The 72,089-nt window shown below is 39.2% G+C and overlaps 1 protein-coding gene and 1 long non-coding RNA gene across 2 annotated transcripts; one reads left to right on the top strand and one right to left on the bottom strand.

Annotated features, from left to right (window-relative positions):
- Nucleotides 1-30,622: 30,622 nt before the first annotated feature.
- On the bottom strand, nucleotides 30,623-50,347 carry LOC132529854 (uncharacterized). The gene is made up of 3 exons (XR_009543594.1): nucleotides 48,863-50,347; nucleotides 42,611-42,715; nucleotides 30,623-30,754 (listed from the first exon to the last, which is right to left on the bottom strand). It is a non-coding gene; the product is annotated as an uncharacterized LOC132529854 (long non-coding RNA).
- A 93-nt stretch (nucleotides 50,348-50,440) lies between these two features.
- On the top strand, nucleotides 50,441-52,845 carry SMIM10L1 (small integral membrane protein 10 like 1). The gene has a single exon (XM_060166894.1). The coding sequence runs from the start codon at nucleotides 50,608-50,610 to the stop codon at nucleotides 50,812-50,814; it is 207 nt and encodes a 68-aa protein (XP_060022877.1). The 5' UTR covers nucleotides 50,441-50,607; the 3' UTR covers nucleotides 50,815-52,845.
- The last annotated feature ends 19,244 nt before the right edge of the window (nucleotides 52,846-72,089 follow it).

The following is a 72,089-nucleotide window of genomic DNA, read 5'->3' as shown; positions in this document are numbered from 1 at the left end:
GAGGGCACGGAGAAGGGGAAGGGTAAGCTGGGACGAAGTAAGAGAGTGACATGGACATATATACACTACCAAACATAGAATAGATAGCTAGTGGGAAGCAGCCACATAGCACAGGGAGATCAGCTCAGTGCTTTGTGACCACCTAGAGGGGGGGATAGGGAGAGTGGGAGGCAGACGCGAGAGGGAGGAGATGTGGGGATATATGTATATGTATAGCTGATTCACTTTGTTATAAAGCAGAAACTAACACACCATTGTAAAGCAATTATACTCCAATAAAGATGTTTTATATATATATATATCTCCACCCTTGGAAAATAATTCATAAGTAACAGGTGTGGTCTCCAACCTCTGGAAGGCCCTAAAATAATTACAGATGCATCCTGGGTTTTCCTAGAATTTTGTGCTGGAATGGCTCCCAAAACTAGTCATAATTTTCATCCAAAAAAAAAAAAAAAGCAGTGAGCAGCTGGGAGTTCTTGGTACTGTGCTAAATAAACCTAGAGAGAATTAACTAGACCAAACATGATCTATGTTGTTTTAATAACCATAATCAAAAAACAACTTTGATACAGATGCACACGAAGTCTTCCATCCCTTCACTCACTAACTCATGCGCTCACTCATTAGCACATATTTACTAAACTACACACTATGTGTGTCAAAGTGCTACATTATGAGTATCCGATGTTGATCAAAATGAAGCTTCTGCTAAGGTTTTTTCCCTGTGAAATCATTTTTTGTCACATCATTTACACCGAAGGAAAGCATCATGTCTTAAATGTGAGATTAGGTGGAACAACAATGAAAAAGAATCATAATCTAATTGTTGACAGCTATCATTTTTAAGCTATGACTGGTTTGGTCATGAAAACAAAAGGCACTCTGTTCCTAGTATGAAAGAAGTTAGAGCTTCCACAACTGTTGGAAGGGCTGTGGGAGAGCCAGTCAGAGAGCAACACTGAGGATCTGAGTCCAGCCCCACCAGTGCGGTACTTCTCAAGAGCTTTCCTGAAACCACCAGAGTCACGGGGTCCCTGGGAGTCTCCCAACTATTCAGGGCTAGAGCCAGGTTTCGTGAGACTTAAAGTTTACATGATTTAGAGAGCTGACTTTGAGAATAAAAAGTGTGAAAACAAAATTGCTAGCCACTTCCAGACTCTTAGAAAGAGCCCATGCAAGAAAGGAGCCCCAAAGTTTAAACTTCATTAGCTTCACCTTGAGTCCACCCGCACCAGCTATCCAAGTCGGCAATGAAGATGCTGGAGTTCCTCAAGAAGTTTATCTGGAAGCAGCTTTGAACCTCCATCTGCCCATGCATCTTCCTGTAACTGACTGGAAAAAAAATGCTGTCCTCTTCTGCCTTCTAAATCTCGAACTGTTGACTCCCATTGATAGTTTCCAACCTGGAACCATACAGGAAAGGAGATTCTGGGAAATGTAGTGCCTGCCTTTGAGGGGGCTTAAGGATGATGCTGAGTTGACAAGAAACTACCCAGCGTATCACCCTAAGGAAGACAGTGCAATTAATTGACTAAAGAGATTAAGGAGAGTTTAAACCATTCAAGAGACTAAAGCTTAAGTATGGAAGCATTACTATATGAGCATATCTAAAACTGGAAAACAGCGAAATATTAATCTACATCTGGTTGATTCTAAAACAACACAGAATTTGGAATTTAAAAAGTAGAGGAATAAGAGATCAAAGGTTTGTCATGGTCTCAAGCAATGTTCATGGGAGAAGGTACCCTGACAAGTCTCTGTCATTCACTAATAATGCATTCAATGCATTTATTGATTAGTCACATTAGGTGCCAAGAATATCATACAAATCAAGACCAGACTGGCCCTGTATTCAAGGAGCTTATGGTCTAGACCAGCACTGTCCAAATGAAATATAATTTGAGCCCCAAATATGATCCACATGTGTAATTTTAAAATCTCTGGCAGCCACAACACATAAAAATAAACAGATGAAATTAATTTTAATACATTTTACTTAACCCAATATATCCAAAATACATATTATCATTTCAACATTTAATCAATATGAAAATTATTAACGATATATTTTACATTCTTTTTTTTTCTTTTGGTACCACCTTTAAACTCTGGCGTGTATTTTAAACTTATAGCATGTCTCGATTTGGACTTGCCACATTTAAAGTGCTCAATGTGGCTAGTAGCTACCGTATTGCCACTAGAAGAGTTATACGAGTCTTCTAGACAACTAGAGGTTTAGCCTGAATAATTCTCCAGAAGCCCATCGTGGAAAACGTCCTGGCCCTTCAATCTGGACGATGCATCAGTCTGTGGTAACCCATCAGGGTAATGCTACCTATAACATGCTTGAGCTTCCTCATGATGTATAATACCCAAAGAATTTACATGAACTATAATTCTGAAGAGCTGTAGAGTATGTATTGATAAAGTGAATTTACAGTATCCATTCCATGTCATCACTGCCTTTGAAAACATACACTCTCCTTCTTTAACTTTAATATATATTGGTACCAAAGTGAAGATATATTGTGGGCTTTCTTCATTTTCATTAAGAGAACTAAGAGTAGGTGTAAGATTGTGACTTAACTCTCTCCTATGGGGAACTGGATTTAGGATTTGGAAAATGTTGCACTTCTAGATCTGAGATTATTGACAGAGGAGAAGCAATTACTGAGAACTTTAAAAAGCAAGTTTAAAAAAATCTGATTATTTCAGCATATGCTGATTTTATATAAAAATTCCGGCTTCTAAAAGACTTTGTTAATAAATTTTAAAAGTTCTCATCACAATAAAAGAATTGTAACTTTGTACGGTGACAGGTGTAACTAGACTTATTGTGGTGATTCTTTTACAATGTATACAAATATTAAATCATTATATCATACACGTGGAACTAACATAATGTTGTATGTCAATTATACTTTAATTAAAAAAGAAGCTAGTTGGGCTTCCCTGGTGGCGCAGTGGTTGAGAGTCTGCCTGCCGATTCAGGGGATGCGGGTTCGTTCCCCGGTCCGAGAGGATCCCACATGCCACGGAGGTCTGGGCTCGTGAGCCATGGCCACTGGGCCTGCGCGTCCGGAGCCTGTGCTCCACAACGGAAGAGGCCACAACAGTGAGAGGCCCATGTACCGCAAAAAAAAAAAAAAAGCTAGTCAAAAAATAAAAAACTTTGTTGCGTTGGTTTTGCTTTCGTTGGTTTTTCCTGAACTACTTAGCTAATGTTTCTCTAAAGACTAGCAAATTGGTGTACTTTTGGTTGAAGAACTTGAAAAGATTTTCTGATAGATAAATAAGAACTGGAAAGAAATCTTAGAAATTACCCATTTCGACACCACTCATTTTACAAATGAGACTCAGAGAGATTAACCAACTTTCTCAAACTCATTCATCTATTTAATGGCAAAGCTAGAACCCGAACCTGAGTCTCCTTCCACTCAATCCAGTGCTCTTTCTACTGTATATATAACTGGCTGAAAAAATCCTCCTGGTCTGGCACTAAGTCTAGTGGTGTTTCAACTCTCCTCTTTGATTAAGTACATAATAATTGCAATCTGATAAAATGTAAGAAACATGCAGAGAAATCTGTAAGCACTCTGAACTCACTTCAGAAATAGACTGAACTGAGCAGGCTCTCTGGATACTGGAAGATGTTCATATCTTCCCAATTAGGAGCCCTGGATAGGAAAACAAGCAGCTGTGTGCAATTTTATTTTATAGCATTTTGGAGCTAATTCTCTGAAACAATGAATAAAGTATATTCTCCTCTTCCTGAAAAAGCTTCCTTCTGTCTCTTTCTGCAGGTTACTTCTTTTTTTTTTTTTTCCTGTTTTAAGCTTTCTCTATTTGTTTTCATCTTCATTACCTCCCTATATGTCCTCACTTGTTTAGGAATTAAATCTCATGGGATATCTAGTCTAAATTCTTGTCTAGAAAATCTAATGTCTTATGTTTCTTGGTGGATATGATAATTCTGGGAAATAAGTCTTCAACCAGCAAAGGAAAAAAGGAAAATCTGCCCGAAGGTCTCTTTTTCAGTTTTGGCTCTTCAACATTCTTTCCCCTCTCCTCTTTAATCTGAAATCTTCCTCTTAGTCAGACTTCCATTTTCCCTCTGTTAGCATCCCTAACTGCTCACTATAATGATCCATTTAGTACTCATTTTTTGGAGACATCTGTTTAGTTTGATTTTGATACTCCCCCCAACATGGGAACTTTAGGGTAGAAATTGAGAAAGAAAATTTGGAAGGGTAAGGAAGAAACTAGCTCCTAATAAGACTGCAAGAGAGAAGGATAAGTCAAGTCCCATCAGAGTTTTGACTTCTGTATGACAAGGGCATAATATTGAAGGGGAAAAAATGTGTATATGTATGTATATGTATATATATATATATGCAAAAAATTATCATAAACTAGCAATATTTGCTAGTGTAGTTCTGAGTACTTACTTTGATATTATGAACTAAATATAAACAGAGCAATATCTACCTCTTCCAAGTACTTAGATCTCTAGAAATCTTACTGCACTCTGAGAAAATTTTTCTAGTCCTCTTTCTTTTATTCTGCCTTTGCTGAATCCCTTGCGTCCATCACTATTGGCCTTGATCTTCTAATACATATAGGATGCTGGAGAGCAGAGTGTGAGCAAAAAGAAGTATAATAGTAGGACACCTGTGTCCTTACTAAGTTGTACTGTACTGCAATTTGTAATTACAGATAAGCCTGTTGCAAATTTCCAGAAACACATCCACCTAATACTGTTTTGGATTAAGCCATGAAATACATTTTCAAAAATAGTTTTAGTAAAATAGTCTTTCCTTTATTTGTATTCTTGCTTAGGCAATTTAGAATAATTTTCAACATCTTGACTCTCAAGCCAGTTTTTTCTTCTCTTTGGCTTATTATGCCATTTCAGGTGAAAAGGAGTAATAAATAAAATGGTTTCATTGATAAAGATGGAGCAATTTTAGAGTTTTTAAAGATGAAAGCAGAACTTTTAGAGTTTAAGCTCTACCACAGTAGGAGTCCCTACAGCGAGAGCTTACATGGATGGAAAATGAAAAAATCTAGGAGTTGTAAAATATCAACGGGGAAATTTAAATTTGGATATAGGCTAATTTTTAAAAACCAGATTGCAAGAATCAAGTGGAATGGTTTTGTTTGTTTTTTGAGAAGGTTACTTTATTTTGGTGGTGGTTAGGGGTGATGATTTTTTGTGTGTATGTGTTACTATTATTATTTTGCCACTGTAAAAAAAAAAAACAACTAAGCTAAAATCCTGTCTTCAGGATGATGGACCATATAAAGAAGTATTTTACAGTAAAGACATATATTACACTGTTTCACTGTGGCTACTCCTATTCTCCTGTATCTCAATTTCATGAGTTTCTATACAGATTCAAGGTCCATAATCTATAATTATAATAAAATGAAATATTGTCCTAAAGCTAAAGTATGGAGCCTGACATTTAAAAAGACCTGAAAGGTGTGTCAGGGCCTAAGAAAATAGAAGAATGCCATTTTCTTTGAATTTCACTAATGTATAATAATGCTAGCCAGCTATTTCTTTATCTTTAACAAGAGTAAACTAAAAGAACCCACGTTAAGTTGTACCAAGAAGGATGTCAGTTTAATAACATCTGACAGTGAGGTGGTGAGAAATTCAGTCATTTGAAAAATGACTTTGAAGCAGCCCTGACTGGAAAGGTTCTAAAGTCAATCTTTGCAGGCAGGAGGTTGTTTGGTGTCTGGATGTAGTCATGACTTACTGTGAAAAGCCCAGAGGGATGGCTTTTTTTTTTTTAATAATTTTTATTGGAGTATAGTTGAGTTACAATGTTGTGTTAGTTTCAGGTGTGGAGAAAAGTGAATCAGTTACACATGTACATATATCCACTCTTTTTTAGGTTCTTTTCCCATTATAGGTTGTTATAGAGTATTGAGTAGAGTTCCCTGTGCTATACAGTAGGTCCTTATTAGTTATCTATTTTATATATAGTAGTGTGTATATGTCAATCCCAATCTTCCAATTTATCCCTCCCCCCGCTTCCCACCTGGTAACCATAAATTTGTTTTCTATATCTGTGACTCCATTCCTGTTTTGTAAATAAGTTCATTTGTACCATTTTTTTTAGATTCCACATATAAACGACATCATATGATATGTCTTTCTCTGTCTGACTTATTTCACTCAGTATGACAATCTCTAGGTCCATCCATGTTACTGCAAATGGCATTATTTCGTTTTTGTTTTGTTTTTTTTTTCTTGCGGTACGTGGGCCTCTCACTGTTGTGGCCTCTCCCATTGCGGAGCACAGGCTCCAGACGCGCAGGCCCAGAGGCCATGGCTCACGGGCCTAGCTGCTCCGTGGCATGTGGGATCTTCCCGGACTGGGGCACGAACCCGTGTCCCATGCATCAGCAGGCAGATTCTCAACCACTGCACCACCAGGGAAGCCCTATTTCGTTCTTTTTTATGGCTGAGTAATATTCCATGGTATATATGCACCACATCTTCTTTATCCACTCCTCTGTTGATGGACATTTAGGTTGCTTCCAAGTCTTGGCTATTGTAAATAGTGCTGCAATGAACACTGGGGTGCATGTATCTTTTCAAATTATGGTTTTCTCCAGATATATGCCCAGAGTGGGATTGCTGGATCATACGGTAGTTCTAAATTTAGTTTTTTAAGGAACTTCCACACTATTCTCCATAATGGTTGTACAATTTTACACTCCCACCAACAGTGCAGGACAGTTCCCTTTTCTCCACACCAGAGAGATGGTCTTAATTGGTATTTTAGTACCTGGATTTGACAGGAGCAGGAGTCTACTCTGGAGGATGATACTCACTTCAGTTCATCACTCAACTCTTCTTTATAGCTTAGGAAGATTTACTATGGCTGTTCAACAGGTATAACTGGGCATACTTTAGCCTTAGTTTCTGATCTCAATGTATTCTGGTCCCTCAAGACTAGTTGATACTTTCCTGACCTCTTTTATGGCTGAAACTCTTAATCAAGCTGTACATACCTACAGAAATAGGCCATAGTGGTGTTTGAAATAGAAGTCCGTCAAGAAAGTGCTGGATTGGGATTACTGATGCCTTTTCCTCCAGATGGGGACCAAACTAATATTGAGAGCAAGTTCTGTAATCAGAGGATTCCCTGATTCCTCAAACAAAACAGGAAAAAAGAGACAAAAATATCTCCTAGGTAAAGACTTCTTATTCTCTTCGCTTGACCCTTTCCAGTTGCCATTGTTATAATTTCATTTGTCCTTAACTCTAGTTCAGTTCACGTTTGAATCCATCAGATTCTAAGATCTTTCTTTCATTTGTTGTTTTCTATAGTACTGAGGGTGGCACAGCTACCTGAATACTAATAGGAGGCATCATCTATCTGGTATCTCTCATGGTCTAGGTACTGAACAGGGGCCTCACTGTTATTATTTCTAACCCTTACCCCAGCTCTGCAAGATTAGTATCATGACCCTAATTTTACAGATGAAGAAACCAAAACTTAGAGTGGTTATGTGACTTTTCTAAGGTCATAGAGCTGGTAGATCACAGAACAGAGATTCAAACTCAGGTCTCTCAAGGTCCAAAGTCAGGACCATCTCCTCAACTCTACCCTGATGCTTCCTCCCACCCTTATCCATACACAGTATGTGAGGCTACCAGCTCTATAAAGTTATCTACCATTCATTCAGAGAGTTAAGTTTGCTTGAAAATTATAGAGGAAGTCTTATCACTATTTGCTTACCTTTATCCTCCCAAGTCCCTCCACTTCTATCAAACTCAAAGGCTTAGACGCATGGAAGCAAAGTGAGGAAGAGGAAAGGAGAGATACGAGTAAAATAAATGGTGAGGCTATGGCTGTTTTCTGTCTTTTTATACACTAGTTTTCTTTTTTTAGTATATTTTTTTCTTGTTTCCATCTTACATGCTAGAATTTATCTCAATTTCCCCTTTTCTACAGTACCCCAACACCATTTAAATTTCCAGTTTGATTTATACAAATTAAGTTGCATTTATTTACGTTGCAATAAAAGAATTAGGAAGAATTCTGAACAACTGGGTTTGTTTCTGGGATTTTCTTTTGCCTTATTCCAAAAAGAAAGCCAAGATTTTGGCTGTTACGTCTTATAGGACTGAAGGCAGAAGCTCACCCAAGACCTCTCTATCATGAACATCCAAACTGACTAAAGATAATGTTCTAGAGTGTCCCGAATGGTAAGGGCAGAAGAGCTAGTGTCTTTGTCAGGAGATATGCAAAAGCAGAAGCCAAGACAAGAAGATTCTGAAGCCTGGGAGAGGGATTCTGAAGCCTGGGAGAGGGACGTTAGGTTACTGTGGGTGACCGGGACCGGGACCTGCTCCCTCTGGCGCCCCTGTAAGGACTTCATCCTGTGGGGATGTCTGCATGGTGGGCACACTGGAGTTGCATCACGTTCCCTGGCATTTTCGACTCTGCTAAAGATTCCCATGGACACTGTGGCATAGAGCCAAGGGACCACCAGACTTGGACGTTCTCACAAGCTTGGACAATGCCCATCTCAGCAGCAAGCATGAATACGCTTTGCTCTATGTAATATGTACGTAGGCTGAATATTTTTGTTTGTCTCTTACAGCTAGTCTCCACCTTTCTCTTCCCTGCTCTGTGCCTGGGGGGTTTAACTTTCTGGATGGTTTCGACAGACTTCTTTGACCTCTGGATTCCAATTGTGTCCAGCCATTGAGAGGCACTGGCAGGAGATCAGAGAAAGGGAGGAGAATAAATTGGGATATTTATTTCCAAAGATCCTTCCCTGTGGGTTGACTGGGTCCCTTTACTGAAGACAGCAGATCCTTTCTCGCTGTATCTGGAGGTTGTGGGCAGGTCCCTCAGATACATGAGCTCTGCAACTTTTGCATTATGAGCTCTCAGACTTAGAGTATTTCTTTTACCGGACTGGGTCCAGAGTTGGACTGCATCCCTCCTAAATCAGACTGGGTCTGGGGTCGAACTGGATCTAGTTTAAACCAGACTGGGTCCAGTTTTAGGTCTCAGGTTAATAAGAAAAATTTAAAGGGTATAAAAAGAGAAGAAGTGTTCCTTCAAGTCCAGAGAATCTAGGACTCCTCCATCTGGGACTCTGGCTAACTATATGTATGAAAATTATGGGCCCAGAAGTTGCGTTTCTTTGAACAAGTAGGTTAAACTTATGAAAGATAATCTTGAATTACAGTGGCCAGAGTGGAAAACTTTTAACCTAGATAAGCTTACCCATTAATGAGGTGCCCTAGAGGAAAAGGAGTCTCGGCCAGGAACTCAAAAGGGCAGAGGGAAAATTATTTTTCTTCCCCTACAGTTTCTGATCATCCAGATGGGACCTGCTGGGACACCCTTCTCACTCTGGAGCCTGAAGATGGGATCCTGGGAAAACTGGTGGAAGCTGACAAAGGGCAAGAATTCTTACCAAAGTCAGCTTTCTGGATCTCTGTCTGTAGTGCTTGGTCGAGAAAGAGACTTAAAATCTCATATTGTTTCTTCCTTTCCAAATTCAGACTCTTGTGAATTTAGTTTTGGAGTACCTATTGATTATCAATTCTTTCCCTCCCAGGGACCGCGATTGCCTTCATCTTGTTTAGTGTCCTGGCTTTCCTCCCATTAGGGCATGCAGGTGGTCAGTTCTTATGTGTGCAGGCAGCTCAACCATCAGGTTTGGGACCCCAATACGGCTGGATAGGAATGTGGGTTGCACCCCATTTGCAGTAGCATCCTACTGACTGTTGCCAGGTCTCATGGGAATTGTCTAAACCTTTCTTCCTTTTGGTTTTTTTTGGGAGTGGTTCTGGATCTTGGGAGGGGTATCTTTCGAACCCTCTTTGGGGACACATCTTGTGTCCATGGTTAAGCCATAAAAGGCTTATTGGTTTTGGTTTTGAGTCACTTTATGGGTATGCCTTTGGTTTAAAAGGAAAAAGGAAAAAAATTTTTAAGGTGTTCAATACAGCCAGAAATATTTACTGTTTGTCCTGGTTAAACCAGATAATAAGATATTTGAAAGCATTTTTTATTTTTTACAGTACTGTACTGTATTTATTGATACCATAAGTTTACATCATCTGTTTACAAGGTGAATCATCTGTCAGCACCTATATCAGTATTGTCTTATCTGATACAAAACATGGTAGATGTTATATGTATTACTAACACTGAACATCAAAAAATGAAAAGATAATGTGAAAAATAAATTGACAGACTTTTTACAATGAGCTCTATGATCAGATGATGGAAGCTGATATTCAGAGATTGATAGAAACTTTTCTTAAGGCCTTCTTTTCTAAGCTAAAATGGAACAATGTACTCAGAAGAAAAGAAAACATCATGAAGCTATTGTGGAAGGATTTAGTAAAACAGTCCAAAGACACACAGCTCCACATCTAGAACATAGGATTCTTTTGATTTCCATCTTTATTGGAAATCTTCTCCCTGATATAAAGCAACAAGTTAAAAGGCTGCATCAGCCCCTTGATAACTTTCAGGTTGCAACCCAATTCTTTGAGGAATTAGAAACAACTGTATTTTGTTTTACAATAATAGAAATGCAGCACTAGAAGCAATTCAAAGCCCACCAATCCTTTTCAACAATCCTCAAACCTTCATCTCAAAAGGCTTGCAGACATTGTAAAAGATCAGGGCATTGGAAACAAAACTCCTTCTTGGAGAAAAACTTAACATCTATTCTCTGTGCCTTTGAGGTATAAATTTTTGACCCTCTGTTCTCTAAGAACCCAGAGCCATCTTTTTGAAATACAGACTTCAGGGAGATAAGCCTTTTCATAAGAAAAATAAAAGTATCTATCTCATGGTTGAAATTTTTTAATTTTAATTTTTATTTCTTTGAATTTTATTTTATTTTTTTACAGCAGGTTCTCATTATTTATTTATGTTTTACGTATTAGTGTATACATGTCAATCCCAATTCATCCCACCACCCCCACCTCCACCGCCACTATCCCCCCTTGGTGTCCATACATTTGTTCTCTACACCTGTATCTCTATTTCTGCCCTGCAAACCGGTGCATCTGTACAACTTTTCTAGATTCCACATATATGTGTTAATATACAATATTTGATTTTCTCTTTCTGACTTACTTCACTCTATATGACAGTCTCTAGATCCATCCACGTCTCTACAAATGACCCGATTTCGTTCCTTTTTATGGCTGAGTAATATTCCATTGTATATATGTACCACATCTTTATCATTTGTCAGTCAATTGGCATTTAGGGTGCTTCCATGATCCGGTTATTGTAAATAGTGCTGAAATGAACATTGGGCTGCATGTGTCTTTTTGAATTATGGTTTCCTCTGGGTATATGCCCAGTAGTAGGATTACTGGGTCAAATGGTAATTCTATTTTTTGTTTTTTAAGGAACCTCCATACTGTTCTTCATAGTGGCTATAGCAATTTACATTCCCACCAACAGTACAAGAGGGTTCCCTTTTCTCCACACCCTCTCCAGCATTTATTGTTTGTAGATTTTCTGATGATGCCCATTCTAACTGGTGTGAGATGATATTGTAGTTTTGATTTGCATTTCTCTAATAATTAGTGATGTTGAGCAGCTTTTCATGTGCCTCTTGGCCATCTGTATGTCTTCTTTGGAGAAATGTCTATTTAGGTCTTCTGCCCATTTTCTAATTGGGTTGTTTGTTTTTTAATATTGAGCAGCATGAGCTGTTTATATATTCTGGAGATTGATCCTCTGTCCTTTGATTCATTTGCAAATATTTTCTCCCAGTCTGAGGGTTGTCTTTTTGTCTTGATAGTAGTTTGGTTTGCAAAAGCTTTGAAGTTTCATTAGATCCCATTTGTTTATTCTTGTTTTTATTTCCATTACTCTAGGAGGTGGAGCAAAAAAGATCTTGCTGTGCTTTATGTCAAAGAATGTTCTTTCCTAAGTCTTCCTCTAAGAGTTTTATAGTGTCTGGTCTTACATTTAGGTTTCTAATCCATTTTGAGTTTATTTTTGTGTATGGTGTTAGGGAGTGTTCTAATTTCACTCTTTCACATGTAGCTGTCCAGTTTTCCCAGCACCATTTACTGAAGAGACTGTCTTTTCTCCATTGTATATCCTTGCCTCCTTCGTCATAGATTAGTTGACCATAGGTGCGTGGGTTTATCTCTGGGCTTTCTATCCTGTTCCGCTGATCCATATTTCTGTTTTTGTGCCAGTACCATACTGTCTTGATTACTGTAGCTTTGTAGTATAGTCTGAAGTCACGGAGCCTGATTCCTCCAGCTCCGTTTTTTTCCCTCAAGACTGCTTTGGCTATTTGGGGTCCTTTGTGTCTCCATACAAGTTTTAAGATTTTTTGTCCTACTTCTTTAAAAAATGCCATTGGTAATTTGATAGGGATTGCATTGAATCTGTAGATTGCTTTGGGTATATAGCCATTTTCACAATATTGATTCTTCCAATCCAAGAACATGGTATATCTCTACATCTGTTTGTGTCATCTTTGATTTCTTTCATCAGCGTCTTATAGTTTTCTGAGTACAGGTCTCTTACCTCCTTAGGTCGGTTTATTCCTAGGAATTTTATTCTTTTTGTTGCAATGGTGAATGGGAATGTTTCCTTAATTTCTCTTTCGGATCTTTTGTTGTTAGTGTATAGGAATGCAAGAGATTTCTGTGCATTAATTTTGTACCCTGCAACTTTATCAAATTCATTGATTAGCTCTAGTAGTTTTCTGGTGGCATCTTTAAGATTCTCTATGTGTAGTATCATGTCATCTGCAGTGACAGTTTTACTTCTTCTTTTCCAATTTATATTTCTTTTATTTCTTTTTCTTCTCTGATTGCCATGGTTAGGACTTCCAAAACTATGTTGAATAATAGTGGTAGGAGTGGACATCCTTGTCTTGTTCCTGATCTTACTGGAAATGCTTTCAGTTTTTCACCATTGAGAATGATGTTTGCTGTGGGTTTGTCATATATGACCTTTATTATGTTGAGGTAGGTTCCCTCTATGCCCACTTTCTGGAGAGTTTTTACCATAGATGGGTGTTGAATTTTGTCAAAAGCTTTTTCTGCATCTATTTAGATGATCATATGGTTTTTATTCTTCAATTTGTTAATATGGTGTATCATGTTGATTGATTTGCATATATTGAAGAACCCTTGCATCCCTAGGATAAATCCCACTTGATCATGGTGTATGATCCTTTTAATGTGTTGTTGGATTCTGTTTGCTAGTATTTTGTTGAGGATTTTTGCATCCATATTCATCAGTGATATTCGTCTGTAATTTTCTTTTTTTTTTTTTTTGGTAGTATCTCTGTCTGGTTTTGGTATCAGGGTGATGGTGCTCTCATAAAATGAGTTTGGGAGTGCTCCTTCCTCTGCAAATTTTGGAAGAGTTTGAGAAGGATGGGTGTTAGCTCTTCTCTAAATGTTTGATAGAATTCACCTGTGAAGCTATCTGGTCCTGGACTTTTGTATGTTGGAAGATTTTTAATCACAGTTTCAATTTCACTACTTGTGATTGGTCTGTTCATGTTTTCTATTTCTTCATTCAGTCTTGGAAGGTTATACCTTTCTAAGAATTTGTCCCTTCTTCCAGGTTGTCCATTTTATTGGCATAGAGTTGCTTGTAGTAGTCTCTTAGGATGCTTTGTATTTCTGTGATGTCCATTATAACATCTTCTTTTTCATTTCTAATTTTATTGAGTCCTCTCCCTCTTTTTCTTGATGAGTCTGGCTAAAGGTTTATCAATTTTATCTTCTCAAAGAACCAGCTTTTAGTTTTATTGATCTTTGCTATTGTTTTCTTTGTTTCTATTTCATTTATTTCTGCTCTGATCTTTATGATTTCTTTCCTTCTGCTAACTTTGGGTTTTGTTTGTTCTTCTTTCTCTAGTTCCTTTAGGTGTAAGGTTAGATTGTTTATTTGAGATTTTTCTTGTTTCTTGAGGTAGGCATGTATTGCTATAAACTTCCCTCTTAGAACTGCTTTTGCTGCATCCCATAGGTTTTGCATTGTCCTGTTTTCATTGTCATTTGTGTCTAGGTATTTTTTTAAAAATAAATAAATAAATGTATTTATTTATTTTTGGCTGCCTTGAGTCTTCGTTGCTGTGCACAGACTTTCTCTAGTTGTGGCGAGCAGGGGCGACTCTTCGTTGCAGTGCACGGGCTTCTCATTGCGGTGGCTTCTACTGATGTGGAGCACGTGCTCTAGGCATATGGGCTTCAGTAGTTGTGGTACGCAGGCTCAGTTGTGGCGCATGGGCTTAGCTGCTCCGCGGCATGTGGGATCTTCCCAGACCAGGGCTCGAACCCGTGTCCCCTGCATTGGCAGGAGGATTCTTAACCACTGTGCCACCAGGGAAGTCCCTCTAGGTATTTTTTTATTGCCTCTTTGATTTCTTCAGTGATCTCTTCGTTACTTAGTAACATATTGTTAACATCCATGTGTTTGTGTTTTTTACATTTTTTTCCCCTGTAATTGATTTCTAATCTCATAGCAATGTGGTCGGAAAAGATGCTTGACATGATTTCAATTTTCTTAAATTTACCGAGGCTTGATTTGTGATCCAAGATGTCATCAATCCTGGAGAATATTCCACGTGCACTTGAGAAGAAAGTGTAATCTGCTGTTTTTGGATGGAATGTCCTATAAATATCAATTAAATCTATCTGGTCTATTGTGTCACTTGAAACTTTTGTTTCCTTATTAATTTTCTGTCTGGATGATCTGTCCATTGGTGTAAGTGAGGTGTTAAACTCCCCCACTGTTATTGTGTTACTGTCAATTTCCTCTTTTAGAGCTGTTAGCAGTTGCCTTATGTATTGAGGTGTTCCTACGTTTGGGGCATATATATTTATAATTACTATATCTTCTTTTCAGATTGATACCTTGATTATTATGTAGTGTCTTTCCTTGTCTCTTGTAACATTCTTTATTTTAAATTCTTTTATCTGATATGAGTATTGCTACTCCGGCTTTCTTTTGATTTGCATGGACTATCTTTTTCCATCCCCTCACTTTCAGTCTGTATGTGTCCCTAGGTCTGAAGTGGGTCTCTTGTAGACAGCATATATATGGGTCTTGTTTTTTATATCCATTCAGTGAGCCTGTGTCTTTTGGTTGGAGCATTTAATCCATTCACATTTAAGGTAATTATTGCTATGTATGTTCCTATTACCATTTTCTTAATTGTTATGGGTTTGTTTTTTAGGTCCTTTTCTTCTCTTGTGTCTCCCACTTAGAGAAGTTCCTTAAGCATTTGCTGTAGAGCTGGTTTGGTGGTGCTGAATTCTCTTAGCTTTTGCTTGTCTATAAAGCTTTTGATTTCTCCATCAAATCTTAATGAGATCCTTGCAGGGTAGGGTAATGTTGGTTGTAGGTTCTTCCCTTTCATTACTTCTCATGCCACTCCCTTCTGGCTTGTAGAGTTTCTGCTGAGAATTCAGCTGTTAACCTTATGGGAGTTCCCTTGTATGTTATTTGTCGTTTTTCCCTTGTTGCTTTCAATAAATTTTCTTTGTCTTTAATTTTTGTCAATTTGATTACTATGTGTCTCAGCATGTTTCTCCTTGGGTTTATCCTGCCTGGAACTCTCTGTGCTTCCTGGACTTGGGTGGCTATTTCCTTTCGCATGTTAGGGAAGTTTTTGACTATAATCTCTTCAAATATTTCCTCGGGTCCTTTCTCTCTCTCTTCTCCTTCTGGGACCCCCATAAGGCGAATGTTGGTGTATTTAATGTTGTCCCAGATGTCTCTTAGGCTGCCTTCATTTCTTTTCATTCTTTTTTCTTATTCTGTTCCGTGGCAGTGAGTTCCACCATTCTGTCTTCCAGGTCACTTATCCGTTCTTCTGCCTCAGTTATTCTGCTACTGATTCCTTCTAGTGTATTTTTCATTTCAGTTATTGTATTGTTCATCTCTGTTTGTTTGTTCTTTAATTCTTCTAGGTCTTTGTTCTTTAATTCTTCTAGGTCTTTATTAAACATTTCTTGCATCTTCTCGATCTTTGCCTCCATTCTTTTTCCGAGGTCCTGGATCATCTTCATTATCATTATTCTGAATTCTTTTTCTGGAAGGTTGCCTATCTCCACTTCATTTAGTTGTTTTTCTGGGGCTCTATCTTGTTCTTTCATCTGGTACAAAGTCCTCTGCCTTTCCATTTTGTCTGTCTTTCTGTGAATGTGGTTTTCCTTCTACAGGCTGCAGAATTGTAGTTCTTGCTTCTCCTGTCTGCCCTCTGGTGGATAAGGCTATCTAAGAGGCTTGTGCAAGCTTCCTGATGGGAGGGACTGGTGGTAGGTAGAGCTGGGTGTTGGTCTGGTGGGCAGAGCTCAGTAAAACTTTAATCCACTTGTCTGCTGATGGGTGGGGCTGGGTTCCCTCCCTGTTGGTTTTTTGGTCTGAGGCGACCCAGCACTGGCGCCTCCCCGGCTCTTTGGTGGGGCTAATGGCGGTCTCTGGGAGGGCTCATGCCAAGGAGTACTTCCCAGAACTTCTGCTGCTATGGTCCTTGTCACCACGGTGAGCCACAGCCACGGCCCACCCCTGCAGGAGACCCTCCAACACTAGCAGTTAGGGACTGTTCAGTCTCCTATGGGGTCACTTCTCCCTCCCCTGGGTCCCGATGCGCACACTACATTGTGTGTGCCATCCAAGAGTGGAGTCCCTGTTTCCCCCAGTCCCGTCAAAGTCCTGCAGTCAAATCCCACTAGCCTTCAAAGTCTGATTCTCTAGGAATTCCTCCTCCCATTGCTGGACCCACAGGTTGGGAAGCCTGATGTGGGACTCAGAACCTTCACTCCAGTGGATGGACTTCTGTGGTATAAGTGTTCTCCAGTTTGTGAGTCACCCACCCAGCAGTTATGGGATTTGATTTTATTGTGATTGCACCCCTCCTACAGTCCCATTGTGGCTTTGTCTTTGGATGTGGGGTATCTTTTTTGGTGAGTTCCAGAGTCTTACTGTTGATGATTGTTCAGCAGTTGTGATTCTGGTGCTCTCACAAAAGGGAGTAAGCACACGCCCGTCTACTCTGCCATCTTGAACCAATCCTCTCTCATGGCTGTAATTTAAAAATTAAAACTATAAGATCTCTGGGACTTCCCTGGTGGCACAGTGGTTAAGAATCCACCTGCCGGGCTTCTCTGGTGGCGCAGTGGTTGAGAGTCCACCTGCCGATGCAGGGGACACGGGTTTGTGCCCCAGTCCAGGAAGATCCCACATGCCGCAGAGCGGCTGGGCCCGTGAGCCATGGTCGCTGAGCCTGCGCGTCCAGAGCCTGTGCTCCGCAATGAGAGAGGTCACAACAGTGAGAGGCCCGCGTACTGCAAAAAAAAAAAAAAAAAAAAATCCACCTGCCAATGCAGAGGACATGGGTTTGAGCCCTGGTCCAGGAAGATCCCACATGCTGCGGAGCAACTAAGCCTGTGTGCACAACTACTGAGCCTGCGCTCTAGAGCCCGCGAGCCACAACTACTGAGCCCGTGTGCCACAACTACTGAAGCCATGTGCCTAGGGCCCATGATCTGCAAGAAGAGAAGCCACCGCAATGAGAAGCCTATGCACTGCAACGAAGAGTAGCCCCCATTCACCTCAGTGATAGAAAGCCTGTGCGTAGCAATGAAGACCTGATACAGACAAAAATAAATAATAAATAAATTAATTTTAAAAAACTATAAGATCTCTGTATCTGTCTGTATGTTTATGTATATTTATATACATATGGACAGATGTGTGATTTTTCTACCTGTAGAGGGTATTGCCAAAATTAATTTGTAAAAGAGCTCTATTTAATTAGCTTGATGAAAAATAAGTGCTTATACAAATCAAGTATTCTCTCAGAAATATAGAAACTAACCCAAAAGTGTTTCAACTTCAAGTGATATAGGATAATCTTCAATAAATAAAAGCTACCTGAAGCTTTGTTGGTTTAGTTAAAACGAACATGTCTTCAGAGCTATTCACATTAAATATAATGCAAACATACAACTTTTATTCTACCTAGGTTTACTAAAAGTCAAATAAGCTCATGTTATCACTGTTCCAGAATCTGTCAGCAAGAAAAATAACTTAAGAAAATGGTTAGTTGTTTAATGTCTTGTGAAATTTTCATTAGTAATCTAAACATAATTGTTTAAAAATAGTTTCCAAAACTTTTTGTTAGCTTGAAACGTTAAAGTTAAGTTAAATGATGGATAGTCATTGAATATCTAGATCATTTCCAAATAAATATAACACTGAAGTTTTAATAACTGAATATAAGTTCATCTACTTTTGGATTCTTTTTTTTTTTTTTTTCAGTACGCGGGCCTCTCACTGTTGTGGCCTCTCCCGTTGCGGAGCACAGGCTCTGGATGTGCAGCCTCAGCGGCCACGGTTCACAGGCCCAGCCACTCCCCGGCATGTGGGATCTTCCCGGACCGGGGCATGAACCCGTGTCTCCTGCATCGGCAGGCGTACTCTCAACCGCTGTGCCACCAGGGAAGCCCTACTTTTGGATTCTTATTACAGAGGAATTAAAGATGTTTGAGTCTAATAGTAAACATGTCTTCTGCCACATTAAAAAGTTGACTGAGAAAGACTGTACTTCTAGAAATTACTGAGCATTTATAAATTTGCCAGTGCACAGAATGCTGGTGTAACAACCAGTGCATAATTGCTTACGTCTCAGTTTTCACTAGAAACTAAAGTTTCTAAGGGTTAAGAATTCTATTCAATACATTTAATTAAAAACTCCAGAAGTAATAAGAGTGAAAGAAAACAACTGTGTATAAAAAGTAGGTAAGGAAAGTAGAATTTTTTATAGATTCTTATTTTATTCAAGGAGTTATACTGCATTACTATCATTAATTATTATTTATTTTTTAACATCTTTATTGGAATATAATTGCTTTACAATGGTGTGTTAGTTTCTGCTGTATAACAAATTGAGTCAGCTATACGTATACATATATCCCATAACTCCTCCCTCTTGTGTCTCCCTCCCGCCCTCCTATCCCACCCCACTAGGTGGCCACAAAGCACTGAGCTGATCTCCCTGTGCTATGCGGCTGCTTCCCACTAGCTACCTACCTTACGTTTGGTAGTGAATATATGTCCATGCCACTCTCTCATTTCATCCCAGCTTACTCTTTCCCCTCCCCATGTCCTCAAGTCCATTCTCTATGTTTGCATCTTTATTCCTGTCCTGCCCCTAGGTTCTTCAGAACCATTTTAATTTCTTTTTTAGATTCTACATATATGTGTTAGCATACGGTATTTGTTTTTCTCTTTCTGACTTACCTCACTCTATATGACAGACTCTAGGTCCATCCACCTCACTACAAATAACTCAATTTTGCTTCTTTTTATGGCTGAGGAATATTCCATTGTATATATGTGCCACATCTTTATCCATTCATCTGTCTGTGGACACTTAGGTTGCTTCCATGTCCTGGCTATTGTAAATAGAGCTGCAATGAACATTGTGGTACATGACTCTTTTTGAATTATGGTTCTCTCAGGGTATATGCCCAGTAGTGGGATTGCTGAGTCGTATGGTAGTTCTAAGAATACGTTTTTAGGATAAGGAAAGGTATGAAGAACATACTTTTGTTAAGAGGAAAAGAAAGTAATTTTGTCCAGAAGTGGAATGACTGGCTGATGAAGAATGAGTAAGGACAAATTTAAGACAAAACCTGAAGGGATACAAAAAAACTTGGTAGAAGTTTTGTGGAAAAGGAATCCTGGAAATGAATTTTATGTGTGGTCAAGCTGGCTATGATTGGAATTATATATTTAAAGAATGAGCCTTAATATCAAAAGTACACGGGTGCAGAATTAGAATATGTTTTTGTTTCTGTTAAAAAGAGAGTTTTATTGGACTGTTAGTCTGCTCTTGATAGGAGACGGCGAAAGCTTTTTGTTTTTGTTTTTGTTTTGTTGCCTTCTGGGTAATCTGCCGGGAAAGCAAAGATTTTGTGTCTTACCAAAATAATTACCTGTGCTTCATGTTCTTTATTAGATCTCTGATTACCTTGGAGAACTGAGTCTTCTCAATACTAAAAGAGCTAAATTTTGTTCACAACAATGTAACCTTCCGTATTTGCCTTTAATATCTTCTATTGTCACTCCTGCTAAATAAGCATTATTTCATAATGACTTGTGATCCTATTTAGTCAAATGTTCAAACCTTTTGACATTTTTTACAACTTCCCAGATCAAATCTAAATGGAGTCTTTTTGACCTCAAACTAACTTTGAGATTTCCCAGAGGGCCCCTGGAAATTCCCAAAAGATTTGTCTCTCGCCTTATAAAGGAGATGTTAAACTAATTAGGTTTATTTGGCATGTTAAATTACATGGGAAACATTGTCAAATAAGAAGTGATAATAAACCTTCTTAGGTTATATATATATGGATATAAGTTTACTGATATAGGTATTCCAGAAATTGAAGTTCAGAGAAATTTATCAATACCCTCATTATCCAATTATTATCTTAAATTGTTGTATGCCACAAAAATAACTGAATTTCCTTATCAAATGAACTCTTATCAGACCTTGAACCGTAGCCAGTTTAGAAATCTTTTGGGGACTTCCCTGGTGGCGCAGTGGTTAAGAATCCACCGCCAATGCAGGGGACATGGGTTCGAGCCCTGGTCTGGGAAGATCCCACATGCCGTGGAGCAACTAAGCCCATGAGCCACAACTACTGAGCCTGTGCTCTAGAGCCCGCGAGCCACAGCTACTGAGCCTGCGTGCCACAACTACTGAAGCCCAAGCTCCTAGAGCCTGTGTTCCGCAACAAGAGAAGCCACTGCAATGAGAAGAAGCCCATGCACCACAACAAAGAGTAGCCCCTGCTTGCCGCAACTATAGAAAGCCCACGCACAGCAACGAAGACCCAAGACAGCCAAAAATAAATAAATAAATAAACTAATTAAAAAAAAAAAGGAGGCTAAAGAGACATGACAATGAAATACAGTACTAGACTGGTTATGTGTGCTAGAGGGGGCAAAAAATGCTGTAAAACACACTGTTGGTTTAATTCACGACATTGGAATTTGGACAGTAGATTAGATAAGTACTGTGTCAGTGTTAGATGTCCTGAAGTTGAAAACTGGGCTGTCGTTATGTAAGAGACTGTCGTGATTCTTAGGAAAGACACACTGAAAAGTTTAGGGGTAAAAGGCCATGATGGGTGTAACTTACCCTCTAACGGTTCAGGCAAAAAGAAAGACAGTGACAAATCAAATGGGGTAAAATGTTATTAAGCAAACCTGAGTAAAGGTATGTGGATTCTTTTTGCATTATTCTTATAGTTGCAGCCTTTCTGAATGTTTGAAATTGTCTACTTAAAAAAAGTTAAAATAATTTTTAAGACATGCTTTTTATCCTTTCTGGCTTTTTATATACATTTACAATGTTTGTATATGTATACCATACACTCAAATACACTTTTCTGTCATTACAAATCAAATATAGATTTTAAAATTTATTCAACTATCAACTGCTATGGAAGAAAATCACAGAGATAGGCACAACTGAAGAAGGCTTGGAGCAGAAGGAGAAGGCCTAGAAGCAGACCCTGTGGCACCTTTATAATTGATTATGATTATTACGGTCATGGGGCAGGGTGGGGAAGGGATCAAAATGACACTGATGAAGAGAAGAGCCTGATATGAATATCTTACCACACCTAAGCACCCAAATTAAAATCTACAACACACTATAGACAATATATATGGGCCATTATACATTTGACATATTGTGTCACTTATCCATCTTACTATGTGTCAGAGTTGTAATCTGTGTAACAACTCACATATTGTGGAGATTTAATAAAAGTCCAAGCAATTCCAAGATAACTAAGAAAATAACATTATTTTATTAATGCCTGCTGGCTGATTACAATGTTCATGACCAAAAGGCAAAAGAGATTCTAGATTCTGTTTATAAGAAAGACTTTGCGGGCTTCCCTGGTGGCGCAGTGGCTGAGAGTCCGCCTGCCGATGCAGGGGACGCGGGTTCGTGCCCTGGTCCGGGAGGATCCCACATGCCGCGGAGCGGCTGGGCCCGTGAGCCATGGCCGCTGAGCCTGCGCGTTCGGAGCCTGTGCTCTGCAACGGGAGAGGCCACAAACAGAAAATAACCTGTAAACTGAGACCTCTTCTTCCAATCTGTAAAATCCATGACAATGCTGACCCACTTCTCAGTATTGCTCTGAGAGCAGCTTGTAAACGAGTGTAAAAGACTTCAATAACTTAGGAGTACCTTATAAAACTAAATTAATAATGACAGGGTGTCTCTGCTCCACACAGCACAGTAGTCTCTGAATGTCAAGTGTGGAGTAAAGGGGTGTTCTGAAGACCCACGTACCAGAAACAATAAAGAGCTTTATGCAATATTGTATGTGAACATTGTGACAGTAAAGATGTAAGTTACTGTTATTATTTAGGGACATAATTGCTGGAGCAACTGTACAATGTATCTAAGCAGAATCAAAGGAATAATGCAAAAAAAAATCAAAACAGCTATTCAAAGGCAGGTGATCAAATAGCCCAGTAAGGTTGTTATCATTTATATCATTGACAATACCATACAGACTAGTTTATGCCGTAAAACAGACTCCTTTGCACTGCATAGTCAGAGAGGATGAAGAGCAACTATGCTGTAGAAGTACAGGGTCAGCTTTTGCCCCACTGGGAGCAGACTCTAATAGCAGATAGACTAAAGAGTTACTCAAGCAATGTCGGAAAAACCTGGAGACTAGATTATGAAAAATAAAATTTCCTCACATCTTAGTTTTCCCTAATTAGGTCTGCCAACAGGTCTTGATGAATTAAGATATAAAAGTAGTGAACATGACTTAGAGAGAGGAAAGTTAAGGGCAAGGTATGCGAAATCAACTAAATGAAGAAATTGTTCTCACATAAGAACATCTGGTTCATAACTGCAGCCAGGGAACTTGGGAAGAGAATGATAAGGGGGATTAGACAACTCATCTTTGTAGAAAGGCAAGCATTTGGGACTTCCCTGGTGGTCCAATGGTTAAGACTCCACGCTTCCACTGCAGGGGGCCCAGGTTCAATCCCTGGTCAGGGAAGATCTCACACGTCATGTATTTTTTATAAAATAAAATTTAAAAAGTTTAAGACATCTCTGGGAAATAAAGGTGGAGATATTAAAAAAAAAAAAGAGAAGCATTTGGTCTCAAGCTGTTGGGGGTTTGCTTTGACGTTTTGCCTAAGTGACTTGGGATTCTGTTTTCTTGTTTGTGAAGTGGGAATGATGATGGTGATGATGATGATGACAACTCAAGGGGCTCTTATGAGGATTAGACAAGCTAATGCACCTAGTTGAGTGCCTTGCACATAATAGGACTCTAATATATGGTGGCTATTATTTTTGAATGCCTACTATGTGCTAGACATTTTAATATATGTTACCTGATAGTGTTCTCAACATCACTTTTAATAGGTATTATGAAAACCAGTATACCAGATTGCACACTTGGTAAATGGCAGATCTAGGTCTTAAACTCTGGAGAGCCTCACAACAAAATCTGTAATGATTCCATTATACCATGATCCTTCACAAACATGTGACAATCTGAACACGTATTTCTTTGTCTTTCATTTTGTCTAATACTAGCCCTGACTATAGCTTTTGAGCTTTCATTCATCTTTGAGAGTTTACGAGATGGCATTTGTGAACGTGTCTATAGATTTAACTCTCCCAACCACCGTTATCTACATCTGCAATTGGGATAAACCAGGACCCTGAGAAGTAAGCCAGTAAAATATTTTGCTGTTTTTTTTGTTTGCTTACAGTTTTTGGTGCCTTTGGTTGTGTTTGGTGTAACTCTGCATGAACCCAGAAAAATATTAGTTAGAGATGGGTCTTCTGTTCTGAGCTTAGAACAAGAGTTCTTAAAGTTCTCAAAGCTTCTTGCCATCAGTCTTGGCAATAAATTTTTGGATTTGACACCAAAAGCAAAGGCAAAAATAAATCAGTGGGACTACACTGAACTAAAAAGCTTCTGCACAGCAAAAGAAACCATCAAAATTAAAAGGCAACCTACGGAAGAGAAAACAGAATAGAAGAGTGGTTGACAGGGGCTGGGCATGGGGGGAATAGGGAGAGGTTGGTAAAAAGGTGCAAGCTTTCAGGTATAACTGAATAAGGTCTGAGGATCTAATGCATAACATGGTGACTATAGTGACAACACCTATATCAGATGGTTGAAATTTGCTAAGGGAGGAAAACTTACATGTTCTCACATACACCAAAAACTATGTGAGAAAGAAAGGAAGGAAGGGAAAGAGGGAGGGAGGGAGGGAGGAAGGAAGGAAGGAGGAAGGAGGCAGGGAAGGAAGAAGGGAGGGAGGGAGGGAGGGAGGAAGGAAAGGAGAAAGAAAAGGAGGAAAGAAAGAAAGAAACAGAAAGAAAAGAAGGGAGGAAGGAAGGAAGAAGAAATGGTTCTTCTGTCCTGAGTTTAGAGCAGGAGGTTTCAAAGCGCAATCCCTAAACCAGCAGCATCAATGCCATCTGGGAACTTTTAGAAATGCAAATTATAAATTATCAGACCCTAGACAGACCTAGAGAATCGGGAACTGAAGGAGGAGGGACAGGCAGCAATTCTTGTTTTAACAAGACCTCCAGGCAATTCTGAAGTACATTACAGTTTGAAAATCACTGATGTAGAGTATAAACAGCATTTAAATTAGCTTTTGATAATAGCACACATTTGTAACGTATTGATAACTTTTACATTCTCTTTTGCTAAACAGACTAAATAAATGTTGGTTGTTAAAACTTAAGGTTGTCACTTAAAAATTTTTTTTCACTGACTTGGTTCTAATCAGGATATTAAATATCCTTGCTAGATCCACTTTACTATTTGAGGATCATTCTCCAGAAAAGATGTGTTTGCTGTAAATGACAACCTATTTCAGTGACTCCACCCTTCGTCAGAAGTCTTTCTGTATGTCAAATTTAAATTACTCTTTTGTCATTTTAAGCGTATTGCTACTTGATCTATCATCAAAATACATCTTAATTTTTCCAATCCATTTTTAAATGGGCAGGCTGAGGTATAGATATTGTAAGTGAAAATTTTCAAATTTTCAAATTTTGATCTAACTTTAAATATCCTGAAAAATTATCAAAATCTGTATCCCAAATAATGGTTTGATAGTTATCACCATTAGCATAGGGGGAAGTGTGGAAATGCCAAATGGTTTAGAAATTCATCCTGATATTCTTTCAAATTCCCCAGAAAGTTACTTAGCCACTGGTAACATACATTTTCTAGGGTGGTTGCTGGCTCAGAACATCCCTCTTAGATAATCATCACCCTTGTTTGTGCTTAATTACTTATGCCATGGTCACAGCCCAACCAAGTTGGATTCTTTCTCTCAGAGGTTAGGAATCTGGATTGAAAGATGTGGGCCAGTCTCTGCTAGCCACTGGAGCTGAGGGTGTGTGAATCCAGGAGCTGTGTGCCGTCTAGAGAAGAAGACAAAGCCAGTCATTACAAAGAGGCAATAGCCCAGACATGCCAAGAAATCCACGGGCTAGAGAACCTGGAGAGAAAGAGAATGAGTATGAGGGCAATTGCCGTAATTCCTAATGGTTTTCTGGTTCTTGACTCTAAACCTTCTGTATCACCTAAGGAAACTCCTCGTTTTTGGATTCTTTGAAATGCACCTTTATTCCACTGAAAAATTATCCTTTTTTTCCCCTTTAGCCAAGTTTGAATGAAATTCTGTTATTTGTAACTCAAAGTGCCTTGATGAAATTTACGGCCAATGAAAAAAAACTGTTCCTGCTCCATCTAAGTGGCAGGAAAGAAGCATGAGTGATTCAAATAAATCCTAAAGCTGAAAATTGCTATAGCAATCACTACACTATTTAATAGTGTCTGGGAAAGTTATATGTATTGTCCTGTGCTCATACAGAATCAAATCTTTTAAGTGCCCCTTACTTATAAAGAAAAGAGCAAACATCTCATTTCTATATCAGTGAAGCGTGGTTAGGAAGGAAGGTCCCTTTGTCAGTCAAATCGGTTTTCTTCAGCTCCCCCAGCTAGTGTGGCGAAGGGACCATGGACTTTGACCAGAGACACAAAATTGTGAATTCCGTCTGGATCACTTACTATCTCTGCTACCTTAGATAATATTTCTCTCTTTCTAGTTTCTTATGTAAAATGAGGATGAGGATGGTAAAGTCTCCTTCGCAGGACTGGGACAGGCTTTGTTCTCCCAGCTTCTCTGGCCTTGGTGACATCATAAAGGCGGGGAAAGAGAAAAGTGTCAACATTTGCCACTGAAGAAGCCTGTTAGAATTCAACTGTGAATTTACTTTTCACTCAGTGTTATTGCCACCCCGTGGATTTCTTGGGTAATGAAGCTCAGTCTGAGCCAGTGAAAGGGGGAGATTACAGTTACTTTAGTAAATTTCTGTTGCCAGTGTGAGTGCCCTCTTCTGGGCATTGAAGGAAATACCACACTCATCATTCCACTTGTAGAGTTGTGGAGTTTGTAGGTTTGCAGTTGAAGGTAGTGCTGCAGCATGAATGAGATCGTGCATTAACCTGCCCTCCTCCATGGACACACACCCCTCCCCCAATTTTCAAATACTAAAGCTGAATCCCAAATAATTTGAATTTCAAGGCTGGGCAGTGGTAAAGCTAGGAAGAGAATTTTGGGTCTTCACTTCCAACTGACCGTTCTTCCCACTTACACAGCTGGATAACAGAGCCTTGTTTTTACAATTAGCTGTTGGTCTTTTTTTCATTATTTACTTATTTTATAGGCAGGCTTTACTTGATCAATTAATTAGTTTGCTTTATAGCACTGTATATACATGTGTTCTTCCTCTCTTCCTGGGTGCTGCCGATTTTCCTCCTTTAGAAGCATTTTCTTGTCATTCTTTTCTGTGGAAGTATCTGGTGATAGTTTAAGAGCCTATCTGTATTCGCTGTAGAATTTCCATCTTTGTGTTTCCTCCTACTTCCTGAAAAATCCCTCCACTTCTCTGATACTATGGAAATCCTATTTCTTCCGGGCACAACTCAAGTCCCACCTGCCTCTTCTGAGTCTTGCAGGCCACAGTGGTCCATGCTACATCTTTTGGGGCTCATATCTCTGACTTATATGTTATTTTAACATGTGCATTATTATTTCTTTAGCTCGACTATGATCTCTTTGAAAGCAAAGATGTCTTCATTGTATTACTCAGGGCACCTGAATTCCCAATGGATACGTAATACATATTTCTTGATCCATCCTAGGGGTCCCTGCTTCCATTTCCCTTTTCTATCATGTTTCCATATTTCCAAACACAGGAAAACGACAACCAAAAAACTACATAGTAGCAGATTATTGCCTTTTGTTTCCACTGGGTTTTACTTGTGGCAACCAGGTTCCTCATTTGTACTTTCATGGTGTGTGTGTGGGGGGGTGTGTGTGTGTGTACGTGATTTCTCCCATAACTTCCAGTGCCGAGCAATTCATCTATGGGTATTCTCTGGCATCTGTGTTCAAGTTACTTTCTTCCACAGAGGTTCTCTTTTTTGTTTATTAGAGGCAACTGATGTTATCGCTTTAAAACATATTCTTGGTTTGAGGTTTTGAGGACTAAATGTAGCAAATGTGTTTGAAAGCTGGCTTATGGTTATGAATTCTCAGTGGAGATTATTTTCCCTCTCTCCCCTCATTTCCAAGGTTGAAACCTATAATAAATCATTCCTTTTTCTGAGGAGGGGAGTTTTTTTTTGTTTTGTTTGCTTGTTTTTTAATTTGTTTGTTTTTTGCAGTTCACCCTCATAATGAGAGTGTAGGCTTCTTGTATTTCAGATGCATGTATGTGTGGAGGGGTTGGTTTCCATTAACTCATCTCCAACTTGACTCCTGATTTTTCACTAGTGAACTTAAGTGAGTACTTGCTTTTGTGTCGGTCCTTTTCTCTCATGGGCTATAAAATGGAAGCTCAAGTTTCTCCTGGTTGGACAGATCCCCTTAGGGCAGACACCAATTTCAGGCTTTACTTCTCTCCATGGAGTATTGCTTTCACTTTATTTGGTTAAACCTCTGAGCATATCCTTTGATTTTTTGCTAGCTCAGCAATGCACTGAAAAAGATTTTTTCCTGTCCTATCTAGAATTCTTAGTTCTTTGAACTGGGATGGCTGTTCTTGATGGGCCCCATGGCCACTCACTTAATCTCTTAGATACATTTTGGGATTAATTTGTAAATTTCAAGGAAAAATTCTGGTATGATTTTGGATTGAGATTTCACCAAATTTATAGAAGAATTCAGGAAGACAATATCTTTACAATATTTATTCTTCTCATTTTTAAACATGGTTTATCAGTCCATTTATTATATCTTCATTATGTCCTTCAGTAACATTTATGTTTTTCTTTTAAAGATCTTACACTGAGGTTTTGTAAACAGTTTTTTAAACTTGCATTTTCTATTGGTCACTGCTGTATAAGAAGGTAAGATTTACATAGTACTTACCATGTGCAGGGCGTTATTTTAAATCCTTTAGTAATATTTTATCTGGTGAACTTGTTTATTAACTCGACTGGTCTGTCACTTAACTGCTCTTGAAGTTTCAATAAAAGCAATCATATCACCTATAGTTATTGATCCTTTCCTTGCTTTCTTTTCAGTATCTGTGCTTTTTATTTGTTTGTTTTTTCTTATCGCTGTCCTATTTGGACCCTCTCTGTAACAAAATTGTTCTTTCCCTGTGTGTTTTGTTAGTCTTGATTGCAGGTTTATCTTTGCATTTGCGAATTCCTCTTTCCCTGTCTGTGGACACTTTTTAAATTTATTCCTGAGTGCCTCCACTGTTGCAGTGGAGAGGGGTGGAATCTGCTAGCACAGAACCTTCCAGCTGTCTCTATTAGGATTTTTCCATTCATTTTGGGTGTTGCCAGCCACCTGGAAGGCTGTATTGCCTCTGTGACCCAGTTATTCATACTGACTTCTTCAGTCTGAAAGCAGATGCCAAACCGTTTACTGCTTGGCTGTGTGTGTGTGTGGGTATGTGGGTGTGTGAATGTTTGTGTTTGTGTAGGGAGGGATGGAAGCAGGACCAACCTGCTTGACTGTTCTACATTCCATCTCTAAGCAGTCACCCTAATCCTTGGCTCCATATTCCTTGTTATTTTCATTGATTATGAGTTAGAAGAGTCTTCAGAACTAATCTCACCATATCAGCCATTATATCTAGTGTCTACCTTTCAGCCAATTTTCCTTCCTCAATTCAATCCTGTCAGATTTCTATCTTTTAGACGTATCTAAACATTTCTGTTTTCCTAATGACATTCTTTTTCTCCAGTATGGCTAAGGATTTATTCCTTATTTTTAAACTCATTTTCAAAAATTTGTTGGGAGGTCAGGTTTGTTGCATTCGCACATTCTGTTAGTAATGCCCACTAATTAATTGTTTTCTGTATTTCAAGCTATTTCTTATTGGCTCGACTGCTAGTAAAACATGTATTAACAATACCAGTAATGGAAGAATATTTGTATTCAGCAACTTCTGATCAATAGATCAGTGAAGCACTGAACTGAGTAAACATGAATAATTATCATAGGCTACCCTGTATAAACTGACATCGTTTTGCATTTTCCAAAAAGTTTATAAATTATATCACCAAATTCTCTCCACAAGTCTGAGATAATCATTATAATTTCAAGTTGAGAAAACTATGTCCAAGGATTAACTGAGATTCACACCATTAGCGTGAAGCAGAGAAAGGTTCAATGCCCAGGGAGGGATAGCTGTTAAAGGTACAAGATCTACACTGGGTGCAAATTTCACCTCAATTACCAACTAGTTGTGTCACGTTTGAAAAATTTTTACTTTTCCCATCTTTTAGTTTCTCATCTGCAAGTGTTATCAATTACAGTACTGCTCTCAAAATACTATAGTGAGGATTACATTTAAAGAGCTTAGAACTGCCCCAGTCACATAATATGCACTCAATAAATAATAATTGTTATTATTGCTACTATTTTGAACTCGTGTCCAGCATCTTTTACTACAGTATATCATTATATGTAAGACCAATTTTTAAAAAGTCCTACTGAATTTAGGGATAAGTTCAGAAAAAAAGAAGAGAACTCTCCCAAAATGCAAACACACACACACACACACACACACACACACACACACACACACACACACACATGCTCATACATATATATAAGTATTGTCTAACCATTTGCAGTGGTAACTCCACATGATGCTTTCTAGGTTCTAGAGAATACAAAATGTGTCAGGAAATAGTGTTGAACAAAACAGATACAATCCTCTCTCATGGAGCTTACAAACCAGAAGAGGAGACAGATGTTAAAGAAGTGATTATACTAAAACAAAGTCATTTCAACTGTACTAAGGGCTTTAAAGCAAGAAATCACTTGGCAACCTATAGCTCAAAAGACTTAGAAATACTCAAGTTCAACTACAATGACTGGAATTTTATCTCCCTGAAGGCATGAATGAAAAATAACTGCTTTTTAAATTGTTGAAAAAATGTTGTGGCAGAATATCCATGACTTTTATTAAAAGAATTAAAACAAAACTTTAATCATTTTCATCTTTTACTATTCAAGTGCAGGAAACAAAGAATCTGACAGGCAGAATAATTCAGTTCTTTGGAGACATGTACTCTATTATGAAGAGAAGGACAGATCTTCTGTTGTTACAAGGTTCTCTGGGGAGGTGGCTAAAACAGAAAAAAAAAGCATCAATGGGTTCATTGAATTGTAAGTAGTATGTTAGGACATTGCTACAGTCTGAATGTTTGTGTCCCCCCAAATTTCGTATGTTCAAATGCTAATCCCAAAGAGGACGGTATTAGGAGGTGGGTCCTTTGGGAGGTGCTTGGGCCATGAGGGTAGAGCCTTAAGGAATGGGATTAATGTTATAAGAGACCCGTCAGAGAGCACACAGCGAGATACCGGCAGTCCGCAGTCGGGAAGAGGGCCTTCGCCCAACCACGCTGGCACCACCCTCCGGAACTGTGAAAATTTCTGTTGCCTGTAATTACCCAGTCTGTGATTTTTTGTTAGAGCAGCCTGAACAAACTAAGACAAAATAAATAATCCAAAGTAAAAACTGCCTCTGTACTGATCAGAGATCACTGAATACAAAACTTCTTTCACTACTTTTGCCGTTAATCTATGTTTTATTCCCAGTCGAACCAGTAAGAAATAGCCTTCAGGTTCTAATGATTAACATTACATAAAACTATCAGATACATACCGACTGCTCACCGTGTCCCAGGAACATTTCTAGGCATTTGGGGCATATTAGTGCGCAAAACAGGTAGAGCTCTCTGACTTCGGGTCCTTTAAATAATTCAATATAAAGTATCCACCTACCCTGTCTTTGTGGGAGGAGACAAGGAGGACAGGACCCTTCTTCTGACAACAGAACCGAGGGCAAACTAAAACTAACTGAGCTCCAGTCAAGGAAAGAGACAGCTGAGATGCTGCTCTTGCTTGTCTTCATGCTGACCTCAGGTCTCTTCACAGTTTACCCCTCACAAGCAACTACACCTGTGGGCTCATTTGCAGCTAGGTGTTTTGTTCAGGCAGTCAGTATCCATCCCAAGCATCACAGGCCATCTTTATTTCCAGGCGGAATATTCATGGCATGCGGAGAGGATGGATCCAGAGTAATGCTGTAGAGTAATGGGAGTCGAAGCCAGTACAATAGATTGAAAAGGGAAAGATGAAAGATTGTTAAGGAAGTCTTCTTAAATAATGCCATTTGCAGCAACATGGATGGACCTAGAGATTGTCATACTCGGTGAAGTAAGTCAGACAGAGAAAGACAAATATCATATGATATTGTTTATATGTGGAATCTAAAACAAGGTACAAATGAACTTATTTACAAAACAGAAATAGAGTCAGATGTAGAAAACAAACATGGTTACCAAGGAGGGAAGGGGGAAGATAAATTGGAAGATTGGGATTGACATATACACACTATTATATATAAAATAGATAACTAATAAGAACCTAGTGTACAGCACAAGGAACTCTACTCAATACTCTGTAATAATCTATATAGGAAAAGAATGTAAAAAAGAGTGGATATATGTATATGTATAACTGATTCATTTTGCTGTGCAGTAGAAACTAACACAACATTGTAAATCAACTATACTCCAATAAAAATTAATTTAAAAAAACAAAACAAAAAGGAAGTCTTCTTAGAAGGCAGAGTGAGATTTGGTGGCTTTGGATGTCCTTCAACAGTTATCCTGGATCCTGCCACTCAGATTTTTGCCTCAGGGTTCCTGACTAAGGAGTTTACATGAAAGGAACAGTGGAAAAAAGAAAAGCACACTGCAGTGGAGTGGCATATGACACCAAGTTAAGAACCAAGGTCGGAACACAAGGTGAAAAATCATGTATTGCCAGAATTACCCATGGAAATCCCCTAATCAGCCCAAGTTAAAGTGCTTGGCCCCTGTTTTTGTTTTTACAACTAGATATCAGGTCCTATAACCCTTTGTTAGTCTATGCTTTTTTGTGCCCTTAGTTAATTCTTCCATCTCTCCCTCAAAAATGTTGACACATCCATCACTATTCACATGTCTGGCCACATGACCTGTGCATTTTTTAAAAATTAATTAATTAATTTATTTTTTACTGCATTGGGTCTTCATCGCTGTGCACAGGCTTTCTCTAGTTGCAGCAAGCAGGGGCTACTCTTCATTGCAGTGGGTGGGCTTCTCATTGCAGTGGCTTCTCTTGTTATGGAGCACGGGCTCTAGGCGCATGGGCTTCAGTAGTTGTGGCACACAGGCTCAGCAGTTGTGGCTTGTGTACCGTGGCATGTAGGATCTTCCCAGACCAGGGCTCGAACCCATGTCCCCTGCTTTGGCTGGCGGATCCTTAACTACTGTGCTACCAGGGAAGTCCCTGTGCATTTCTTTTCCTCTTTCTTTCTATCTCAAAAATCCTTTGAATCCGTTGTGTATTATTTCCTCAGGTTTGCTTACACACGTCAACTCTTTTCAGCTTAACCAAACTTAGTATAAGTGATGATCAATGTATACACAATATTTCAGTAAGTTAAATGGATGGAAAGTTTTTATTGTAATATTTGAAATTATCTGGGTAGGCACAGGGTTATGTAGCACTATTTGGTATAAACTGGATTGGAAGTACAGAAGTGGGGCCTCTGACTCTCTGTTTCTCTCTCAACAAGGCTGAGCACAGAGGGGACCCTTACCTACTTACTGACTTAACCAAGTGACTTAGTGGCCTAGCCAAATGGTGGGGAGAGAAGGGGCAGTCAGCTGCCTCAAGAGAGTGAGCCCGGCTAGGGTTTACTCCAGGAGGTGGATGGACAAGAGCATTCGCTCCTGGATTCTGACAAAGCAAACCTGCCCTAAAATAGAGCACAGTTAATATCCTCATATCCTTGGTTCTGAACAAGCAGATGAGCAAATTCTCCTCTCTTGAGAGGAAGCAGAAAGGAAGGTGGGAAGAAAGGAGAAAGGATGAGGGAAAGGACTGTTGAAGGATAACTGTTGAAGGACATCCAAAGCCACCAAATCTCACTCTGCCTTCTAAGAAGACTTCCTTTTTGTTTTTTTTAAATTAATTTTTATTGGAAACATGGGAAGGAGGTCAAAACTGTATGGAGAAGGGTAAAGATGCCTCTCTCCCCATAAGTCCCCCATTGCAAATCCACTGTCCTATAGTTACAAAATGAACCCAAAAGTTACAATGAAAAACACCACCAAAGGAAATGCCTCCTATTATTAATTTTTTAAAGAAATATTCCTATCCTTTACAAATTAAAATCCTAAAAAAACTAAATTCCAAAATACTCTGCCCTCCAATTTCATCTTCTGTTCCCCTTACTTAAGCCATTCAGATACCTCGTTAGAGTCTATCTGCCTTTAGCTGTAACTGAGCTTAAGCCATTTTTCACTTGAGTAATTATAGGTCCTTGACCCTCCAAAGTCAAAAAATATCCCCTTGCTTTCCACCCACAGTATCTTATATGTCCCATTTTCCAAAGAACGAAAAGGATAATTGCATATAAAAGAATATTACAAAAATATCTCTACACATAAGTTTAGAAAATTTGCCTGAAGCAATAACATTTAAAGAGCAAAAGCAATGCGCCTGCATTACTATTGCAAGCCACAGAGGTAGGGAAATGGAAAAAGAAAAACAAAAACAAGGAGAAAATTGTTTTCAACTTAGACTATCAGTGAACTTCTACCAGATGTCTATAGTCCACAAATTGTGAGCTAAAAACTCAACTAGAAGAAATATCTCCTTTAAGAAGTTAATAGTGATTTTATGCCTTATGTATGTATTCTGTCAGAGGGTGGAATGTGAAACGCTCTGTCTAAAGTGTTATAAACATTGTCTAAAGTTTACTTAAGGAATTCTTCCCATTAGTTTATGAGAAACATCTAAATTTTTTTTTTTGAACCCCATGTTCCTAGCATGACAAATAAATGGAGTTTTTCTTCTACAATACTTTTTAAGCAGGGTACCATTATTTGTAATAGGGAATTCTAGACACCTTGACCTTCATTCAAGTGTTCTGCTCTGGAAGATGTATGTCTTCATCCCCAGCAGGAGCCTCAGACCTTTTAACCCTACCTTAAAGTCTGTCACTGTGACCTCCTGTAGTGACATTCTTTTTTTTTTTTTTTTTTCCGGTACGCGGGCCTCTCACTGTTGTGGCCTCTCCCGTTGCGGAGCACAGGCTCCAGACGCACAGGCCCAGCGGCCGTGGCTCATGGGCCCAGCCGCTCCGCGGCACGCCGGATCTTCCCAGACTGGGGCACGAACCCGTGTCCCCTGCATCGGCAGGTGGACTCTCAACCACTGTGCCACCAGGGAAGCCTGTAGTGACATTCTTGATGCCTATGAATCTTGTCTCCTAGAGGAGGTTTCTTTCTTGCTCCCAAGATCATTTCACCTGGAGAATTACTCTTACCTTATGCTTTTAACAAATTAAGGGTTTGTTTCGAGCCTAACTATACATACTGTATAGTGCATAGATCTTAATTCTATAGCTTAATGAAATTTTACATACAAATACAATTGTATGTATATTTGTATGTATGTACATACAAATCTACTTCCCAGATTGAGATAAAGAACATTTCAGTTAACTTGTTCTTAAATTGGGCTGTTGATGTTTTGGGAGCAACTGCCCTTAGGTCCTGATAAGGAACAGTATACCCCTTTCATCAACTTGCTCATTTCCACAAGCATCCTTTTTTTTCAGCTTCTGAATTTTTCCGGCCATAAGTAAACTGCACTATTTCAAGAGCAGCAAAAACCTCTATTCCAAATCCTAACCTGAAGAAGTGGACTAGGTGTCTCAATGAAAAACATGTTGCCTGTCATGTCAGTAAACAAAGGATGTTGCAGCCATCAAGCCATCACGTTACAGCTGCCCTGACTGTGAGCTCTGAGGGAACTCAGGATAGAAACAGGATGCCTGCCACCTAGCAGTCAACTGCGGTGCCCTCCCCCAACAGCGCACCCTGAGGAGACTCAGGATGAGAAAGCATCAGATACTGGCCCCCAGATAACTGAGATCCATATCAAAGGAACGATTTCAGTGAGCCCAGACTTCTGCATCTTCCCATATATAAAAAAGCGCTAAGTTCCTTAACTTGAGATATCTTTCTTTAATTAACAGTAAACTTTTGAAGTTCCGACTACCTGGTCTTTGTTGCAAAAACTCCTATGTATCCCGGCTTCTCCCTTACCTCTCTCAGAGCTATCTGAGATGCTGTGTCCCAGGCTTAAGTCCTTGATTTTGTCCGCCAACTAAAACATAATTCTCAGTTTTTAGGTTGTGCCCTTTTTTCAGTTGACAGGTGTCTATAGCGTTTTTTTCTTTTTTCACATGTGCCTCTATTTTTTCTCTAACGTAGTAGTTTCCATTGCATTTCCATGATGACTAATGAAGTTGAGCATCCTTTCTTTTGTTTTTGGCCATTTACTATTTCATACAGAGTCTGTTCAAATTCTACCTATTACTGTATGGGTTTTCTCATTTTTTTTTATTGATTTGCAGGAGTTTCTTCTAACTTCTGGATACAAGCCCTTATCAAAGACTTGTGTTGCAAATAACTTTATTTTTTGTTTCTTGGTTAATACTTTTGGTGTCAATTGCTGGCTTTATGATTTCCTGTCATACTTTGAATAGTTTCTGAAACCATTTACTACTGGGAAAATGATTCCCCTTTGTTACGTAGGCTCTTGCTTTTCATTCTCTAAGTCTTGAGTCTCTCTCTCTCCTTTTTAGCCCAGCCTTTAAAAGCCATAGGTACAGGTATAAAGCTCCTTTTCTTTTGTATATCTGTTTTACCTTGCTTCTAAGTTCTCGAATTTTTCTTGCAAGTTTTTCTTGGGTTTATTCTGCAGCAAGCCTCAAATCTTAAGAGAATAGGTTTTCTTCTTTTTTTTTTTTGGTTTGTTTTTTCCCTCCTCACATAAAGCCCATTGTGGGTCTGAAAGCTTCTCTGCTCTGCACGCAGCTGCTCAGTGATTCTGGCTGCTTTGGTCTTATGGTCCCACCAACTGACCCTGAGGCCTGCACATTTGCCTGGAGACTCATAAAAGGCTTTTCAGTGTCTCAAACCAGAAATGACATATGTCACTTGTTCTCATATTCATTGCCCAGGATTGGTCACATGGCTCCAGCCAACTACTTGGGGGAATGGGAGGTAGTTTTCCTTGTTCCAAGGGAGGACAAGCAACAGAAGGGATCTGGTGAACTCACAGCATTATCTCCGTCAGAGCAAGACTGCCTCCTTCTTCCCATTTCTTATTTTTTAAAGTTTGAGCAAACCTGATTCTTAGAGACAAGGTGTTCCAAATAAAAGTCTTTTGAATTTCTTTGCTGGCCTTCATTTTTTAATCATTCTATTAAATAGCCAGGACTTCACTCCAACACCAGGCTCTCCCTCTTTCTCAACATATGTAAATGGTCACTGCTACTATGTCAGATAAGCTGATTCGGCTCTCTTCAGTGAAAAATAACAAGAAACAAAACCAAATAAAGCTGAGACAAGATCCCTCTGCTATCAAAGTAAGCAAAGTTCTACTCAAAATGTAATATATGAATACTGTACATAATTTTAAAAATGAAATGTCATAGCGGCATCATGAAGAATGATAAATAAAAGAATCTGACAATTGTGCCATAATGAAGGGTGTTCATTCTAGAATACAAAAGGGTGAAGAATCTATGTGTTTGTATGTCATGAATAAGAATAAATATATCTGAGTCAGCGTGAAGGAGTGTAATGATTTTAAGGCAAGGGAACAGACCACAAGAAGCTATTGCATTGTTCCTTTATATCTTTGATGTTAAGTGTTTTCATTCAAAGAGGGACTATAACTCCTGGAAATAAGACTTGAGACCTTTAGATTAAGAAGTTGTTGAAACAACAACAGCAACAAAACTGGGAAGACATACATATCTAATTTAAATGGGTATTGGCCTCAATAAAAGAACTGCATTTGCTCTTAAAATTCTAATCCCTTTAAACAACAAATTTTGTTAATCAGCAAAAATAATCAGTCCTTTACTTTCCTTTGTAAAAAATTTTATTGAAGTATAGTTGATTTACAATGTTGTGTTAATTTCTGCTGCACAGCAAAGTGATTCAGTTATACATTTATATATATTCTTTTCATATTCTTTTCCATGATGGTTTATCACAGATATTGAATATAGTTCCCTGTGCTATACAGTAGGACCTTGTTGTTTATCCATCCTATATATACTAGTTTGCATCTGCTAATCCCAAACTCCCAATCTTCCCCCTCCACCATAGTCCCTTTATTTTCTATTTGCTTGTTGGAGGAATATGATGGTTAGCTCTGAAGAAACTCACAACTCACAGAAGCTCTGTGTGGTCTAAGCACAAAGTGATGAAAATACAAGATGAACTTGGATAGCTACCTCATGTATGCAGGGACAGAAGCCTAACACAGATCATCAACTAAGTGAAGGCTGACAGATATTATGCTCTTTAGAACATTCCTCTCTCAACTAGGAATATCAGACTGCCTAGAGTGGCTGCTAGTGGCTGTCTTTCTGTTCCAACTGGTGTTATTGACTCTTGTACTTTATTCTTTCCTGACACATCTATCTTTCCTGCCAATCTCAACAACCATTCCGGAAATCTGAATGAGGAAACTTTTCTAAATCCTGAGTTGGAAAACTTTCATAATGAGGAGACATCACACATCATTGAGAATGAGACCATCTAGCATAATTGATCCATGACAGCAAAAGTACAAGGATGATTACTCTTTGTCTTTATCTCAGCCTTCTCGTGTTTTGGGACACTTTGCTGGACTCAATTTAGTGTCCAGAAATAGGTAATAGTCCACGGATTATTTCTGTTTACCCACAAATGCCGTGAGGCCTGTGATGGAGACAACATTTTTAAATGAAAGACAGAGCAAAGTTTTTTTTTAAAATAAAATTATTTATTTATTTATTTTTGGCTGCTTGGGTCTTCGTTGCTGTGCGTGGGCTTTCTCTAGTTGTGGCGAGCGGGGGCTACTCTTCAGTGCGGTGTGCGGGTTTCTCATTGTCGTGGCTTCTCTCGTTGTGGAGCACGGGCTTTAAGCACGCGGGCTTCAGTAGTTGTGGTACGTGGGCCCAGTAGTTGTGGCTCGCGGGCTCTAGAGTTCAGGCTCTGTAGTTGTGGCGCACAGGCTTAGTTGCTCTGCGGCATGTGGGATCTTCCCGGACCAGGGCTCAAACCCATGTCCCCTGCATCGGCAGGCAGACCCCCAACCACTGTGCCACCAGGGAAGCCCCAGCTGTTTCAGTTTTAATGTTCAAGGTCAAAGAGATAATAAGAGGAGGAGCCAAGTCCTGAGTTCCCGGAAATCATTTGACTTGACCTTTCATGTTTGTACAAGAAAACCAGCTCTTTCTTAACTCCCTGATTCCCCTCCACTGAGGCCAGTTTGTCTTAAATTCCCTTCCAAGTTGCAGCGGCAAGTGCCGTTCCCACCAAATAACTCTCCAAATCCTTTCCACAGCTTCCAGCTCCTCACCTCCAGTATTTCTCCTAAGGGAATCTGATGCCGTAAATTTTATCTTCACTTCTTGTCAATTTTCTGTGAACTAAACCAACCCTAAAGCAGGTATCATATATTAATGTGGGTGTCTTCTTTGTAGACTTTCCCCTGGCACTACCTAGCAATTCCTCTGGTTCTGCCAACAAATCAGAAAGTTCTTTCTAAACCCTCTCCCAACTAGTTCCTGTGTCATCAAGCAATTACATTTGTGCTTTCTTAATCATTCCTTCTTCTATTTGTCATTCTCATAAGTTGAGGAAGACAGCAGAAGCTGTACTATCGTGTGACAACTTTAATAACATAGGACACAATGAGATCAGTGATAAATCATGGAAGGAAATATTCTGGTTCAAGCAACCTCACAAGAGAAAAGACTGGAGGTCCTTCTTGTGTAGCAGCATAGCTTTTATTGTTCTTTGCAAACTACGCAAGTGAGAAACCCCAAATTTCTCTAGAAGAAAGGGAAGAATAACTGTGATTTAAAGATGCTTTCCTTCTACCTTTAGCTACCCTGCTGCCTCTGAAAAAAGCCCAGCAAACAGTTAAAGATCCAGAGTGGTAAGTCCGATATGATGACAAGTGTGATAAGGTTTTGATGAGCAGACATGTGAGCATTAAGACTGTCTATCCTCTAAACACCCAGACCTGGCCCCTTCACTGGGTCTTTGTTTCCTTGGAGGCGCCCATGTCCATGGAGCAATCTGTGTGGGTTTCTCCTGTTAATCTGCCTTAGATCGATTTAATTCTCACACCCAGCTGGAGACCCTAAGAGGGCAGGGGAAAAGTTATGCCCCCCCTAAAATTTGATCTCTGTTCCACTGTCCCTTCTCTGAGGGACAATCATTTTACACAGTAATCTTACTGGGTTCTGAGAGCCGAGGGTTCAAAATAAATGCATAGTGGGTTCCATTTACCTTAAAAAAAAAAAAAGACTGTCTATTCTCAGTCATTTTTTTTTTGCTTTCCTTTTCTTTAGAGCAAACAGAGAGCAAAGGGCTTAGGTACAGAGAGGAGAATAATATACGGTATTCCTCTCCTTGATCACAACTATTCAAATAATCTCCACATTCAAAATATACCCTCTTCCTCCCAAGACCATCACGGGGTTCATCTAATCAGAGTATCACGTTTGACATCTAAGATCTTATGATTAGATTAATATTTCAACCCCAATTCCAAAAGAGCAACTCACCAGGAACAATTTACTCAACAGATAATTTTTTTAAGTAATGATTGCATTTCATGTTTGTTCTTTAAGTCTATTGATCCTTCCATTAATTAGTTCGAATGTCAATTATTCTAATCATTAGTACAGATTAAGAACGAATACAGATGAACACTTCTTAAGTTTCTCTTATTCCTTCCCCAGAGTCATGCCCTACTACTTCTGTTATATGATATTGAAATTTTAGGGAGAGATTTGGTTTATTTTGAGTAGTATTTCCAATAGTTGGCTGAATCAATCATTCAAAGACAATTTCTTGTTGATTTACTTGTCACTTTGGCCAATAAAAATCAATTTTTCCAATCTTAATTTGATAGAATAGCTTTTTTAATTTTAGAAATACAGCCTTCTTCAACCTATTAACTTTAAATTAAAGGTGTGTCTATATACAGGATACAAAAGAAATATGTGATATGGTTTACTGTCCTCAAGGAACAATCTTCATGGGAGAGTAAGGCTTGCATACCCTTAGGAAAGTAGTAAATAAATATGTACTAAATTCAACATTTTACTGCTAGACTATGTGATACAAACAAGTGATGTACATTCCCATGGACCTGGAGTACAAAGACAATTAGTAAGTTGTTGGGAATCAAATAAAAAGAGATTAAAAAGAGCTAGATGAAATGAACAACAATGGAGTATACTTGATCGGACGACTCTTCCACAGCTAGCTTTGCAGTTATTATGGTATGTGTGCTATCAGGATGAATATGAAAAAAGTAGTGCTTGAAATAAGATTGAAAATAACTATTGTAATATATTATTTGAACCTCTCTCTAACCTTATGAGTTCTATTATTCTAAAAATACGTATCATTTTTTAAAAAAGAAACAATGTAACATAATTTCCAAGTTAACCTACTTTACAAGTTAACCTCAAATATCATTATAAGGTTTTCAACGAAATTCTAAAATTGTTTATTTAGGTGTGGTAACACACTTTTTGATTTTTTATAAATTTTTGTGTGCGGAATTGTTTGTTTGGCCTTATATTTTCTTTTAATGTTACATATTACTCAAAAAGAAACTTAAGATAGGAAGCCATGCTAAGAAAAAAATAAAATAAAAGAGCCATGAAAATTGTTGCAATTGAAATCTAGAAATATAATGATGTATGATATTATAGAAGCTATACTTATAATGACCACAGGGTGGCATCCTAGCATCATGCATGACAATACTACTCGATCTGGACGTGCTATCAGAATACAATGAAAACTAGCTCAAATTATTGTAGGTTCTTTCCTCCAAGAAAGTTGTCAAGAGAAGCCAGACTTTAAACATCATGCTTTTTTGTGTATATGTTTGATTTTTCTTGACTCATAGCTAGTTTTACCCTTCCCTTGGCAACTGCCCTTTGCCCCTGGTCAAACCTTCCCTCTTCTAAAAAGAAAATCGAATCCTGCCTATTCCTCAAACTAGCAATGCACGAAGAAAGTGAGAATTTCAACAAAAAGACAGAAAATACTTTAGAGTACCAAAGAGACATAATAGAGCTGAAGAATACAATAAGAAAACTAAAAAATTCAATAAAGGGGCTCAACAATAGAGTAAATCAAGCAGAAGAAATGATTAGCAAACTCAAAGACAGGGCAGTGGAATGCATCCAGTAAGAGGAACGAAAAGAAAAAGAATGAAAAAGAATAAAAACAACTTAAGGGACATATGGGGTAACATCAAGCCAAGCCAATATTTGCATTACATGGGTCTCTGAAGGAGAAGAGATAGGCAGGGACAGAAAACTTATTCAAAGAAATAATGGTGGAAAACATCCCTAACCTGGGGAAATTAACAGAAATCCAGATCCAGGAAGCCCAAGAAAGTTCCAAACAAGATGAATCTATAAAAAACCCACACCGAGACACATTATAATTAAATTGTAAAAAGTCAAAGACAAGGAAAGAATCTTAAAAGCAGCAATAGACAAACAACTTATGAACAAGGGACCCCCCCCCATAAAACTATCAGGAGATTTATCAGCAGAATCTTTGCAGGTGGAAGGGAGTGGCATGATAACACTCAAAGTGCTGGGGAAAAAAAACAAACTGCCAACCAAAACACTCTACTAAGGAAAAAAAACAAATCTGTAACTATGTGTGGTGATGGATATTACCTAGACTTATTGTGGTGATTATTTCATAATATATACATATATCAATCGAATCATGTTGTACACCTGAAACTAAATAAAGTTATATATCAATTATATCTCAATTTTTTAAAAATTGTAATAAAAAGAATACCTAGCAAAGTTGTCCTTGAAGGAGAGAGTTTTCGAGACAAGCAAAGGCTGAAGGACTTCATCACCACTAGATCAGCCTTATAAGAAATGTCAAAAGGACTTTAAGCTGAAACAAAAAGAAGCTAATCAGTAACAGGAAAATATATGAAAGTATAAATCTCAATGGTAAAGATCTCTTTCTCTCTCTCTCTCTCTCTCTCTCTATATATATATATACACACATACGGTTAAATTCAGAATACTCTAATGTAATGGTGGTGGATAAATCACTTACAAATTTCGTATTAATGTTAAATGACAAAAGTATTAAATATAACACATAGCTATAACTACAATAATTTGTTAATGGATACACAAAGTAAAGATGTAAATTGTGATATCAAAAACATAAAACATGGTGGGGGGGCAGGAGAGTAAAACTGTAGAGCTTCAGTATGATTTCAAAGTTAATTGTTGTCACCTTAAGATAGGCTGTGAAAAATATGTTTTATGTAAGCCTCATGACAACCACAAAGTAGAAATCCATATTATCTACAGATAATCTATATAATAGTAGGGGACTTCAATACCCAATTTCAACAATGGATAGATTATTCAGACAGAATATCAATAAGGAAACATCGGGCTTATACTACATGCTGGTCATATGGACTTCATTTACAGAACATTCCACCCGTTCTTCTCAAGTACACATGGAACATTCTCCATGAAGGATCCTGTTAGGCCACAAAACAATTCTTAACTACTTTAATATTGCAATCATATCAAGCATCTTTTCTAATCACAATGGTATGAAACTAGAAATCAATAATAAGAGGAAAACTGGAAAATTCAAAAATACATAAAGAATAACAACATGCTTCTGAACAACCAGTGGATCAAAAAAGAAATCAAAAGGGAAATAAAAAATATCTTGAGACAAATAAAAATAAAAACACAATATACCATAACTTGATGCAGCAAAAGCAGTTCTAAGAGGGAAGTTCATAGCAATAAATGCCTACATAGAGAAAAAAGAAAGTTATCAAATGAAAACCTAACTTATACCTCAAGGAACTAGAATAAGAAAAACAAACTAAATCCAAAGTAAGTAGATGAAAGAAAATATTAATAATAAAGATAAGAATAGAAATAAAACTAGGAATTAGAAAATGTCAATAAAACTAATACCTGTGTTTTGGAAAAGATAAACAAGACTGACAAATTCTTAGCCAGACTAAGGAAAAAAAAAAAAAGGACAAGACTCAAATTAATAAAATTATGAATGAAAGAGGAAACATTATACCTGAAACACAGAAATACTAAAGGTCATAAGAAACTACTATGAACAACTGTATGCCAAATAACCTAGAAGAAATTGATAAATTCATAGAAATATATAATCTACCAAGACTGAATCATGAAGAAATAGAACATCTAAACAGACCAATTACTAGTAAGATTGAATCTGTAATCAAAAACCTCCCAACAAACAAAAGTCCTGGTCCAGATGGCTTCACTGGTGAATTCTACCAAATATTCAAAGAATTAATACCAATCCTTCCCAAACTCTTCCAAAATATAGAAGAGGAGGAAACACTGCCCAACTCATTTTATGAGATGAGCATTACCTTAATAGCAAAGTTAGACAAGAACAATACTGGAAAAGAAAATTACAGGTCAATATCCCTGATGAACATAAATGAAAAAATCCTCAACAAAATATTAGCAAACCAAATTCCACAGCACATTAAAAGAAAAACACACGATGATCAAGTGTAATTTATTCCTCAGATGCAAGGATGGTTCAACACTCACAAAACAATCAATGTGATACACCACATTGATAGAATGAAAGACAAAAATCATATGAACATCTCAATAGACGCAGAAAAGGGATCTGACAAAATTCAACATCCATTCATGTTAAACTCTCAACAAGCTGGGTGTAGAGGGAACATATCTCAACTTTAATAAAGGCCATATATGACAAGCCCACAGCTTTTCAGTAGTGAAAAGCTTTCCCTCTAAATCAGAAACAAAACAAGGATGCCCATTCTCACCACTTTATTCAACATAGTACTGAAAGTCCTAGCCATGGCAATTAGGTACGATAAAAAATAAAAAGCATCCAAATTGAAAAGGAAGGAGTGGGACTTCCCTGGTGGCGCAGTGGTTAAGAATCCGCCTGCCAATGCAGGGGACATGGGTTCGAGCCCTGGTCCGGGAAGATCCCACACGCCGCAGAGCAACTAAGCCCATGCACCACAACTACTGAGCCTGCACTCTAGAGCCCACGAGCCACTACTACTGAAGCCTGCACACCTAGAGCCTGTGCTCCGCAACAAGAGAAGACACTGCAATGAGAAGCCTGCACATCGCAACGAAGAGTAGCCCCAGATCACTGCAACTAGAGAAAGCCCACGTGCAGCAACGAAGACCCAATGCAGACAAAACTAAATAAATGTATATATTAAAAAAAGGAAGAAGTAAAACTCTTTATTTGCAGATGGCATATTATATTTAAAAAAAACATAAAAACTCCACCAAATAAACTGCTAGAACTAATAAACAAATTCAGTAAACTTGCAAGATACAAAATCAATATCCAAAATTCAGTTGCATTTCTATACACTAACAGTGAACTATCAGAAAGACAAATTAAGAAAACAATCTCATTTATAACTCCATCAAAAAGAATAAAATACCTTGGAATAAATTTAACTAATGAGGTAAAAGATCTGTACACTGAAAACTGCAAGACATTCAAAGAAATTGAAGAAGGTGAAGAAGACACAGATAAGTGGAAAGCTATTCCATGCTCATGAATCAGAATAATTAATATTGTTAAAATATCTGTACCACCCCCAAGAGATCTACAGATTGAATGCAAGCTCTATCAAAATTATAATAGCATTTTTCACATAAATAGAAAAAAATCTTAAAATCTGTATGGAACTACAAAAGACTCTGAACAGCCAAAGCAATCTTGAGAAAGAACAAAGCTGGGAGCATCACACATCCTGATTTCAAACCATAGTACAACCTACAGCAATCAGAACAGATAGTATTGGCATAAAAACAGACACATAGTTCAATGGAACGAAACAGAGAGCCCAGAAAAAAACATAAGCATATACACTCAACTAATTTTCAACAAAGATGCCAAGAGTATACGGTGGGGAAAGGACAGTCTCTTCAATAAATGGTGTTGGAAAAACTGAATATACAACTGCAAAAGAATGAAACCAGACCCCATCTTACACCACACACAAAAATCACTTCAGAATGAATTAAGGACCTGAAGTTAAGACCTGAAACTATAAAAATCCTAGAAGGAAGCATAGGGAAAATGTTCCTTGACATTGGTCTTGGCAATGAGTTTTTGGATTTGACACCAAAAACAAAGGGAACAACAGCAAAAATAAACAAGTGGGACTACATCAAACTAAAAAGCTTCCACACAACAAAAGATACCATCAGCAAAATGAAAAGGCCACCTCTGGAACGGGAGTAAATATTTGCAAATCATATACTGATAAGGGGTTAATGTACAAAATATACATGGCACCCATACAACTCAATAGCAAAAAAGAAAACAAAAACAAACAAAACAACTAAGAATATGGTTTTTAAAATGGGTAAAGGACCTGAATAGACATTTTTGTAAAGAAAACATACAAATGTCCAACAGGTTTATGAAAAGGTGCTCAACGTCACTAATGATCAGGGAAAGGCAAATCAAATGAGATACCACATCTATTAGGATGTCTATATCCAAAAACAAGATACAACAAATGCTGGCAAGGATGTAAAAAGGGAACCCTAGTGCACCACTGATAGGAATGTAAACTGGTTCAGGCAGTTGGAAAAACGTATGGTGGTTCCTCAAGAACTAAACAATAGAGACACCATATGATCCAGCAATCCCACTTCTGGATATACATCCAGTGGAAACAGAATCATTTTCTTAGAGTTATCTGTACTCCCATGTTCATTGAAGCATTATTCACAATAGTCAACTATGAAAACAACCTAAGTGTTCACAGAAGGACGAATGGATAAAGAAAATGTGAAATAAATATATATGTCTCACAAATATTATTTGGCCACCAAAAAAAAAAAAAAAAGGAAATCCTGCCATTTGCAACAACATGAGTAAAACTGGAGGGCGTTTTGCTTAGTGAAATAAGCCATACAGGGAAAGACAAATACTTCATGGTATTACTTGTATATGGTATCTTACAAAAAAAAAGTTAAATTTACAAAAAAATATGGTGATTGCCAGAGGTTAGGGGAAATGAGAAGAGGTTGGCAAAAGGGTACAGACTTTCAGTTGTAACACAAATAAGGTCTGAGGATCTAATGCATAACATGGTGACTACAGTTGATAATACTGTAAATTTGCTAAGAGAGCTGAACTTGTGTTCTCACACAAATAAAGGGGGGCTGGGTAAATATGTGAGGCAATTTATGTGTTAATTAACTTGATTGTGGGAATCCTTTAACAATGTATACGTATATCAAATCATCACATCATACACCTTAAATATATTATAATTTTGTCAATTATACTTCAATAAAGCTGAAAAAAAAGAGAAAATGTGTTGAAACTGGTTAAGCCTTCTTCAGCCTGGGTCTATGAATAACTGCAGAGAGGGGATAAACGGAATAGTATTCAGCAGTAAAAAGGAATGGGCAAGATGTTACAGCGTCCCATGGAGTCATCTCCAGTTATACGTCTAAGTGAAAAACAGCAAGATGCAGAACCATGTGTATAGTGGGCTATCTAGTGCCTAAGGAAGTGCAGAAGGCTTTCTAATTGAAAACTAATTTTTTAAAATAGTTACCTATTTGGAGTGTAACAGAGATGAGGAGACAGGAAAGAAGCTAGACTTCTTTAAATACACTTTGTTTTTTTTTTTGCTGTACGCGGGCCTCTCACTGTTGTGGCCTCTCCCGTCGCGGAGCACAGGCTCCGGACGCAGGCTCAGCGGCCATGGCTCACAGGCCCAGCCGCTCAGCGGCATGTGGGATCTTCCCGGACCAGGGCACAAACCCGTGTTCCCTGCATCGGCAGGTGGACTCTCAACCACTGCGCCACCAGGGAAGCCCTATACTTTGTTTTGAAGTTTTGACTCTGGTACCATGAAAATTTATTACATAATAATAGACAAAATTAAATCAAAAGAACTAACAATCTGTAAAAAATCAAATGCAAAATAAAGCAAAGACACTTGTTTGTATAGTGCATGGTTTAATAATAAAGTTGTTTCAAATGATGCTAAGACATGGTAATTTTATTTTTTGTCTCCATTAGGATATATTCTTAAATAAGAGAAATCTTAAATTATTTTTTTAATAATTATGTTGTTAGAATAGCATATGGTTAGTTTGAAACTATTATGCACAGAGATGCACACAAATAATTGTTAATTTTTTGTTGTTAGGGACCAAAATTTTCAGCATTAGAAAAAAGAAATAAACATATACAAAATTAGAACTAGAAAGGTCAGCATGAACTCACTGAAATTTATTTTAAAAGAATCTATTCTGGTGGTTTTAAGCATAAAGGCATTTTTGAGAGAGTATCAAAGTATTACATGGTCTGCAGAAGGAGATTCAGAGCTAAGCGTCCAGAAACGATGCCGGCATCAGATATTTTTCTAGATACCTTAAGAGGGAAAAATCTTAATCTGATGTTGCGGCTAATGGTTTGCTTCAGTATGACACAAATCTGATGCTTGAATGTACAGTCTTGATCCAGAAATTGCAGTGTTACTATGGGATCTAATCATTGCTATCACGTTACAATTTGTTTTTCTTTCACTGAGTTTTACTAAACCTACATAAAGGTTTCCACTGAACATCAAACGGTTCCTGATGTGTTGCCTACTGAAAGGCTAAATTCAATCTGTTAGCCTGCAAATGTGGGACAGACTCTTTCACTGAGTTGTAATTTTTCTCTTGTGCTTAGGCGTGGATCGTTTGGATCCAATTCTTGCAGGCTGAATGCATTTTTAAAAATATAATAGAACACTTATATTGGCAACTTCTTTAAAAAAGGAGCTGAGAATTTGCAGACCTGCTGCAGCTTACCTTAACACTTTTTCAAAGCATCATTAAACCAAACAAGCCATTAAAAAGTACTAAACTGGGCATATGTATATGTATAACTGATTCACTTTGTTATAAAGCAGAAAATAACACACCATTGTGAAGCAATTATACTCCAATAAAGATGTTAAAAAAAAAAATGAAATGAAGCACTTACATTTGATCTTGGTATGATCTCCTCTTTAGGTAGAGCTCTACCAGGAGCTTTAGGTTGCATTCCTGGCCCTACTGATGTGAAACGCAGTGAGATGAACTACTTTTCAGAGCCTGTCTAGGCCTCCTGAAAATGAAAATCAATGTGTGTGATGAAAAGATGAGCATGACCTCTGGGGATTTTAAGCTTCATGATGATTTAATAGCAAATCATTGTAAATTCAGCAGACTTGACTTTCCCAATAAACATTTACTTTAAAGGAGAAAAAAAAAAGTACTAAATTGGGAATATAGGGTCAACAATAAGGGGATAAGAAAGATCTGGAAAGGAAGGCCAAGTTAAAGAGTCAATGAAGCAACATCTGGAGAAATGGTTTAAGATGTGTTCCTGTTGAAGCTTACTTATGTGTGCCTACTTGGCAAAAAGTTTGGATCAGTCATTCAAGTCTAAACATCAAGGGACAGAATAAAAAACACAATCATGTAAAACACTGATCCTATCCCACTCTCCACTGTCACTTTCACCTGACAGAAATCTTTCGTCAGCTCTGCAGCATTGACAAGTAGGAGCTGGAGCTTCATGACTGCTCTTCTTTGCCTATTCCTTTCCAACTGGAACAGGATATCAACCTAGCCATGTTATAAACATTGATAAATGGCTGCTGTTTTCCCCGTGGGCTTAGAATGAAAGATCTGGTTTTCATGGAGTTAACAAGAGCTAGTGGGGAGGGAGGGGAGCAAAGAGCAGAAGAATGGTGGAAGAGAATGAGTCCACATAGTTTTACGTGGTTGGAAATGGAAGATTCAGGGACTTAATGACTCTGTGACCCTGAATACCTCTATTATTCTTTCAATTTTCAGAAAGGATAAATTGTACTTCTATGTGGAAACGATACATTTACTGGTTCTGAGTTGTCATTTGTCTTACGCTACTCTTCAGTCTCTATACCAGTATTTTAGAAGTTGTCTTGAGTGAGCAGTTATCAGTTCCTCTAGGTGCTGTCTAGTTGCTGGGTTGGTACTGGTAGCAAAGTAGCAAAAGAAATTCTAGTTGGGGATACACAATTGAGTTTTATACAGTTTTATATATGTGGATATGTGTGTGTGTGTTTGCTTAAATAAGTGTGTAATTTCTAACAGTTGCACCTGAAATCGTCCTAATACATAGGAAATCCACTGCCTGAGACTGTGATCCTTTAAGTTAAAGCATGATATAAATACGGAGACTTTGTGCCCAAACTGGCTTATGTAAGGAGATCACCTTGCCATAATATTAAAGTTAATGTTACGGAATCAAATGGGTAAGATTCCTGGCTAGTAGCCCAGTTCACAGATCAGTCTAACCCGAGTTTTAATGCAAGCTCCTCGGGCAAGTTCCAGAATTTTACTTAGCTTCCTTTCTTCATTTTAAAGTGAAAACAGTATCGGTAAGGCTGTTCGTATATGCTGTACAAAATAACTGCATGGCATATATGTAAATAAATAACCCGTTCCCGACCTATCAAGAGTTAAAACGCTAAACGCTGAATACCGTTTTAAGCAGTAGACAGGAAGGGGCGGAGCGCCAGCCGCAGCCCCCGCCTCACCGCCGTTAGGGAAGCAGCTGCGGCTACGTCAGGCGCGAGTGTAAGCCCAGCTGCCGCTTAGCCCCCGGCCCCTCCCGGTCACCGCCGTCAGTCGGGGGTCCGCGGGGTCTACGGTCACCCTGCGCTCCAGGCACCGCACCGGGCAAGCGGCGACACCGCGTCCATGGCCACCGCGGCGGCTCCGTCATCCTTGGCTCTCAAAGCCTCGAGCCTGGCCGCGGCCCCCGGCTCGTACGGGGTCTTCTGCAAGGGGCTCTCCCGCACCCTCCTCGCCTTCTTCGAGCTGGCCTGGCAGCTGCGCATGAACTTTCCGTACTTCTACATCGCGGGCTCCGTGGTCCTCAACATCCGCTTGCAGGTACACTTTTAGAGCACTGAGGAAGCCGCCGGTATCCCGGGCCTGCATTATGGCGGACTCCCAGGAGGCCGCGCGGCGCCGCGGAGCTGGGGGCGAGGAGTTCCGCTGTCTCGCGAGAGTGCCTGGGCTCCCTCCGCGGCTGTGCTCTCCGCTCTCAGCCGAGCTCCTGTACTGTCACTGAGACCTTGCCGAGATTAGGAAGAGGAAATACGCGATTCCGGGAGCCGAGAAAGAACTTCAGCTAAGACCCACGACAATATTTAAGAAGCTGTGCATCCTTAAAACAAAAACGGGACGAACAGGCTGCATGACAAAAAGGGAAAGGTACTAAAATTTTCAGGACAAAAATGTACAACAAGCTCATGGTCCATATTAATTTAATAAATAAGTAAATTTCGGGAGTATGAGACTGGAATATAAGCAGACGCTGAATGAGTAAGAAGCTGGAGATCTTAAGGATATGCTGTGGAGGGCATATATTTCTTCATCCCACAAGAAAAAACAATGACGATCAGAAGCTTTCACTGAAAAAAACTGCACAGGAAACACATCCTTCAAATACCAAACAATGTAAAATGCTGCAGGATTTTGAACAGAGGGAGTGTAAGAAAGTGGACTCTATTTCAGTGTCCCTATGAGTAACATGCAGTTCAAAATCTTGGAGCCAAAGAAGGAAATCCAGTCATAGCACAAAGCTTGGCGACTTATCGAATAACATTTAAATAATCGTAATAATGTAAATGCTGTTGATGGTTTTCATCTTCTTAAGAGAATACTTACAGTTACAAAGTTTGAATGCACATGTTATCAGCCTTGATGGTGTAAAAGTGAGGGTACCTGGAATGGTAATGGTGTCTTTTAAAGTGGGAAGCTGAGAGGAAAATTCTGTTGTCGATGGGGGAAGAGGGCATTTTATTATTAAAGAGTAGCCATAAAATTGCTTAAATGTAACTATATGAAAGAGAGAAGAGGAGGGGAGAACAGCATGAGGTCAACAAGAAATGCCTAGAGGTTAGAGTTAGGGTGGAATGTTTCAGATTACCTGATGTATTTGGAGTCAAGAGATTTTTAGATTTCAGAGAGTCTGGAGACGAATTAGTGGTCTGCAAAATTTTTTCTAATTAAGGAAGCAAAGCTGAGGCAGTTATAAACCCCGGGAAAAATAAAAAAGTTTTTCAAGAACTACACTGTATAACTCCACTGTGAAGAATATTACTACTCATCATATAAAGCCAGTTTTAATTATATAAACACTGAATACAGGTAAATTATTAGGTAACATTGGAACGACTGGAGAAGAGAGAGATGTATATGTAATGGGGGAGAATCAATCAAGATCTGATATAGAAAAGTTGATTTTAAAAAAGCAGTATAACTTGTCACTTAGAAAGAGTACAATAAGAAATAGCTAAGAGTTAAAATTGGTAGTCTCTGGAGAAAGAAAATCAGGGATAGACAGAAAGGTGGAGGACTGCTGTTTTTCACTACCAGTCTAACAGTAACGGTGATTTTTCTTAGCCGTGTGTGTGTGTGTGTGTGTGTGTGTTCGCGAAGATATATCTATATATATATAGATATAGATATCAGGCAGACCTCTGTTAAAATACAAACTAATTTTGTGGTCCAGGTGAGCCCATTAATCTGCCTAAACCCCAGTTTTCTCAATTCTATTAAATGAGAGTAAAAATACCCACCTTGAAAGATCAGTCAAGAATTAAAAATAAGCCTGACTTAGTGCTTGATACATACCGTACACAGTAAAGAGTATTTGTTATAACAGAATATTTCATCAACTTGTGAATAAAACTTAAAACTCTCATATGGAGTGCCTGCTTTTCCATTGGAGAGTTTTAGTACTGAAGGAGGTTTGTAGATTACTGACAATGGGGGTGTAGGGAAGACCCTCCAGGAAGAGACATTTGAGCTGAAAGGGGCAATTATTTGCCAAAGTAAAGATTTAAACTATTTGTAGTGTTCTGTATTCCACTAATTGTATCCAACAAACAAGTGTACTCTAGGAATATAAAATAAGTGCCCCCTGTAGCACAATGTCTTGCTTTGAGTAACTTCTTCCTACCCTTCATTCCTTGTCTCCAGCCAAAGTAGAGTACATCTTCATCTTTCTACGTCATACACTTTCTTCAACCTTCTGTACCTTATTTTTTTTTTGACTTATGGTTACTCTACCTGTGTTTTAAGGCTGAACTTAGACGTCACTTTTTCCATTAAGTTTTTCCCAGATGCTCCTGACCAGATTAGAGATCATTTCTTTTAATCCATCTAAAGGGCTGTGTTAATATCAACCTATGCCATTTTCATAGGCTTCCTTATTTGTGCTTAATTGTGCATTAATTATCAGATGCAGTTTTTAAAAGAATATCCAAGAAGACAGGTTTCCGGACTATGATCTCTTCCCTTGGTAATTACATATTGCTGTGAAAGTGCAGGGACTAAAACATTTTAGTCTAAAATATCAGAAATGTAATTTGATCAATGAAATAATTCAGTATTGCCAATGGGCTTACAAATGGTGGGCACCACTATTTCCTAGAGGCACTAATGTCCCAATTTGTAACACAAAAGAATGAGGCTGCCATTAGCCCTGGAATGGTGACATACAGGGATTTGGGTGGCTAATGAACATGTGCCTTCCTCAACCTTTTTTTCTTCATATTAGTGTTTTGCTACACTGAAGAAACTAAGGCACTTCAGCAGATTTATTATTATATCCTCCACTAGATTAGAAGCCCTATGAGGGAAGGTACTATATCCTATCGAATTTTACAGCCTGTAATATCAGCAAATATATAGTAGGAACTGAATGAAAGCTCCATGATTTACCATTTATTCTTAATAATTGCTCTTAAAACCAGATGTGTATTTTTCTTCCTACATGATACAACTCAGTAAAGTTTCCCATGGAAGAAAACAAGATTTTTGCTCTACTTATTATTAACCACTTACTATTCTAATTTACAAGGAATTTTATTCCTCCTGGCATCCTTCCAGGTCACATCCATGAAGCCAAAGATTTTCTCAATCCCCAGCCTAGAGCATTGCCTAATGTGAGTAAATATTGTTGAATGAATGCCAAATTAGTTGGTTTTTCTACACTTAGCAGTCAATAAAAGAAATAAAGATGTGTTTGTCCCTGATACTAAAGTCATCTACTTTATTTCTCCCATAAATCAAGCTTTTTCAGGCCTTGAAGAATATTGATCGGCCCAGAGATCTCAAACTTGAAGAAGCAAAGAGATGGCATGATTCTGATCAATAAAGAAAAACACTTGTTTATGCAGTTCACCTGACAAGAATGCTGGGGGAATGGTGACTCTTAATAGTTTAAAGGGAAATAGTGATCATAGTAAACACATAACCTAAGGGTTAGGGAGCAAGATTTTTTTTTTAAGGATTTTAAAATTGAGGGTAAAAATACTTATGATTAGTTGGCTAAAAGAATGTATCATCAGGACTTCCCTGGTGGTCCAGTGGTTAAGGCTTTGCCTTCCAATACAGGGGGTGTGGGTTCGATCCCTGGTCAAGGAGCTAAGATCCCACGTGCCTTGCGGCCATAAAACCAAAACAAAACAGAAGCAATATTGTAACAAATTCAATAAAGACTTTAAAAATGGTCCACATCAAAAAAAAAAAACTTGAAAAAAAAAGAACATATCACTATCAGCATGTTTTTAAAATGTTATTGAGATTTTAATACCAGGAACTATGAAAAGTTATTTACTTACATGATCATAATCCTCCCGTGTACCCTATGAGGAAGATATTTTCATCATCATTTTTTCAGGTAAGGAAACTAGGATTTAGTGAGGTTAAGTAACTTTCCTAAGGTCAGAGTAACTGGCCAAACCACAAGTGCATCTCAAGTTTATTACTAAAGATACATTTGATGAGGGATTCAATTTTTTTTACATGTATAGGTAATTCTGAATAATCCCGTCGCTTTTCTCAAATTCTCAAACAGAAGTATTACCTGAGTAATACTTGAGGATATCTTTTTTTAATATAATTATTGAGGGCCTTTTGTATTAGAATATAAATATTTAATATTATTTGATATTAAATTCGAGTATTTTATACTCTGATGCCTAAAGCCAGTTGGCCTATTTGTGGGGAAGAGGGGTGAAGGCGATGGAGGACACAGAGGAAAGGACATTCATTTCCCCTAGGATGGAAAGAAAACACTTTCCTTCCCATGATGGAGTGGAGATCGGGTAAAAACATGAATTTTGAAGCTCAGTCATCGCTGTCCTGAGGAGGCCGAACTAAATTCCCGGTTACAAAATTCTGCAGTCCTATTTTAATGGAGACTTTTCTTGGGGCATCAATAGCATTTGATAGAGTCAAGAAGAAAACAGAACTTACACATGGAGACATAAAGTGGTGGCGGAATAGAAAGTTTATGAATATAGGTACAAAAGAAGGAGAGGAAAATCCTAATGCCTGGAAGGTAGTCTGAGGAGTAGATTCGGAAGATTCCAAACACAGTGGACCAAGGGAAGAACCCCTTTAATAGCTATCAGAATTTCCAACACTTGGGCTGGATTGAGTCACATCAGTCTATTTCTTGAATTACCCTAAGTGTGGAAACTTCCTTGCGATTTCAGCAAGAACACATGATAGCCTATTGCCCAGCAGGATTACCACCAGGTCAGGTCATGAATCTTTTGCAGCTGAAACCAACTCCTCCCCACCCCCACTCCTCACTAATACAAATCTCAGCAATGACCTTGGAAGAACTGAAAGGCCAAAGGACATTCCTGGTGCCTACAACAAATGAAGAAACACTGGAATTCTTAGTAAAGTACATCTTAGTTGCGGTACATCTGAGGGCACTCCTGCCAGTTTCTGTCCTAATTAGGGATCTGCAGTGAACATTGGAAATTCTTGCTCATCCTTATGGCTTTCAAGCACCAAGTGGATCTATTCACAGTAAGGTGGTGGAGTGCCATCAGTGAAAAATAAAGTGGACTGGAGATCTTTCATATACTGGGTGAGGGAGAGTGGGTATACTTTTTCATGTGAACCAAAATGAGGAAAAATAAATCATCACACAACGAAAAAGCAAAAACCACTAAGGAAATACTGTACTTAGAACATCTTGGCTCTAAAATCATTGGCACAGTAATAGAGATTGTGTCCAAGAGATAAAGAAACAAAAAGATGTTTAATTTTAAAAAAGAGCTGTTTTTCAAAAGACTGTTTTAGCTTTTTAATTGATAAAAAGCATCTCAAACTGCAAAGACGAGTACAATTAATAGAAGCCTTAAAATTTAGAGGCTAGATCCATATGGAAGGGAAAAGAAGTTATTTTAAAGCCAACTCATTTAAACCTGCGTCTAAGAAACAGAGGTACTAACATACAAGTCAAGATAGTGCCTTAGTCTTCTGAAGCCGTATCTACGTTGGTGTCCCTCCAAATTGTTAAAGTTGAAAATAACCCATCTGTCACCCGAGCTTTTATACCTTCAAATAATCCCCCTCCAAAAAAAAATATTGTTTTTTTTGAATGGATCAAACCAACCATCTGATCCATTTTTAAATGGTTTATTCTGGGCAATCCAGCACAGGGCACAGATCTCGATAGACAGTCCTAACCAATGTCAAGGTGGGTGGACTGTGGAAGAATGGGTTTTGCAGGTGCCCCCCCTGGTTTCTGTACTTCAGTTATGAAAGCCCCTGCCTTGGATGACATGAGGTTTAATCAAGAGCAGCAGACACAACACCTGAACCATCAGAGATTCAACATTATCACGTTCTGTATTCATCCGTGCGTATTTCTACTGGGACCTTTTGTTTCAGTAAAGTTCAAGACAACATGGCTTGAACACTGAAATATCTTCTAAGTTTAAGTTCTAGGCCTAGGGCAGAGCTCAGTTATAAGCCTCTTCTGACATTAGAAACAGGTTATTTACAACACTCCTGATCTCAAACCGAAAAAAAAAAAAACCAAAAAACTCATTACTTCGACTATAAAAAGTTTATTTTGGAGGGAAGTGATCAGCAAGAAAGCATGGACAATCATTTTATTTTCCCAATAATTCAGTTCCAGAATAGGATCCAGTTCTCTCCAGATTGCATGAGACTAGCTATGGATGTGATACTAGTAGCTTTTCTTGGATCAAGGCTGGGGTCTCTAACACAGGCTTCTTAAGGAAAGGAGAGGCACCGAACTTAATCTCTAAATGCCATTTTAATAGGGAGAAGACAATAAATACATTGGTAGACAATGCTCAGCCCATAGCCCAGACTTCATCTTTTTATAGTTATTTTCTGTGCTTCTATTATGTGGAATAGGTCCCTACTTCTTTTTTTTTCAATTTATATTTTTTTAATTTAATTTTTTATTTTTGGCTGCGTTGGGTCTTCGCTGCCGCACGCGGGCTGTCTCTACTTGCGGAGAGCAGGAGCCACTCTTCCTTGCGGTGCACGGGCTTCTCATTGCAGTGGCTTCTCTTGTTGCGGAGCACGGGCTCTAGGCGCGCGGGCTTCAGTAGTTGTGGCTCACAGGTGTTAGAGCGCAGGCTCAGTAGTTGTGGCACAGGGGCTTAGTTGCTCCGGGGCATGTGGGATCCTCCCGGAGCAGGGCTCGAACCCGTGCCCCCTGCATTGGCAGGCAGATACTTAACCACTGCACCAGCAGGGAAGTTCCCAGGCCCCTACTTCTTATAGCTTCACCTTTCCAAGATTAGTACATGAGTAGGGAGAACTTAATCCTAATGAGACATTTACTGCTAAATTCCACTGAGAAGCACCCAGGGCTATGCATAGTTGCCTAAATCTTTTGTTATCTTATAGGTCATTAAAGAAAAGTTTAGTAACACTGAAATGTAAATCTAAAAACTAAAACTATGCTTACTTCTAATAAGTACAAAGTAATTTTTAACTTTTTTACTGAAAGGGATTCTAAACCAAATTATCCTCAGTACTGAATCTAACTATAACCAGTATAATTAGAACTTCACCTTTCCTAAAACAAGATAATCCCAGTGACAACCATTAGGAAATTTATTTTTTCTTTCAGTTTTATTGAGATATAATTGACACACAGCACTGTATAAGTTTAAGGTGTGCACATAACAATTTGATTTACATATATTGCAAAATGATTACCACAGTAAGTTAACATCCATCATCTAGTATGAATACCAAAAAAAAGATGTCTTTTTCCTTGTGATGAGAACTTTTACAGTGCACTCTCTTAGCAACTTTCAAATATACCATACAGCAATGTTAATTATAGTCATCATACTGTACACTACCTCCCCAGTACTTATTTATCTTATAACTGGAAGTTTGTATCTTTTGACCACCTTCATCTAATTCCCCTACCCCCCACCCAGGAAGCTTCTTATATAGTGCCCAACATAATGAATGAAGCTTAGAAATCTAAATCTTTATGGAGATCTGCATATACATGTATCATTATCATTGTGGATACATCAGAGTACCCCATAGCCCTGTTCCCTAGAGTAAGGGTATGCTTTACAAAGCTCTTATGGTTCTTACATTCTTCCTAGTGTCAGACTTGACCTACTGCTCCATCAAAATTAATTTATAACCCACATCTTTTCAACATTTATTTTCTACGTTGTTTCGGGGTTTTTTTGTTTGTTTGCTTCTACCACTGAATAATTATGGCAACTGTAAATCCTAACAAAAATTTCTTCATTTTTTATGGTTTTAAAAAATGTTTACAATTATAATCTCTAAAATTACTAGCAAAATTATGAATTATTGTATTCAAAATTGTAATATCATTAGCAAGCACAATTTTGCCACCTGCTGGCTTTAAGATGTATATACATTTTCAGCTGCTTTTATTTTAATTACTATGTCAACTCAGCACTATATATGCACACAGACATGTCCAAAAATTCTACAAATATGTGATATTCTTTTGTAAACTTTGTTTTTATCTCTGGTGAGTTGGTTGTTTTTATCCTCTCTGACAAGGGACATTATTGTTCATATAATTCTTAGATGCATACACACATACCCCATACAAATTCTGTGTCAAAGTAGACATATAAGTATTATTATACACTTAGGGAAATTATTCAGTACCTTTTTATAAATTCAGTTGATTTTTTTCTTATTCTAGAAAGGTAGTGGCTAGTCTAGCTTGGATCCCTAATGATAGTCTGCTCCTTTGTTTTAAAAGTTACGTCTGGGGCTTCCCTGGTGGCGCAGTGGTTGAGAGTCCACCTGCTGATGCAGGGGACACTGGTTCGTGCCCCGGTCCGGGAAGATCCCATATGCTGCGGAGCGGCTGGGCTCGTGAGCCATGGCCGCTGAGCCTGCGCGTCCGGAGCCTGTGCTCCGCAACGGGAGAGGCCACAACAGTGAGAGGCCCGCGTACCGCAAAAAAAAAAAAAAAAAAAAAAAAAAATCAAGTAGGGAAGGGTAGTTCCTGATAAAGGGTATTAGTGAATACACTTCTAATATCTCAGATGAAAAACCAAAAAGGCCAGATTGTCACATATGATTAGAATAAGGACTTGAAGAATGATTGTTTGGAATTCTTAACAAAGATTAAAGAGCTTATGTTGCTCCAAGTTGTAAATCGTTCTCTACTTTCCTTTAACCTTAAATCTCATCCTTGGTGGGAAGTTTACATAACTCCTCTTCTGGTGTTTTTTTGTTTCATCTAGGGAACTATTTCTGCTATTTATTCTGTCATGGTACATTGATAACTTCTACTCACTCCCATTTCTTACGAAGTTGGGAAAAGTTCCTGGGTTGAACAACACTTTTACAATGGGCATAACAAAATCAGTATTTAAAAAGAAACCTGACATTGAGGTTGTTGACATCAAGTGGAAAATAAACATTTGGATTTCACTGAGTGCTTCCATCTATCTTGAAATCACATACAATGATGAGAATATATCCTGGTAGATCTCTACAGTGTCACAGAGCCCATTCATGAACATCTCTGAAAAAGACTGACAAACTTCATGTACTAAGAAGAGTGGATTTGAGGAACATTCCTTCAGAATCAGATTCATCCTAACTCCGGGTCTACTCACTATACTTCTGATAATGAATGCTGAGTATTATTTTATTTTCTTACCTACTAGCTCACACTATTAACACCTACAGAGCTAGCAGTTAACAGAAACAAATAGATTTTTTTTAAACTGCTACTTGAGTAATTCTTTTTTTTTTGAGGTTTTTTTAAATTAATTAATTAATTTATTTTTGGCTGTGTTGCGTCTTCGTTTCTGTGCAAGGTCTTTCTCTAGTTGTGGCTAGTGGGGGCCACTCTTCATCGCGGTGTGCGGGCCTCTCACTGTCGCGGCCTCTCTTGTTGCGGAGCACAGGCTCCAGACGTGCAGGCTCAGTAGTTGTGGCTCGTGGGCTCTAGAGCACAGGCTCAGTAGTTGTGGCGCACGGGCTTAGTTGCTCCGCGGCATGTGGGATCTTCCCAGACCAGGGCTCAAACCCGTGTCCCCTGCATTGGCAGGCAGACTCTCAACCACTGTGCCACCAGGGAAGCCCCCTAGTAATTCATTTTTAAATCTAACACAGAACATACACCATTGACTGTAGCTTTGAACTGAGAGTATTTCCGAACCTGATTTTGGTATTTACCAAATGTAATAGAACTTTTAGCTTTATGTCCTCAAATTAGTAAATATATACTCTATTTCTTCTCAAAATAAACATGTACTTCATTTAATTTTAGCAAGTCTTAATAAGACCTTTTGGAAATTATATTTGTTCTACCAAGCTCTAACTAGAACAGCTCACATTTTTCCTACTGCTAATGACATAAAGCAAGAAGTATCTACATAAAGCCAGGTTGGAAAAAAAAAATGACAAGGAATATCTACTCTCCCTTCTAGCCCCTCAAAACACCTCAAATACTGTTGGTCTGTGACAGAAAAAAAGGCTCCAAAAGGAGCAGAATATGACTCGCTGCATTCAATCTTCCAGCTTCGGGAAGTCAAACTTATGGAATTTGACAAAATAACACTCAGTCGTTTCACAAAATGTATGCTACTTTCTTACTTAGGAAAATCCAATAGTCTTTCTTTCTGACAGAAATATCTCAAAATTTGTGTTTTGCAATTAGCAATCTTTTTCTACAAAGATTAATTTGGTTCCAAATGCAAGAAACCCAACTAAAATTAACTTAAGTAGAAAAAATGGAATATGCATATAACAGGGACCTCAAATATGACTGGATTCAGTGGCTCAAAAATGTTATCAAAAGGCTTTAATCCATCTCTAGCTCTTTCCATGTGTGGCTGCCAAAATGACTGCCAGCAGCTCCATATGCCATCCCCTCATTTTAGCAATTCATTCATATATTTTCCTATGGAAGACTTCCACTTGTAAGACACTGACTAGATATGCTTTAACCACATGCCAGTTCCTCATCCAATCACTATTACTGGCCTAGACATACACCAACCCCAGTTGCCTGGGGTTTGGGCAGTTATGATTAGAAACTTTAATGGGATCACCGTTTTGAAGTAGTTTCCCCCAAGACAAGGATTTGACAGGTTGGCCAACATATCAATACCTGTCCTATAGTTTCAGCACTGATCATACCACTTTTTTTTTCCTTTCTCTTATTTTACTCCATTTTGGATGGTGAAAGGATTCTAAACTATTCTCCTTATGCTCCCATCTTTCCTGGAACTTCCTTATCTCAAAAATTTGTCTTTCAGTTCACATCTACAAGTTCCCTACAACCAAAGATGCAATTCGTCTGACTCTGGGAACTTGAAATTATTTGAAGGTATATGGGTTTTCCTACTTCCTGATTACTCACTTTGGATTTTAAGTTCTTCTGTAAAGTGTTTTTCTGCACTACATGTTCTCCTCTTCATAGCTAATATTGGTGGTAGAATGAACTAGGAAGCCCCATATCCCTTCATTTATTACAAGAAATAAAAAAAATCTATTCCTGAATTGGCAACATCTATCATAGATAAAACAACAACAGAAAAACTACATCCTGCATGGTGACTCTAATAATATAATATAAGCCAGGCTGAGGAAATGGGTAAGTTTCATTAACAATTTATTTCTTTGAGTCTCTTGCAAGAGTTGTTGAATTGGAAGGAGCAAGATATTAACAGGAGGAGATGTTCTTATCTGTTGCTGTTCAATAAATTATCCCCAATTTAGCAGCTTAAACCAATAAACATCTATTTATTTCACGGTTTCTGTGGGCTACGTGTCCAGGAGTGGCTTGGTTGGGTGGTTATGGCTCAGGGTCTCTCAGGAAGTGGCAGTCGCACGGAGCTGTGGTCCTCTCGAGGTCCACCAGAGGAAGACCTGCTTCCACGCTCACTCATAGCTGCTAGTGGTCCTCAGTTCCTAACCACATGGACTCAGTCACAGCCTGAATGTCCTCACAACATGGCAACTGGGTTTCTTCTCCCCGGGCTGCCTTATGACAGGACAGCTTGCTTCCCCCAGTGAAAGATATGCTTCAACAGAGTGAGAGAGCAGAGGTGCGATGGAAGTCACTGTCTTTTCGTAACCTAATGTCACATATCACTTCCCAGTATTTCTGCCCTAATCTATTCACTAGAAGCCGTCAATATGAAATTAAAATATATTAACCAGCATAACAGTACGCCCGGAAGCTTTAGGAAAATCTAATCAAAGTTTAATTAATTGTGTCTTAACACAATTCAAGACACAGTTAATCACTGTTTATTTGCTAATTACATCATCAGAGTGCTTATTTAACTCAGTGGACACATCAATTCTTCCAATTCCCATGAGCACTTCCTAGACCATAGGGACCCAATATAATTCACTCACTCTCTCAGCACAAGTTTGTCAACTCTGTCAGTACTCATCTTTTCTGCTATACCCACCCTTTAGTGTTCCAGGCAAACTAGTGCATGATAAAGTTTAAGAAGATCACATTTCTGTCACATTCAGAGAGCTCATCACTCCTCTAGAAAGAAGGGAGATGTGGTTGTTGAAGGGGCTGAGGTATGAAATGCACATCAAACTACAAGTGTAAGGAAAAAACTGGGCAATTTTAGGCAAGAAAGTGATATGATGTAATTTAGATTTTTCTATCACTCTGGCTGTTGAGTGGAAAACTGATATGGAGTGTGGCAGAGGGCAGGAATGTTACCAAGACCAGCTGGGAGGCTGTTACAGTGCTCCAGGAGAGAAAGAGTCACAGCCTGGACTACATTCTTGGGTAGAGATTATGGATGCACTCATATTGAGGGTATATTTTGAAGGTCCAGCCAACCGGACTTGCTAATGGGCAGGTCGGGGGGTGGTGAGAGGTCAAGAATGACTTCCTATTTTGGAACAAATGGCTGAAACAATTGTCGTTAACAGAGAAAAGATTGAGGGAGAGCGGATTTTAAGGAAGGAAATCAGAAATTCTCTTTGGGACACGTTAAGTTAAGCATACATACTAGGAGGCAAGTGCATTGCTTGAGAGCTTCCATTCATTTTCAGGTGCCTAAGCTCCTGCTGCGGCCTTGTTCTTTGCACTCACCCCACCCTTCCTGACTGGCAGCCTTCTCTTTCAGCTCTTCCATTTCCTCTGTTTTCCTTGTGCCTGGTGAGTTCAGAGCTGATATTTATCCTGTCATAGCACACTAATCTCTTTCCTCCATGGTTGACATTGGAGAAGGTTAGTGAAAGGTCCTGAACTGAGTGATATTTTGAAGAATTACCTGCTCTCTTCCAGTCCTCACCAAGCCAAAGGGAAGCCCGCCTTCCAGCAGGACCGCCCCTTCCACAGCCCACACACAAGTCAGCTGCCACTTCCCTCTCTTCCTTACCTCTGACCCTCCTTTCCCACCTGAAGGTTTACCAAAAGCCACCTGGTCAGGACTGTTCTCCTCCACTTTCCTTTCCAAATTATTGTCTGAGGAAACCAGTAAAAGTCATCCCAATACCATAAGAGGACCTGTTTATCCCAAGAAAGTACTCTTTCTCTCCCACAAAGCCCAGTTGGAACGATTCTGCTTTGCCACATAGCCACATAGCTTTCCCACATTGCCAACTGTGGATACAGTCCCCTTTCTGGAATACATCCATAATTATGCCACGAAAAGAAACCAATCTGCCCAGTCTCCTTGCAGTGGCAAAGTTATCTGTAGCAAACCCCACTGTATCAGAAAGCCTTCCTGTAATATTATCTGCAATCCTTCAGAAAAGCCCAGACCCAGACACTCATATGCATTGCAGGTGACCCACTCATGCACACTAGTCAAGGACATGTTCTTTAGGATTTCCAGCTACATGGCTCTTGCTCAGATAACACAAGCACACCATCATAAAATTTCACTGCACAAAAACTGAACAATTACAAAAACCTAACACTAGTTCTGAAATAAGTGGCAGGGCTTCCCTGGTGGCGCAGTGGTTGAGAGTCCGCCTGCCGACGCAGGGGACACGGGTTCGTGCCCCGGTCCGGGAGGATCCCACATGCCGCAAAGCGGCTGGGCCTGTGAGCCGTGGCCGCTGGGCCTGCGCATCCGGAGCCTGTGCTCCACAGCGGGAGAGGCTGCAGCAGTGAGAGGCCCACATGCCGCAAAAAAAAAAAAAAGATAAGCAGACAACTACTAAATATAACATAACAATCAACTGAAAAGAGGAGTGCAGGTAATTTAAAAAATTTTTTGGAAACACAATACTTGTTGCCAAATCTGAAATAAAAGCAACAAGCTAGTGAAGAGGAGAAAGGCCTGATTTAGATGATCAAATAAAGGAATTCCTCCAAAATGCACAGCCAAAAAAGATAGATATAAGAGGGGAAAAAAAAACAAGGAGAACTGATTCCAGATAAAATATCAACAAATAAGATTCAGGTAGAGAATGGGGAGATATGAGTGCCAGAATTTTGAAGAGAAAACATCCTCTGTTAAAGAACAAAATGAGAAAACAGATTCTAGCACAGAAACTGATTGAAAAACAGAAGATCCATGAAATGCAATTGAGTCTTTAAAGGGAGTATCAGACTATCTTATTGGCGTGCATAATTGCAGCCTCTATATTATCACTGGGGGGGGGGGTTAAAAATACTTTCTAGAAGAAATAAAACCCAACCAGAATCTTACAGAAGATTCTAGAAAAGAGAAGCAGCATGGAAGAAGTCTTAGAGACATAAAATAACATGATCCATGATCCATTCTAGGAACTATGTATTTATTCATTTCTTCTGTCCTGGACCCCCTATGGTAGATTCTGTGTCTACATTTGCATTTATTAAATATCATAAATCTTAACGATATTAATATGAATAGAAATTCTTAGGTCACATTTGTCTACAACACAAAGATCTCAGTTAGAGCCAGGTAATCTGGGGTGATGGATGGGAGCTGAGCAGGACGAGGGTCAACCTTCTCTGCTATCCATGTGTGCGCAATATGAGTTTTCCACGTAACTTTCAGAGTTAAACTGAGATGATCTCTATCACCAAAATGCTTCGCTACATATCATATACATATGTACATAAATACAATGAATGATGGAGTTTAGGTCATAATAATGGCCAGAGATATTGACCAATTTCACTATGGGCAGTAGGATCACTGCCAACATACACACACACACACACACACACACACACACACACACACACACACACACACACACACACACACACACACACACACACACACACACACACACACACACACACACAGGAACAACACAATGTAAGGACAGAGAAACAGACCAACTAAAGAGACTGAAAATCAAACGATGACAGAACAATTCTCATACCTGTGCTGACTGCTTGGATATTGTTCCTTCAAAATCTTTGCCCAAGTCACATGTTGTACCTTTTAGAAATGACACACTAGCAACAACTATCCACTCCATCCTGCTGGGATAAGTCCCAACTCTAACCTTGTCTATCTGGTGACGAGGTCTGTCCAGTATGGAACTAAAAGTTACCCTTGTTCTGCTCCCCTTTATAAAGGAAGCTGCCTGGTTTCTCCCGGCACAGAGCTGAGAACCCCCTCAGAGCTTCCTCCACGATGCTGCTGACCCTGCTCTCAGGGGCCTTGCTGGCCCTTAGCTCAGCTCAGGGCCCATTTGATGGTAAGAAAAAGAAGGGGGAGGGTGCTGATTCGGCTTGGGGCTTCGGAGATCACAGAGACTGCAGTGAGGAAGCTGGTAGAGACAGGACGGAAAGGAGAGGAAAGATGAGGCTACACAGTGCTTAAGACAAGAATAAGGCCCTTCACATCCTTGTGAGTGTGAAGGCCTCACACTTTATTTAAAGTACAACTGGAAACCAGCACAGAATTTTCAACCAGAGGAATGAAATGTTAAGTTTTGCACTTTTACAAAAGTCTCTGTGACTGTGTTATGAAGAATGCATTACAAAAACCCAAGACTAGTACAGAGAAGTTCCCTCATGAAGAGGTTACAATAATCAAAGTAGGCATGAAGTAGGATGAAGATGGACTTGCTAGGGGATGCCAGATAGACGGAGGAGGTGAAGCCTGTTCAGAGCTACTTCAGAGATAGAGACTAGGATAATAAATCTCTCTCTCTCTCTGCCTAGGACATAGAGATACAGAGATTCCGAGGCCTAGTGGTCTTGTTTTACTCCCACCCACATTTAATATGTCAATGTGCTGTGCCCAAAATGGGCAAGATTGTATCCACGTGTTACTCCTGGTCCTGTCACCTTGAGAAAGCACGTTAATATAAGTAAAGTGTTTTATGAAGAAAGAGGGCAGAAGTACACTAACATATGACACTGAAATACCCCAGCACTTAACCTAAATTAGCATTGGGGTTAAGGGATCCTAGGGAGAACAGCAGGGCCTCATGTATTTTGAGTTTGCAGTTGATCCTCAGCACAGGAGCAACCCTGCCACTCCTTCACATCCTCCTCCCTTTGCAAAAGCATCACAGATGGTGGCTGACGGGATAACTCAGGGGATATATGGGGTGTGGCTGGAAGTGTCCATTTCCCTGTACAACAGTTGTGAGCCCTGAACGTTTTGGAATGTACTTTGCACTTCATCTTCTGCTTCTTTTCCCAGAGGGCAACAATGAAGGCTTTCTCAACCTCATTTCAGGTAAGGCTCAATTAATCCTCCATCATCTTTCTTTTTTTTCGTTAGCAGCTTTTCAGTTCTCTGTTGTCCTATTATCCTCATTCTCTTGTGAAGAGCTGATTAAAGTTAGTACCCCTAAAGATTTAGGCAATCCTGGGCTTCCCTGGTGGTGCAGTGGTTGGGAGTCCGCCTGCCAATGCAGGGGACATGGGTTCATGCCCCGGTCCAGAAAGATCCCACATGCTGCGGACTGGCTGGGTCCCTAAGCCATGGCCGCTGAGCCTGCGCGTCCGGAGCCTGTGCTCCGCAATGGGAGAGGCCACAACAGTGAGAGGCCCGCGTACCGCAAAAAAAAAAAAAAAAAGATTTAGGCAATCCTTTTCTCATCTTGATTTTGGGGACCATGAGCACGGCCCTAACTTGAGTACAGAGATGTCTAGCTTAGATGACACAGGAATGCCCTCAGGCCAGAAATGACTGTTGAGAGAGGACAGCAAGGGAAGCTGTCCACATTCTGACTCCTCCAGTGTACTCAGAACCAACTGCTTCCTTCTTCCTCAATGTTCCTCTCTTTAAATATGTGGTTTAGGAAAAATGAAAAGAAACTAGGTATGGTTCTTTTTTCTCTGTGCTTCTCCTCTCAACTATGCCCCTGTGCTTAATTAAAATTTGGAAAAGTTATTTAGTGAATCCTGTGTGGGTCATCACTTTGCCTCTCTCTCTGTCTCTCTCTCTTATTGTTATTATTGCTTCACCTGCTCTTAGAGCCAAAGAGTTCCACATATACACTCAACAGGCCAGATTTGGAATCACAGTTGGCAAGCTATGTCAGTGACCCAAAATATAACTGGCAACATAACTGCCATGGATAATCCATTTGCTGTCTTCTGTCCCAGGAGGCAGCCTCTGGGGATTCTAAGATACCCAACACCTTCTTTTTTGCCAAATTTAAGGCACATATTTGTCTCAAGAGCAAAGAACTAAGACTCAATATCACTAGTATGTGGGTGAACAGGAGTACTGCAAAAAGGAGTAGGAAGTTGGTAGTTGAGAGGCAGGTTCTGGGAGAACCAGGGACTGTCTGATAAGGTCATCAGAGATCAAAATGAGAGGGCAGCCATCTGTCACCTAGTTCCTCTATCCTTGTGCCATACCTTACAGATGTAAACAACTCAAACTCAGTTGAGGAGTTTCCGAGACCATCTCCTGGACGACCTGGAGGGCCACCACCTAGACCACCTCCTAATGGTGAAAACCAAGGTGATGGACCTCAGCAGGGACCCCCTGCACAAGATGGTCAACCTCAGCAGAGACACACTTCTACAAGAGGGTCAACCTCAGCAGAGACCACCCCCACCAAGAGGTCATCATCATCGCCATTCTCCCCCACCTCCTCCTGGGAAGAATCGGGGAACACCATCCCCAGGACGTGGACCACAAAGACCTCCCCAGGGCCCACCACCCCAGTAATCTGGAATTCAATGACAGGTATGATTCAAGCTCACTCTCCATCAAGGGCCCTTACCCCTGCAGGTCTCAAACTTTACTGTGTCACTGAATCAACTGAAAATATGTAGTAATTGCATAGTCCTGGACCCCAGTTCTAAAGATTTCAGATATTCTGGAATAGAAGAGCAAGATCCTTTATTTTTAACATGTTATCCAAGGTGATTCTGATTTTGAGAAACACAGACCATAAACTGCCTTTTTCCCTATGATTACCTGCCTTAAAGTGGGCTGGTAATGAGGAAGTAGAGCAGTGTTCTCAATGACTTCCCATCTCAAGTTTCCACCTGACCAGGCTTCTCAGCTCCAGTGTCCCTACTAAATGATACTTTAATTTCACGCTGCTAAATTTATCTAGCTTTTAAAATATTTCATTTTGAATTAGTATATGTTCAAGGTAAAAAATAACTGAACAGAAAAGTATGAGGATAACTCTTAAAGGCATTCATATTCCCATTTCCCCACAAGCCAGCACAATTAACTCTTTTGAACATCCTCTGGAAATATTTATGCCCACATAAACATATATAAACTTTTTATCCACAAGTTATATCATTCTTTGTATGCAGATCTATAAGTTGCTCATTTCAAATAACAAACCTCTTAGATAACATCCTTATCAATTCACAGAGCTATATGGATCTATTTGGTCTTGTTTTCTTTTTAATTGTATACTATTCCATTGTCTGGCTGTGCCATGATTTCTTTAACCAGCCCTGTATCAATGGGCATTTAGACTGGTTTCAGTTTTTCACTACAATAAAACAGACTGCAGTAACCATTTTTGTAAATATATATTTGAACACCTTAAATAGCAACCTAAGAAGAATCTTTTTCTATCTTGTAAGCAACAATTTAGAGCCCATTATCTGTTAGGTGCATAAAAACTGTAAACCAAGAGAAATTTGGAAGGAAACCGGAGAGGGCGGAAGAAGAGAGAGAAAATTGTGGGCTCTTGCCTACTTCCTTTCAGTGTGATCTGCAGGGATTAGAAACCACCTGCCAACCTTCTATGAACTTTCTTTTTTGCTTTTCAGAGCATGAGTATGAAGATACCAGTCCTTCAGGAAGCCATGATATTGGAACAAGGCAGTCCATCTTCAATTTACCAATGAAATAATCAGCATCCAATTTCTAAGTCCCATGTCTCATTCTGGGTGTTTGTGAGTCTGAAACTGAGAGCCATGAACCCAGCATAGGAACATCCAAGACCCCTTCTCATTGATGCTTCCAGCAGGCTTCCTCCTGGACCAACTTCCTAGAAAAACACTTTCCCTTCGTTCTTTGTTTGGGGACAGGAATGTGTATCTCCTTTTCTACCTGCTATTGCCTCCTTTTCCCTGACACCTTTATTCATAAGCCAGGTGCCTGTTTCTCTCTTTCTACAGCACTAATGCAATGTTTTTATTATTTTCACACCTTTTACTGAGATTCTAGTAATTTTAGGGAAATAAGGAAATTATTGCAAATGTGAAGAAGTTGCACAGGCTGAGGGAATCATAAAAATTTCCAAACTAACTGATCCTGTTAAAGATAAAAAAGAAATGTGGCTCTAGGTCCCCACTCCCTCAAGCCTACAATACCCCTTTTCCCCTTTTTTGGCATTTCTCAATTTTCCTCCTCCCTAGATCCCCCACCTTTGTTAACAGAATCGGAGTGAATTTCAGAAAGGAGGTGGTATGCTGTATTCTAATTGGAGTTCTTCAGACATGAGTTTAATCTTATCTCTTTCCGTTTTCTCTGGACTTTTAGCAAGCTATTTCAACTCTCAGAGCCTTAGTTTCCTCACCCATATAATAAGGATAATAATAATACCTACCCTAGAGGGTGAAGAGTAATGATTAGCACACGTAAAAACCTAGTGGAGAATGCCTTCACCACTTCCTAATAATTGTTGTGGGGAAGAACAGTACACATGAAACTAAGAAATGAAGTGCTCCCAAATTAAAACTGTTAAGATTGCTACGGCAAAAGATCAAATTACAGGACTTCCCTGGTGGTGCGGTGGTTAAGAATCCGCCTGCCAATGCAGGGGACACGGGTTCGAGCCCTGGTCCAGGAAGATCCCACATGCCATGGAGCAGCTGAGCCTGTGAGCCACAACTACTGAGCCTGTGCACTAGAGCCCGCAAGCCACAAGTACTGAAGCCTGCGTGCCTAGAGCCCGTGCTCCACAACAAGAGAAGCCACCGCAGTGAGAAGCCCGCGCACCACAAGGAAGAGTAGTCCCCGCTCGCCACAACCAGAGAAAGCCCGCGCTCAACAACAAAGACCCAACGCAGCCAAAAATAAATAAATTAATTTTTTTTAAAAGATCTGACAATGCATCTTCCAAATTTTAAAAAGACATGAAAAAATTCACTTTGTCTTTTTTTTGGTAGCACTTTCTGATGTCTTTTCGTTTCATCTGGGGGATACTGTTTCTGATATTGATTCTGTCATGGTACATTGATAACTTCTACTCACTCCCATTTCTTACAAAGTTGGGACATGTTCCTGGGTTAAACAACACTTTTACAATGGGCATAACAAAATCAGTATTGAAAAAGAAACCGGACAGTGGGATTGTTGACATCAAGTGAAAAAAATCATCTTTGGATTTTATCAAGGGCTTCCACCTACCTTGAAATCATATAGAATGATAAGAATCTATCCAAGCAGATCTCTAAGACGGAAAGGAGCCCATTCATGAACATCTCTGGAAAGGACTGGCAAACCTTATATACTGGAAAGAGGGGATCTGAGGAACATTCCTTCAGGGCCAGATTCATCCTAACTCCAGGTCTACTCACTATACGTCTCAATGAATGCTGAGTATGATTTTATTTTCTTACCTACTAGCTCACACTATTAACTCATACTGAACTAACAGTTAACTGAAACAAATAGGTTTTGTTAAACTGCTTCTTGAGTTATTCATGTTTAAATCTAATAAAGAACTTCACACACGATTGATTGTAGCTTTGAACTGAGACTATTTCCGATCCTGATTTTGGTAACTACCCAGTGTAATGGAACCTTCAGCTTTCCGTCCACAAATTGATAACTATATTCTCTGTTTCTTCTCAAAATAGACATGCATTTCATTTAATTTTGGCAAGTCTTTTTTTTTCTTTTTCTATTATCTTTTTAATTTTTTGTCTAACTTAAAAAAAAATACGGCGCCCCCCTCACACGGGGGTGAGAGGTTCTGCACACAGGCTGCAGCACAGCGGGCTTTGGAGGCGTGGAGGCAAGGTCCTCCCCGATCGCTAAAAGAGGTTTTCTCCCCGAGGGCGCGTCGTCCCCCACCATCGTCTCCCCTTCGGACCCACGGAGGCTCTTCGAGAGGCTAGCTCGCGGCTGCGCTGGGGGTCTGCGGTATGGGCCACAGCTGGGCTGACGTGCGCCTTCGCCGTCAAGGCAGTGAAATGCCTGCGCTGCCTCAGGCTCCTCAGTCTGCCTTGGCGGGGCGGGGCGTGGCGGGGCGTGGCGTGGGCGTGGCGGGACCGTGGCGTGGGCGTGGGCTGGATCTGAAATGTCTGACCAAGCCCGCCTCGCGTCGCCAGGCCCGCCACGATGGCTCACATGCCCGCGTGCAACCCAGGCTAACACACGGCGCGCGCCCGGCTACGTCAGTTCCCCCCGCACGCGGCGAGGACGACCACGACGAGGCACCTGCCCCACGAGACGGGGACAGGCGCGCCTCCCTTACCCTCTCGACGTCCTGAGAGAGTTGCTCGACGACGGACGCACCATCGCGGT

Source organism: Lagenorhynchus albirostris, chromosome 11, assembly GCF_949774975.1.
Source record: "Lagenorhynchus albirostris chromosome 11, mLagAlb1.1, whole genome shotgun sequence".
NCBI lineage: Eukaryota > Metazoa > Chordata > Mammalia > Artiodactyla > Delphinidae > Lagenorhynchus > Lagenorhynchus albirostris.
This window is presented reverse-complemented; position numbering and strand designations above follow the sequence as displayed.

What these genes read in the sequence shown, in the direction of transcription:
- SMIM10L1 (XM_060166894.1), top strand. Translation starts at nt 50,608, where the DNA reads ATGGCCACCGCGGCGGCTCCGTCATCCTTGGCTCTCAAAGCCTCGAGC.